A 63144-nucleotide genomic window follows, 5' to 3' on the forward strand; every position below is an offset into this window, starting at 1 on the left:
ACGTTTAACATATATATATGGATTTTTGATTTTATATATATATATATATATATATATATATATATATATATATATATATATATATATATATACTTTTATATTTTTTTGTTGGAGCAGTATTGATGTTCACCACGCATGTATATGAATTATGGTATTTTTATTTTTTATTTTTTATGATGCACTTATAAATAGGTGTGTATTATTAGATTGAGTAGTCACTTTAAAAGGTGTTTGTTGTAATTTTTTTCATTTAATCTTTTTAGGAAGCGCCACTTTTTATTTTTATTGTGGGTGACCTCTACACATTAGACACGATAAATAATAGAAAATATATGGTATATCAGACACGTTTATGTGGCAGCTATAGTGAGACAAGTATATCGACTTTTATCAGTTAGGTTGGTACTTTTTCTGAGGCGCAGTGGTGGGGAACCTTTTATAGGGTGGGTATTATATTGTGGAGACCATTTTGTAGATGACTGAGTAATTATTCAAAATGTGAGAGCACCGAAAGCTGAAAATTGGTCTGGTTATTAAGGGGGTTTAAGTGCCCAGTGGTCAAGTGGTTAATACATGCTAATAGTCTGCTAACCTTGCTTGCTGCTGCTTGGCATTGCATGCTATTGCTCAGCCTGTGATCTACCAGAACCCTCAGATCCTTTCCATCCTTGATTCCCCCAGTGGTTCTCTCCATAGTGTGTAGCTTACATTCATATTTTTAGCCCCCAAGTGTACTTTATATTTTTCTACAGTACATTGAACCTTGTTTGCCATGTATTTGCCCACTCCTCTATTTTATCAAGGTCTTCTTATAAAGTTTCTATATTCTGCTATGAAGTCAATGCTCTGCTTAGCTTTGTATTGTCTTCAAAAAATGAAATTTAACTATTTATACCAACCTCTATATTGTTTATGAACAAGTTAAACGGAATTGGTCCAAGGACAGAGTCCTGGGGCATCCCCGCTCACAACTCCAGACCATTCAGAAGATACGCTATTTATTACCACAGTTTGGAAGCACTCCTGTAATCAGTTTTCTATCCAGGTACACACATCTAGTTACATAAAGCTCAACAATAAATGATTGATAACAATTTGAAATAAAATGTGTTATTTTGTGATCAGTTTGGTACACTGTGTATTAAGGTTTCCACCAATAGCATATCTATCTTTCTATGAAATGATTCTAGATGTAGTAGACTCCTATTGATGAAAGCTATTGGAAAGCATCAGTTGACGGCACAATACAAATGACCACTTTGCCTTTCAGCTACCGAAGTGATAGCCCAAACAATTTGAAAATGATCAGCAATGAAAATAGCAATGATACTTAGCCACTTATAACAATCACCTGATTTTAAGCACAATGTTATCAGCTCAGTAAAAGATGACTAGCTGCTGTTTATTGCACTTGGACTTTACTGTTGGGAAAATAACACTTTTAAGTCTCGTACACACGATCAGATTTTCCGCAGACAAAGCATCAGACTTTTGTCCGAAGGGCGTGTCCCAGGAACTTGTCTTGCATACAAACGGTATACAATTGTCGTCCAACAAACACAAACGTAGTGACGTACTACGTGGAATTTCAGTTCTTGAGCGCCACCCTTTGGGCACCTTCTGCTAATGTTGTGTTTGTACTTCTGACTTTTGTGTGACAGACTTGTGTACACATGATAGGAAAATCTGACAACAGACTGCTGTCTGCCGAAAATTTACTAGCTTGCCATCCAACATTTGTTGGCAGAAAGTTGGCCACTATTGGTCAGATTTTAGGCAAACAGTCTGTCATCACACAATTCCCGGACGAAAATCCAATTGTGTGTACGAGGGCTTTAAGGAAATGCAGAAAAGTCCCATGCTTTATAGTATATTAAATTAGGTTTTGTTACAGGAATTTTATAACTGCTACAGTCCATGTAATAATTTATTGGGACTTAAGTACAATTTAGCTTTTCTAGGCAGTGGCCACCAGGTTGTCATGAGGCACACCGCATGGGACGACTATAAAAACGTTATGTACATTGCAGAATGGTCCTCCTGCAGGCTCCAGCTGTGTGTATTGTCCATTCTCTTATGTTCCAGAGCCTGCTGACCCAGCACTGACACAGCAGGCACCTCCCTGTCCTCTGTTCACAGACCTGCTCTGTGTGTATATGAACCTGTTACTTCTGAACAGTAACAGTGTCGACTGTGATCATTCATCATCCATTGACTTGGTTTTTGTCCTGTCTAATCCTCTGGTGACCTAAGCTTCAATAACAAGGATCTAAATTCAATGAGTTACATTCTTTATTTTTTTGGAATTCCTAATAATTTTAGGTATGTATTGTACTGGTTCGAGTAACTTTTTTGGTGCTCCAAACATACTGGATGGCTAAATTAGAAACTTGCTAAGGATCTTTTCTTTTAATTTGGACATTTCTACTTATTCCAAGCATTTCTCAGGTTATTTTTATATCTTGTATTTAAGAGTTTTGAGGATTCTGTTGTTCTGGTTCCCTTGGACATTCGTGGCATCATTGATGGTTACTCATCTTTTAGTCTTGAAGTCCTTCATATTTCCCTGTTAATTACATCAATCTATCATTTACTAAAATAATACCAGCATTTTTTTTTACTTAGCAACACAATGATAGTGTTGTAATGGCCGATCAGTAGTTTGGCTACTTTGAAGTTCCACAAACACAATAAGGAGTTCTCGCCTACACAGTTCAGTGAAATGAGACCATACCCTTCTAGGAGGTAAGTACTGTCTTCATCAGAAACAGCTTCAGTTATCAAAGTAAAGTTGCAATGGTGTATTGGATTGTAAGCTCTTGTTTTTACAGCTACATGATGAAAACTCCAGTCCTTCTACTTTTCCTGTTGGGTCTGCATATCTCTGCAGCTACCTTCAAGATCTGTGCTTTTAACATCAAAAGTTTTGGAGAAGCTAAAGCGTCAAATAAGAAGATAATGGGCACACTAGTGAAGGTGGGTAATTGTAACTGAGTAAGAAAGGTTTTGAAAAATATTATGTAGCTATCCCTGCAAAAATATATTAGGGACAAGCTAAGAACAGTAACTCCTCTGTGCATAGTCACCTTTTTTGCAGTAGATTACAAGGCTATACTGTAGGACAATGATGGCGAACCTTGGCACCCCAGATGTTTTGGAACTACATTTCTCATGATGCTCATGCACTCTGCAGTGTAGTTGAGTATCATGGGAAATGTAGTTCCAAAACATCTGGGGTGCCAAGATTCTCCATCACTGCTATAGGAGGTGGAAATACTCTGTGTGAATTGGTGGATATGCAGGGATGAAGCCAAAACCTGCATATTGCAGGCTTTGCTTTTATATCTACTGAATATCATGTACCAAAATGGCTGATTCTTAAAGTGGTGGGATGAGCTTCAGCAGTGAAAGATTTCTTACAGTTAATTATCTCTCTGGATGTTCTTTTTAAGCCCTGGTTCACACCATTGTGGCTTTGAACTCGCACTACTTCAGATCAGTGCAATTTGGATCACCGATTTTATTGCAGTTTGCGACTTAATTTAACAGAAGTCCATGCAAGTCACAGTGAAATCACAAAAAAAGTAGGAACCTTTCTCAAAGCCTCTGCGATTTGAGTCACAATGATTTGAACGGTTCCATTGCTGGAAATGGGCTGTGACTTGTCATGCGGTTTTGAAATATCTAATTGTATGACAAATCGCACTAGTGTGAACCAGGACGAAAGGCAAAAACTTTCTACAATGTATGCACAAATATTACCCTTTTTTTGCTGTTAAAGCGGTCTTACAGGCAAAAGGTTTTTACCTTAATGGATTCTATGCATTAAGATAATGGGTGGAGCTCCCCCCACTTATACTTATCTGAGCCCCATCTAAATCCAGTTATGTGCATGAGAGCAGCGGCTCTCTTGGGTCTCTCTCCTCATAGGCTCACACAGCAGCAGGAGCCATTGGCTCCTGCTGCTGTCAATCACAGCCAGTGAGCCAATGAGGAGAGAGCGGGGGCGGTTAGAGCTGTGCTCTGTGTGTGAATGATGAACAATTCACAGGAGTGCGGCTCAGGAGAGAGCCTGCTCGAGTGCCCCCATAGCAAGAGGCTTGCCATTGAGGGCACTCAGCAGGGGGGAGGAGCCGGGACCGCTGACAGGGGACCCAAAAAGAAGAGGATCGGGGGTGCTCTGTGTAAAACCATTGCGCAGAGCAGGTAAGTATAACATGTAATCACTTTAAAGAAAAAGGCACATGACCCTCCTTTTTTAACAGATTCTGTCTCGCTGTGACATCAGTGCCATCCAAGAGGTCAGAGATTCCAAGGGAGAAGCTGTCCCAGCTCTTATGACTGAACTCAACCGGTAACTACAAAGTGCATGCTGGGAAAATACATATACATTAATATAAATATGCCCTCTCCTGATGTCTTTAAAGCGGTGTTAAACCCTAAACCAAGAATGTAATATGCAAGAAGGCCAATATGGTGGCCTGAATTTATGGGAGGAGCCCGGGGGGTATTTAACCAGCCCGTTCGCCTGTGCTCTTCGTCGGTTTCCTGTGCGCGATACGACGTCACTAAGCCGACTCTTCGAAAACTCATTAGTGATCATTAGTTCCTGCGTCCGAAATTTCTCGAGGCTCTCGTCTCTGTTCGCAGTTACATACAAAGCGTCTGGCTCGGCTGTCGCAGGTAGGGTTTTCGGTTGACTTTTTCATTTCACGCATTGTTAGATATCTTGTCACTAAACCTCGACATCAACTTACGAATCATTCGAAAAAACCCTACACATAGCCGCAACGTCTGCCAACCACTCGCAACGTTATCATACCAAACATTTCTTCATTTTCACGTATCTCACACCGACGAGAAGACACCGCTTCGTTTAGGCGTGTTCCACTGTTTTATGCTCCACAGACAAATCGATGTCATTCGCGAATTTTCTGTACACTGATCGGTGCCATATCAAGGCTAAAACATTTCTAAACATTTCAAATAATTTCAAACCATTTCAAACCATTTCTATCATTTCAATCATTTCACTCTCACGTACCGCACTCTGATTCGAATCCAGTCGTATCCACGATGCACCAATTCATTCTGGTGTGCCCCAGTTGTTTACGGCCTCATTTCAGTACATGCTCCAGAGTCACGTTAGTTGTCAGTCGCAGGTTGCGGCTCACCAATTCATGTCTTTGTCATGGCACATTATTTCACTGTCACGTATCACGTTCCAATACGAATCCGGTCGCATTCAAGATGCACCAATTCGTACCGGCGTGCCCCAGGTATTTTTAGCCCCATTTCAGTACATGCTCCAGAGTCCTGTTTGTTGTCAGTCGCAACAGCGGCATGACCGATCATGCCTCTGTCATGGCAATCAATTTTATTTCACTGCCACATACCGCGCTCCAATTCGAATCCAGTCGCATCCGTGATGCACCAATATGTTCTGGTGTGCCCCAGTTGTTTTTGGCCTCATTTCAGTACATGCTCCAGAATCCGGTTGTTGTCAGTCGCAATTGCGATGCGACCAATCCGTACTTCTGTCATGAAAAAATTTTTTTAAAAAATTTGTGCCTTTGTCAGGGCAAAACATTTCATTAATTTCACTGTTACATACTGCGGTCCGATCCAAATCCAGTGGCATCCGAGATGCACCGATTCGTTCCGGTGGTCATTGGTGTTTCTTCTTTTGCCTCATTTCAATACATGCTCCAGAGTCCGGTTCGCTGTAAGTCGCAGGTGCGGCACAACCAATTCGTGCCTCTGTCATGGCAAAACGTTTTTATTCATTTCACTCTAAGGCAAACATTTTATTCATTTCATTGCCACATGCTGCGACCCGATCGAATCCTAGGGGCATCCGACAGACATCGTTTCATCCCGGTAGCCTCATTTAATACGTGCCTCACAGTTCGATTCATAAGTTTGTCGCGACACATCGATTCATACCTCCATCAAGGCATAAACATTTCACTCATTTTATTTCAAATTCATGCACCAGTCGCTTAAACATGTTACAAATCACTTCTCCATGTTAGGTAGTCAAACCCTTCACCAGTTGTCATCTTTCATTTCTACTCCAGGTCAGTCAAGTTCAGTAGGTCCACCCTGCACCAGGTTGGACAATATTCCCCCCAGGTAAAAAAACAAAACAAAAAACATCACCAAAAAAAAAAAAAAAAAAGAGCATGAGCTGGGTACGTTTGCCTATTTTAGGGTTGAAAATGTTTTTATTGGTAAAAAGTAACAGAGGGAATAAGCACAGTTGACAAATTGTTTACAGACAGTGATAATCAGCGTGCCAAATGGCTATTGCCCACAGCCACACTGGTGTCTAGTAACACAGGTATAGTCATACCATTAATTTATGTCAAACAATAAAAGAGTATGAGAGGAAAAGAAAGGAAGAGAGAAGATAAAAAGAGAAGGGTTAGGAGAAGGGAGGGGTGGGTAGGGGGGTCTGCTGGCAGGGACCGGGAAGGAAGGACACAAATTTATTAGTTGAGGGTCAAATTTGGAATTTAGTTTGAGATCAGGTCAGTGAGGGAGCTGAGCTCGGGGGAACAGGGAGCATAGCAGCCAGAGTATCTGAGGAGGAGAAGCGCTGCCAGACTGACCACAAAACTGTATATTTGTCGTATGTATTATTGTCTAGTGCCAACATCTCCTCCATACGCATAATATCATTCATGGTGGAGACCCAGAGAGATAATGGGGGAATAGTAGTTGTTTTCCAAAAAAGGGGTATGAGTTGACGGGCTGCAGATAGAAGAAAGTGTAGCAGGCACTGTTTTTGGGAAGTTATCGATCCTGGTAGGATTGAGAGAAGGGCTATTTCAGGAGTCAGTTGCAATGGGTCATCATATACCATATCATATACCTGGGATACCTGTCTCCAGAAGGGTCGAATCTGATCACACTCCTACCAGACATGAAGATATGTGCCTGTGGCCGCATTGCATCGCCAGCAGGTATATGGAGTAGATGGGAATATTTTTTGTAGTGTGGCGGTGTCCCTATACCATCTCGACATAACTTTGAAATTCTTCTCTTGAGAGTAACAGGAGATGGAGGACTTGTGTGTGAAGTGGAATGCAATCTGCCATTCCGCTCTGGAGATGGTCTTTCCCAGGTCTGACGACCATATCCTGGTGTAAGTGGGTGAGTCAGTTAGTGTGAGAGCCTGAATCAGACTATAAATATGTGAGAGTAAGTGTCTGGGCAACTCTTGAAGGGAGCCCAGGTGTTCAAATTCAGTGAGTGGGCGGTGGATCTGGGATGAACTAAATAGGTGTTTGGTAAAGGTTGTTAGGTGTAGGGAGGTGAGCCAGTTGTGTGGTCCCGTCGGGATTATCGGAGTTCCGTTTCCGAGTGGATGAAGGTTTGTGTCTGATGCCAGGAGGTGAGGTGGAATGAACCTAGAGCTTGAGCCCTATGCCTTGTGGGAAGGCTGGGTTGTCAAATAGGGATGATAATAGGGATGGATCCGAAGACAGAATCTCGCACAACCCTCTCCTATACCAGAGCACAAGGGCAGCTGTGGTTAGTGGTGAAGAGTTTGATAAGTCCGGGAGATTGCCCTTGTAACCCCAGAGGAGAGCCCTTAGATCGACAGGAGACATGTGCTGTTCGACCATCACCGAGGCTTTTTGGAAGGGTTGTGGGAACCATTCCATGCTATAAGTGTGGCTTTGTAATATAGTTCATAATCTAGTAAGCCTGTACCTCCCTGTAATTTTGGTCTTGTGAGTAATTTATATTTAATTCTAGATAGCCCTTTGTTCCATATGAAACGAATGGAAAGGGAGCGCAGAGCAGAAAAAAAGGACTTAGGGATAGTGACTGGTATGGTTTGGTATAGATATAATAGTTTGGGTAAGGTATCCATCTTGAGGGTATGGTATTGATGCGTCCAAACCATGGTAGAGTTTTATCCCTCCAGGAAGTTAAATCCTTTCGGAGACGGGAAAGGAGGGAGAGATAGTTTAATGCAAAAAGATTGGAAAGATTAACAGGGATTGTTACGCCCAAGTAAGAGATGCTCTTGGTCTGCCATTGAAATGAGTAGTTGGAGCGGAGTGAGGACATGGTAGATCCGGGTAAAGAAATGTTAAGGGCCTCTGTTTTGGAAATGTTTAGCTTGAAATTGCTCTGCATTCTGAAATGTTTGAATTTTGAGAAGAGGGAGGGGAGGGTTATATGGGGCTGGCGGGCATATATTAGTAATTCATCCGCGTACAGTGACAATTTATGGTGTTCGGATGGTGTTCAGATACCTTGTATGGAGGCATTTTGGCAGATGGCACATGCTAAGTGTTCCATTACGATAACAAAAAGAAGGGGGGAAAGGGGGCAACCTTGTTGGGTCCCATGGGATATGTCGAACGCTTCTGATGAGGTGCCATTCACTAAGACCGAAGCAGAGGGGTGCGAGTAAAGGGACATGATTTTGGAGATGAAAGTGGATCCTAAACCAATTTGCTCAAGGGAAAGACGTAAAAATCACCAACTGACCCGGCCAAATGCCTTCTCGGCATCAAAAGATAGAAGGCAAGCCTATTGGCGATGGTGTTGGATATATGAAATGAGATGTATTGTCTTTGTAGTGTTGTTCCGGGCCTCCCTGCCCGGAACAAAATCGACCTGGTCTCTAGGTATAATCCCTGGGAGTAGGGGGGAGAGGTGGTTGGCGAGGACCTTCGCAAACAGTTTAAGGTCTATATTTAGGCGATAGCTGCTGCATTGGGAGGGATGTTTACTGGGTTTCAGAAGGATAGATACATTGGCTGACAGTAGTTCTTTGGAGGGGAGGGGAGCGTTGTTGATGGTGTTAAAGGCCCTAGTTAGGAATGGTATGAGCAGAGGTGCAGAGGCTTTGTAAAAACCTCGGGGTGTAGCCATCCGGGCCCGGGCACTTGCCTAGTTTTAGTCCTTTGATGGCACCCAGGAATTCCAGTTCAGCTAAGGGTCTATCTAGATCCGAGGATTCCTGGGGGTCGATTATAGGTAACGCCATTTCAGTGATATAGGCCTGCATTGGGTCCTGAGAGGAAGATATAGGACTGTGTAGGGTTAAGTGTGGGAGGTTGTATAGTTGGGAGTAAAAGTCTTTGAATGAGGTAGATATGCCTTTGGTGTTAAAGACCTTGGTCTGGTCTGGTTTGGTGATGATGGGGTGGCGGGGGGATCTAGGGAGAATGATCTGGCGAGGCGTTGACCACATTTATTGGCTATGGAGTAATAGAAATTGCATGCACGGTCCCTGGCTATAAGGGAGTGGGAGTCTAGTAATTGGAGGAGGTCACGACGGGCATTTGAAAGGGTAACAAAGGTGGACGGGTCTAAGGTTTGTGTATGAAGGGATTCCAGATCTGAAATGGTGGTGAGGAGGGGCCGTATGCCATCTGATCTAATTTTCTTTAATTGAGAGCCATTTTGTATAAGAACACCCCTAACCACACACTTCAGGGCCTCCCATTGGTTGAGTGGGGCGGTGGTGTCCGAGGAGTGATCAGATCGGAAATTTTGGATCGCTTTAGTAACTTCAGCGATACACACTGTGTCACGTAGTAGATTGTCATTGAGACGCCAAGATGCCTCTCTATCTGACTGTGGGGGTCGGGCAAAGGATAAGTATACCGGGGAATGGTCAGACCAGAGGGCATGTCCCAGGGAAGTCTGTAACGGAGTATCTAAGAAGGATTGTGAAATGAGGAAATAGTCCAATCTGCTGTAGGAGTTGTGGGCTATGGAGAAATAGGTAAAATCTCTATCTGTGGGGTGGTGTATGCGCCATACATCTACTAAGTGATGGGAGTGTAGAAGGGACTTGATGTGTGAGAGTGAGGTCGTGGATAAAGTGAAATTGAAATCACCTCCGACGATAACACAGGGACCCCACGAAGGAGGACAGTCTGGTGAGAGTGGTAGAAAGGAAGCGAGCCTGGTCCATGTTGGGAGCATATATATTGGCCACTGTAAAGAGAAAGTTATTAAGTTTTAATTTGAGAAAAACAATACGTCCATTGTCATCAATACATGAGTCAAGTACCTCAGGGTGAAAAAATCTATGGAATGCAATGGAGACCCCTTTAGATTTAGCTAGAGGGTTAGTACTATGGAACCAGGTAGTGTAATGGCGATTGCATATCGTGGGTATGGAGCCAGAACGGAAATGTGTCTCCTGCAATAGCAGGATGCTAGCTCTTTGTTTGTGAAAGTAGTAGAGGATCTGGCTGCGCTTCTCTGGGGTGTTAAAGCCCCTACAGTTGTAGGATACTAGGTTAAGTGGTGGTGTGACTGCCATATTGGGGGGGGGGGGGATTAAGGGTAGTAAGGATAAAGTATTGGAAGTCCCTCGGGGACCAGTCCCAGCCAGTAGGAGGGGGGGAGAGGGAGGAGGTAAAAGAATGGGTAGTAATTAGAGGGAGATAAGTAGGAGGAAAAGGTATTAGCATAAAAGCATAAGTAAGAAGAGAGAGTCCCAGGCTCCAAAGTTAGTAGAGTAGCAGAACTGTGTAGTCTATCAAAATCAGGTGCAGGAGGCTGGGACCCCGACAGTAGTGGATGAACCAATTTACTTGAATAGGCCACTAGGTGGCGCCAATTAACCATAAATATATAAATACAACATACATAAGAATATATTGTGGGGAACATCTCAAAACCAGGGTACGGTGCCAAACGTGAGCACCGAGTATTCCTAAGTGGAGGTTAGTGGTTAGCATGAAGGAGCCCCTGGGGCCCCGGGCTCCACAGGGCAGGAGGTAGGTATGAGCAAAATAACCTGTAATGGGGAAAAAAGTTAAGACAACAACAAAGTATAATATGTGAACCAAACATAGAATAACGAGGCATGGATGTAAGGTTCCCCTGCCATGAGAGTGATTGCGAATCACATTCAGATGCATGTCCCTGAAAAACAAGTGTTAGAGTCTGACAAGAGAAACCGAAGGCATGAAGGAGATGGGAGCACCTTGAGACAAGTAACAGGGTAATAGAGGAGGGGGGTAGTAGTAAAAGACGGGAGTGGTGCATTAGGTTAAGTCCTCTCCTGGTTTTCATGGATCAGTCATTCTAGCCTCGAACTGAAGAACCCGGTGTCTTCTATGAGTGAGTCCCAACGTGGGTGAATAGTGAAGAGCCTTCGACTTGGAAATAACCGCTAACAGTAGCAACTTGTTGGAAGGTGTTCGGTAAGGAGAAGAACATCAGGTGAGCCTCGGAGAGGTTGTACTCAGGGATTATGAGTAGACCCAGGAGGTGTTCCTGCTTTCAAAGAGAGAAAAAATGGATGACCAGCTGGTCTAGAGGACATCAATCGTCGGGATCTGTGTGAGAGGAAGATCCAGGGAGTCGTTTGCGGCTCTGTTTTTGCCACTGAGGTATGTATGGCTGGTGGAAGTGAAGGGCCAATCCGGGATAGATACATGAGGTAACTCCAAGGTGCTGAGGAATGCGGGAAGGTCACCTAGCGTGCGGAAAATGGCAGTCATGGTGAACCCGCAGCTGGAAGGGGAAGCGCCATTGGTATTTCAGCTGACGTGATTGAAGTAGCTGTGTTAGGGGCTTTAGAGCTTTCCGCATGGTTAAAGTTTGGCGTGAGAGGTCAGGCAGAAGCATCACGGGGTAGTGTTGAAGAGGATAGAGTCCTGAGTGCTGGCGGCACGCATGATGGATTCTTTTATGTTGTAAAAATGCACTCTGCACAGAGTGTCGCGTACAAATGAGGGATCAGGTTTCCTGAGGCCTGAGGTCCTGTGGACCCGGTCAAGTTCAAGGGGATTATCTTTAGGCAATTGTAGAAGCTGATTAAAGATGTCTGTGACTGCTGCCTTTAAATCTTTGGGTTCCACAGATTCAGGGATTCTGCGTATGCGGATGTTGTTACGCCTGTTTCTGTTCTCAATGTCGTCTTGCTAGTACGCTAGGTGTTGCAGCATGACTGTGTGAGAATTGAGTATTTCCTCATGTGTCTGTACTGTGGCGTGAAGGCCTTCAGTGGTAGCTCCTATGTCCTCAAAACGAACACCAATGTCCCTTTAAAGCTCAGATATCTCCTGCTTGTAAGTTTTCTCTATGCGTTTAACACACTGTTCAAAGTCAGCCTTTTTGGGGAGAGAACGCATGTAGCTATGCAGAGATCTCATCTGTGATTCTAAGTCCCATCCATCCTCTAAGCCTAGGGATGTGTTAGAGTGGCTCCTGGAGCGTCTAGGGGGCCATCCTGTGTCCCAGGAGTGGGGTGGGGTGCCTGAGAACCGGCCAGTGTGTCTAGGGCTGGGGATGGAGGCGCAGGCGCCATCTTGGATTCCGGCCGGCGTTGGGCCGCGGCCGAAGATCAGGTAAAAAAATCCCCTCCAGGATGGGATCCTCCTGCTCCCTTCTGGTCCCTGTACTTATTTTTCCCCATTTGGTCCGGTTTGGCAGCAGTTTGTGGTGCGGAGAAGCCCTGTAGAGCAGAGTCTGCACGTCTTCCCACTCCATGCGTCAGGCCACGCCCCCCACGTATGCCTATTTTAGGAAAAGAAGCAAACTTGAATTTAATGTCACCCTCATTAGGTTCCGGTCGACCAACTTTCAACCCTAAAGACAGGACATCGTATCTAGGGCACAAGTCACCCAGAGCCATGTCCCAGGCCAGCAGTGAAGACCTCATGGCCCCTCTGTCACCTTCTCCGTTCTCAGAGAGCGGCAGCATGCAGTCCCTCAGGGGATGGACTATCCCCAAATTGACTGCAGAACTGAAGCTCATGGGTATGCCTCTCTTCCCTCCGCCAGCCGTAGCAGGGCCCAGCACCCAGCAGGTGTCCCTCCAATCAATATCCTCTGCCATCTCGCAACTCCACACCATCTCTGTCTACCACGGTCACGGATGTACAAACCAGAGTAGCACTCTTGGAGGCTCGCCCGACCACTGCTATCCCTGACCTGACCACAGTTCAAGTTCCGACACCCCTTCCTGCAGGTACCACAGGGTGGAATCCCATTGTCTACCCATCCCATTTGGTTCCAGCCAGCATTAGAAAATACATCCTGGTTGGCAAGGACATCAACCTTGCCTCTCTCCTCATTTCAGTCTACGATCTGGCAGAGAGCCAGGCTTACACCTGGGGAGACGTGTCAGTGGTCCTTAAGGCCAAAGACCCCAGGCTCAATCATAAATTGTCCGTCCCAGAATTTACATTGGCCTTCGGCATGCTGAGGGATGTCCTATGCTCAGCTTCCCCCAGCAGGAGAGAGAGCTGGACTTATACCTGCACACTGACGTAGACCTGGGCTATAAGTACGGAGGCTTTTCATTCTACGATTATCATCGTTCCTTCTCTGCTAAGGCAGCAGCCAGGCTCACACAATTTCAGATAAGCACCAATTGGAGCCTCATGGACACAGAGCTGTTCTGCCATCACTTTGCCGGCTTGCGCTCACCACTGTGCGCTATCTGCCAGTGCTCTACCCACACCGCCACCTGGTGCGCAAATGCGACAGTCAGTCGCCCATTCCAGTTCCCCTCCAGCTCCGGTGCAGTTCAAGGCCCGTCGGCCCCTGTACAGACGCCTCAGGTGGACAAGTTCAGACACCCTGTTCGGACCGTAGGAGGAGCAGCTATCTGCAACTATGGCTCATGTAACTTCAGCCAATGCTACCTGCTCCACATCTGCACCCTATGCCATAGGGCACATCCGAGGAATTTATGCGAGGTCAAGCAAAAAAAGAAATCATGACTAGGCCGAGTTAATGTCCTGTGGCCTGGGCTCTATCTCACTTCACACCCCACTCCCTCCCTGGCCACCTTCCTTATCCAGGGATTCACAACAGGGTTTCACACCGGCCTTATCTCTCTGCCCCACACTACCTACGAATGTAGGAACCTCCGCTCAGCGGCCACTGATGAGCAGGCCATAGACCAGCTCTTACAGGCCAAACTGGAGCGAGACTTCATCATAGGTCCCTTCACTCAGCCCCCTTTCGGTACTTGCGATCCGAGTTATCCTACACGGCATCCATAAACAACAACTGATAGTCAATGCCAAACGTCTGGCTATAACAAGTGCCATCTTCAGGGATATCTCCAGCATCCTGACTACTTCTCCATCTGGTCTTCTCCCCAGCCTGGTCCTACAAGCGGCCATATACCTAGCCTACTACGGGTTCTTGCGGCTTAGCAAGTTCCCCTGCAGCAACCCTGTCGGCCAAGTGTTACGAACACGTCACTTGGTTCACTACCAGGACCATTTTTCCACCTTGCAGTTTCTAAAACTCAGCAGGCAGGCTCCGGGGTAGACATCCACCTCTATAAAACCAACGATATCTGGTGCCCAGTTACCATACTCAATCGCCTACTGTCACTCCTGCCCGAACAGTCGGACTCTAGTCCCCTTCTACCTTTTCTGGTCAAACCCTTGAGTGCCTGCCAGGTTGTAAAACATGTAAGGATTCTTATTCGCAACCTACACCTCAACCCCAGCCAGTACTCCAGTCACTCCTTCCGCATTGGAGCAGCCTTGGCTGCATCCCGCCACGGAGTCCCAGACCACGTCATTAAGAGACTAGGCAGGTGGAAGTCTGCCTGCTTCGCCCGGTACATCCCCAATCCTCACGTGGAGATGGCACAGGCATTCACCAAACTTGCTCAATAAATAAACTGAAGCTAATAAAAACTATATCCCTACCTGAATGTTTTTGCCCTCTTATTTTGGTATACCGTCCATAAGACCAGGGCACACTTCAGGTCTATTTCATGTTGTAAGTCTTATGTTAGGTCTAAATGTTGTCCATATCCGTATCGGCCATAGGGTTTCAACCATAAGTAGCAAGGCCATATGGTGGCCTGAATTTATGGGAGGAGCCCGGGGGTATTTAACCAGTCGTTCGCCTGTGCTCTTCGTTGGTTTCCTGTGCACGATACCCATCCTCCCATCCCCTTTTCAGGGCATTTCTCGAATTCATTTCTCTTCACAACATCCATTTCTAAACCTTGGGCACACTTCAGGTCCATTTCATGTTGTAAGTCTTATGTTAAGTCTAAATGTTGTCCATATCCCTATCGGCCATAGGGCTTCAACCATAAATGTAATATATTGCAGTTTACCAATCATTAAATATGGTGACTGCATTAGATTTGTCTTTTTTAGGCTTTTTCCCTCTGTTTTCACCTGGTGATCTGGCCTGTAACAGACCAGCTGTATTGGAGTGCCCCCACTCTGACTGAATGAGCACAGAAGGCACAGCAGCATTGTAAGTTGTGGGGCAGGGGAGTGCTAAATGTACTAGCAGATTTGAATACACTAAAAAATTGAAGCCAACCTCCAACTTTATAATCAGTTACAGCAAAATTTTTTTTTTACCATTGGGATAAAGGTTTTATATGAATAAATAAAAGCTGATCATTATAAGCACCCCTGCTCGTGTTAAATGGTTGGTCTCATCCCTGTAAACTGATACATCTGAAAGAGAGATTGTTCTTTTGAAAAACAATAGACTTACTGGCTGAATTACCAGATAGAAATAGAAGAAAGCCTAAAAAAAGAAAACTGCAGTCATCACATTTAAGAATTGGTAAGTTGCAATGTAATAAGAGTTTGCTTTTTGGTTTAATGCTGCTTTAAAGCAGAACTACACTGCATCTGAGCACCACAAACAAAAAAAAATGACAGTAAGTTCATTTTTATTATTCAAAGCAAACTCCCCCATTTATCCATCCATGTTTCCATGTTTCATTTTGCTGAGAAATCACTTTGAAAAATACCCCCTATGGCCATCTTGAATAAGGGCAGATGGTTCACATAGCATTTACTTCCTGGAATCCATCTGCCCTTAGCTCAGGCATGCAAGCAGGAGGGTGTGCTTAGCTGAGAAAACCCTTCCTGAAAACTCCTGGGATGTATGACTTGGAGCAAGGTCATCTAGAGCCCAGGGCGAACTTACCAAACTGCCCCCCCCCCAAAAAAAGATGTATGAGCATTATGTGTCAACCCCCCCCCCCCCCCCCCCCCCCAAAAAAAAAAAATCAAGCACTAATCTGCATGCTTACCCTCCCCTAAAAATCTCCCCTCCCAGCACACATCTTTGCTCCCCTTCCATCTTGAATCCTCTCTCTCCTCAATGTCCACTCACTGTATACCATTTCCTTTATATTTTTTCTTCTTTATCTTTATTTCTCCTCATCACTTTTAGATTTCAAAAACTACTTGTGATTGTGATGTATTTGTGTATTTATGTACTTTAAATACTTTCTTACATAATTGTGCTGCTGGGTCTCAAAATTCTCCTTTTCATTTTTTGTAGGTATGACTCCATCCATCATTACAAACATGTGGAGAGTAAAAGATTGGGAAAGAACAGCTACAAAGAGCAGTTTGTCTTCATCTACAGGTATGGTAGAGGTAGATGTTTCCTTAGCCTAGGTACACACTGGCACCGGGATTGAACTCGCACAATTTCATATCTGCATGTCAGTCTGACTTCGGGGGCGATTTCAGAGACATCTGTATGGGTTGCTGCACAGATGTCTATACAAATCGCACCCCAAAGTCAGGAGTACAGGAACTACTTTTGGTGCTGTGCTGCAAAGTCGGCGCCGCACTGATTCGGACGGTGCCATTTCCGGCAATAGCCACCGATTTGGCATGCGATTTGACATGTCAAATCGCATCAATGTGAACCTAGGCTTAAAGTGGATGTAAACCCTTACATATACCCAGTGAAGTGAACAGCCCAAGATAATACACAGGGATTAAACAAATCTTCCTACATTCGTTTTACATGTATATCTGCTGTCTTCAGCTTTATATACTGTTTAGAAAGTGCACGTCCTGTTAGAATTTTCTCTTCCTGATTCACCTGTGGTTGTGGATTCTTGCCATACACTGTAAGACAGCTGATTGGAGGAAAGGCACACACCCCCACTCCATATAGGCAGAAAGAGGAAGAAACAATGCAGAGCTGTGCTGTGAAAATGCATCATCCCCGACACAAATCTCAGCCTGGTTTTATCTCAGTTGACGGAGAACTTGTCAGAAGTTATCATGCTGATAACAGAAGAACGGAGCAGGAGAAAGCCACGGGACTTAAGGCTTTGAAGAGAGAAAAGTAAACACTAGAAAGATGTCTCCAGCTCAAATTTCATGAATGGGGTTTACACCCACTTTAAAGAAGAACTCAAGTCAAAACTTTTTTTTTTTTTTTGCTTTAGATTTGGTTAAAATAAGGTAGCATTACAATCTTCTTGTTTTTTTCCCCATCTGGAAATTTTCTTTCACTTTCAGTCCCAGAATCATGGCAGGATGTAAGTGGAAGTCCTGCAAAGCGAGAAGCATTTTGCTATTGACAGCTATCCCCTGAACAGGTACCCCTTCTGGGTGATTTCCCCTCACCTCCTGTTTCAGTGACAACAGTAACATGTTTGATTTTGCCTTCTGTTTATGTTCCAATTACAAAATTGAATACAGACAGTAATGAAAAGCCAGCAAAGGGTGTTTCCCCACTCTAGCCAAAAGTAAAAATGCCCAAATGCAAATGCAACAAAAGCATGACCCCAATTTACATCAATCAGCTAAAACATCATGTCCAATCACCATAATCTGTCAGGGTATGGAGTACTCTAGACCTCTGGAGGTATGCTGTGAAATCTGGCACCAAACCATCAGTAGATAATCCATTAAGTCCTGTGAGGTGTGGCCTCCATGGATCAGACTTGTTTTTCCAGCACATCCCACAGACGTTTGATTGAATTGAGATCTAGAGAATGTGGAGTCAACAACTCAAACTCGTTGTGTTCCTCAAACCATTTTTGAATGCATCAGACCAGGCCACCTTCTTCCATAGCCCTGTGTTCCAGTTCTGATGCTCACGTGCCTATTTTAGATACTTTTGGCTGTGTACACGGGTCATTGTGGGTGCCCTGGCCGGTCTGCAGCTACACAGCCCCATGTGCAACAAACGGTGATTCACTGTATGTTCTGACACCTTTCTATTAAAACCAACATTACCTTTTTATGCAATTTGAGCTACAGTAGTTCTTCTCTTGGATCGGACTACAGAGGCCAGCCTTTACTCCCCACATGTATCAATGAACCCTGGCCACCCATGACCCTGTACCAGGTCACTTTTTTCTTCCTTGGACCACTTTTGTTGGGTCCTGACAACTGCAGACCGGGAACATCCCACAAGAGCTACAGTTTTGGAGTTTCTCTGACCCAGTCATCTAACCATTGCTGTATATTTTGGCCCCTGTCAAAGTCGTTTAAATCCTTATGCTTGCCCATTTTTCTGCTTTCAACACATCAACTTCAGGGACATGTTCACTTGCTGCCTAATATACCCCACCCACTTTCAGATGCCATTGTAATGAGAAAATCTATATTATTCACTTTACCTGGCAGTGGTCATAATGTATTGGTTGATTGGTGTATACTGTATGTGCCAGTACACCCTTTAGGTTAATTTGTCAAAAACTTGAACATATAGTAAAAAAAATGCATGAAGGAGGTCAACTCCGGTAAAGGGGTTCTAAGGGCAAAAAAGTTTTTTTTACCTTAATGCATTCTGTGCATTAAGGTAAAAAACCTTCATGTGTCTGTGCCTCCCCTCACCCCTAAACACCTACCTGAGTCAGATCTCTATCCAGCCCTGTGCCTGTCTGCAGAAGCTCTTCTCTATTCTCACAGTAGACTCGGCAGCAGGGGGAGCCATTGGCTCCTGCTGCTATCAGTCAAATCCAGTGGGAGGGGTGCAGGGGGTGGGGCTGGACCTGTCCACGTGTCTGCCCCCACAGCAATTGTGTTGCTATGGGGAAGACACAGAATAGGAGGTGCCGGGATCGCTGGCGCAGGACCCCCAGAAGAGGAGGTTTGTGGCCACCCGATGCAATACCATTGTACAAGGCAGGTAAGTAGAACATGTGTGTTATTTTAATTTGAAAAAAAAACAGGCTTTACAATTACTTTAAACCCACATCAAAACAATTAGGAGATCAGAGCTATAACTAAAGGAAGCTGAAGTTATACAGAATTAAATATTTTTCTTTAAAAAAAAATCAATATCTTGGCCCTGTCCATTTGACCGCCCTATTGGCCAATTACACCACCCATCACATTAAAGAACTAACAAGGAGGCCCAGGGGGTAAAAGGCAGTGGATTGGCTCTGAAGAAGGGGGGATCTCCCCTCAAAAAGCGTCAGCCATCACTGAGGGTCTTCTCATGGTTGTGAATTGCCTGGTGGACCATGTGGTCTGTGACTGTTGGAAACTGATGATCTTGAGTATATATCCGTTTTACTGTTCCAGCTAAATTTGTTATTAACCACTTCACCTCCAGAAGGTTTAACCTCCTTCCTGACCAGGCCATTTTTTGTGACACGGCACTGTGTTACTTTAACTGACAGTTTCGTAGTCGTGCGATGATGTACCCAAATAAAATGGATGTATGTGGAGGGGGGTGTGTGCCTTTCCTCCAATCAGCTGTCTCACAGTGTATGGCAAGAATCCACACCCACAAAATCTGCAGTTTTTCGGGTCTCATAACAGACAGATGGGAGACATTTGACAGGTAAGCAAACAAAGATATTTGGGGGGGCACACCCTAAAAGATGCATTAAAGCTGGTGCAGCCATAAGACCATAAAACATAACAAAATATTACAGCGCACACATGCAAAAAAGACATTTACCTCCTGCAAGGCTATTTAAAACACCTAAACATTTTCAAAAAATATGGGGATTTGGTCACACCATATTGCTTTATGGTGCTTAAGCCCACTTACTGCGACAAAGTATCCCATAGTTAGTGGGTCCTACGCTATCCATAAAATTGGAGATCCTGCTTCTCTGAACCATGGGAGACATACACTCCTCTATATGGGAGAACTAAAGGTCTCCACCTATGACACAGGTGGACAATAATGAGAGGCAATGATGAGCCAGGTAAGGCTACATGAAGGAGGCATGTATATCCTTATAGATAACCACTATGGCAGTAGTTTAGAAAGGATGAGAGTTGGCTTACATCAATATAAATATTTAAATATTTTTTCCACAAAATGCCTATTTTGAATTTCCCAGATCTGTGAAAGGTTTACATTAATACAAACTGCTGTTGACAAACATTTAAATATTGTTTTATGTAAATGATGGGGTCGTAAAGAGTGAGCTTGGTCCTGGACCAACATCATTTTTAGTAGTTGTCAATAACTCCTACAAGTTGCACAATTTACTTGCTGCAGATCTGCAATTGTCTCCACCTAGAGTTGTAACTATGGCTCTCCTTACTTGGCAGATCTGACTCAGTAAAGGTCGTCGACTGGTATCAGTATGTGGAAGAACATCCAGATCACCCTGAGGCCTTTGCAAGAGAACCGTTTGTTGTCCGCTTCCACTCACCAAGGACTGGTAGGTTGTAGTTATTGACTCTTGCTGTCTCTGTGAAGAACAGGCATGTCAATCTCAAATATAACAGCAGGCTGCATTTAGGGAAATTAGGGGTCAGTTTATGTCTGCTAAAGGTCACATCAACAAAACACAAATCGCTAAGGTCTACAAAGAAGGAGCAAATGGTTCTCACATGGCCCAGGCTAGTGTTCAATCCAGGGCAGTAAACTTTAATGCATATTGGGTGACAGACTGCCCCTGAGTACTGCAGTAGGACCACTTTAGCTTCCATCAAATGCTTTTTCAATGAGTAGTACGTCTTGATAAACATGTCAAAATTTAAAATGTTCTTTGTGACAGTTATTAAAGACTTTGCCCTGATGTCTCATCACACTTGTCCAAGGGAAGCAGCCAAGGAGATCAACCGTCTCTTGCAGGTCATGTTGGAGGTGAAGAGTCGCTGGAGAATTGAGGTAGGCATGGAGATGTTTGTTCTATAGGTCATTGTTTTCCTAACCTCCACAGGGCCAGATTAGGCTCAACAACGAAAGTCATACAGGCACACAACCTAGTAACAGTTTTAGTGGTATCAGGAACCATGAATCAGACCGAGACAGAAGTAAAGTTAAATCACACTTGCTTAATAATAATAATAATAATAAAAAGGTAAACAGAGTAAGCGTAGTCAAAACAAGCCAGAGTTCAGTAACCGGGACGGGTAGTCAGCCAAGCAAATGTCAGAGAACCAGAGATAAACGTAGTAGTACAGCAAGCAGGATCAGGAGCCAGAACAAACGTCAGCCGAGCAAGTCTTCAACAGGAACACAGGAGAAAGTCTCTGTGATGTTGACAAAGGTGAAGGCAGAGATCAAGTGATCTGGATGACTTTAAGTAGGCAGGACTGACGATCAGAATCAACAACAGGTGGGTAACTGTGGAGAGAGATGGGAGCTGGCAATTAGCCGACAGCTGAGCGGCCAGCTCAGAGAAGGAAGGGCTGAGCCCAGCCCTGACAGGTGGAAGATGTTTCTACTAGCAGTATGTTATTTAAAGGTATGTAAGGCGGCCATTGCGAACTTGTGCCTGAAAATAATAGCTGATCAGCTATCATATTGATCCTCTGAATTCAATACTTCCTAAATAACTGGTCTACAGCAAGCATGCAGAGCAGGAAGGTCAGAGCTCCTGCTAAGTCTACATTCAGTCTGTGGGACCATTCGCAAGGTACAGCGCGGCTCGTGTATGCACAGTGGAAAACCAGCTGCGAAGCCGCAAGCAGTCACAGCCAGCTTCCTAAAGTAAACATGCCAACGCCTGGACCCGAAGGTGGCTGAAGAGGCGGCTTGGGTGAGGACAGCACTGGATCCTTAGAGAGGTAGGTGTCCTATTATTAAAAAGTTAGCAACTATAGTATTTGTAGCTGCTGACTCTTAAATTTTTCTGTTTTCAGAGTGAAGAACCACTTTTTTTTAATCATTACCAATTTTTAATAAAGAATTTAGAAAAAAAGGAAAAATAAAAAGATACATGCACTGTATTCCAAACAGACATTTTGCAGTCAAAGCACACCAAATAATAATACATAAAACATTAGCAAAATGGAGTAAAAGACATAAACAACTAGACAAGTACACCAACATAAATCGCAATTGATCACAGCTCAAAGTTGGGAGTGTGCTGGTATTTAAGTATCAAAAGAAAACTCAGTGCTATACAATAAATATAGCCTAAAAACTTGAGTACAAAATATTCCATAAATGGAGACTAAGAAAAAAAACAGCAGAAGCAAAATAAAAAGGAGGGAAAAGGAGACTGCCACAACATTCCAGATCCCCGGTAAGAACCTAGCGACCAAGGTGGGAGCAAAATCAGAGGAGATCCGTTCAGGGTGGGTCTTCGTTAAGGTGCCACAACTCCCATATTAGGTTATGGACTTCTACTTTGAAGAACTACTTTAACAATTGCTACATCTGTCTCTCCCAGTCTGGTTCATGTTATGTAAGGCTAAGAAGGGTAATAATAAGACACACTTATGAATTACGGTATTAAAAAAAAATATATTTGTGTATCTTCCTATATACTTGATTACATTGTTGGAAGGTGGAGACCTACACAAACAGGGAAAATACACAGCTGCTGTGCAAATAGAGCCCTGGTGTAGATTTAACCCACATTCCCAGTGCAGCAGGGCAAGTGTACAAGCTAATATATAGTTCAGATATTCATAGGAATGTTTATAACAGGACTACAGCAATAGGTACTTTTGTATGGAAAATAATGTATTACATTCTTCTGTGATCTTAGAGTGTTATGCTTCTTGGAGATCTGAATGCAGCTTGTGGCTACGTGACGAATGAGGAATGGAGGAATATTCAAAGGAAGAGCAGTAATACTTTCCACTGGCTGATCAGTGATAAAGACGACACAACAGTAAACACAAAAACACATTGTGCCTATGACCGGTAAATACAGGGATAGAAAGAAATGGGATTAATTCTGGTCCTGAAGTATTTGAAATAACCAACTTCCTTTATATTCACACAGCATTGTTGTACATGGAGAAGAATTCCTCAAAGCAATTATACCAGGATCTGCCAAACCATTCAACTTCCAGAAAAAATTTGTGCTCTCTGAAGAAGAGGTAGGAGTAACTCTTGTTGGGTTTTGTCATAAATGTTCTCATTTGTAGCAAACCTTCATTATAGGGTGTAAAGCCAGAGGCATAACTAGGACCTTTAGGGTCCCCCTGACCTCCAGCTCTGGAGCTTCCCTCCGTGCCCAATGACAGAACAGCGACCCTGTTAGTTCCGCCACTGGCGTTAGTAGTTTTTTTATTCTTGTTATTTTTTTTTTTAATTATTTTATACAACTTTATTTTATTTTTTTTTTACAATATTATTTTTTTTAGGAGCACCATTGGGGGTTTTTGGTGGGATATCAGGGGTCTGAACAGAACTCTGATGTTCCACCTTTGAGACAGAGAAAGGAGATTGGGATACAGCCTTCAAGCACCATCTCTGCAGCCTCAGCTGCACAGAATGAATGGACAAGAATAGCTCTGAACAGAGATCCCCATTCATTCACAAACTGAAGCATAGTAAACACAGTTTTTTTTGTAGATATGCGCAAATTTTAGCCCATGTTGTATACATGTATGTCCATGTTTGTGGATGGGTGCATTTAATTTTGAGCTTTTATTCAACTTTTATTTTCACCTCTTCTTTTACACCCATTTATTATGGTGGCTTTTATGAAGTTTATTCTCTATATGTACTTACCTGTTTTACTGTAAATTGGATATGTTGTCATTTATCTATTTATTTTTTATTTAATTATTACAATGTCAAATCAGTCCACTTATAATGTCCCTGATGAATACATTTCATTTGTAAAAAAAAAAAATACTCCCCAACTGACATGCTATATGTTTGTCCAACTGTTTCTTATGCTGGTCACTGTAGTTCCATAAGTTCGGCAGCTCTATGAAAGCTGGCAGACAATTGTCTGCTCACAGGCTGGCTAAAAACCATCTTTCCCCACCCTCGGGCAGCTTTAAAAAAAACAGGCAGAGCCTCTGAAACTTGTCGTGCCTGCCTCCGTTCCTCCCCATGCTTGCTCTCACTTTGAGGACAGCCTTAGATGTCCCCATTGATGGTTGATATATCTGGCAGGTCTGGATCTTCAGGTGTCATAGTTGGTCCCATAGTGGCTGCGGACCCTCATTTTTGTACACCACCATCCCTCTACGTCCAAACTAAATTTTCTTTACCCTAAAGTGTTGAGCAGAAAAAAATGGATAGGAGGGTTGGCAAGGGCCGCATATAGAGGAACTGATCCCTCCATTTTCCTCCTGCAGGCGCTGAATGTCTGTGGGAGGAAGAGGAGGAGAAGCGGGCATTCAGCAGCTGCAGGAGGAAAATGGAGGGATCAATTCCTTTATATGCTGCCCACTGCCTCCTATCCAGGTGTACCGGGGAGCCGCGTGGGCCCCCTGGAACATGGGACCGGCTTGCAACTGCGACTCTTGTAGGTACGGCCCTAAATCATTAAATTGACAGCGCACCGGGCCTGTGGACCCTAGTTAGCTGCATATAAATGCAGAAATAGTCTTCTAGAGAAGGGGAAAGATTTGCTTATATGCAGGTTCTTCCTCAACTCAAAGCAGATTTCATCCTGAATCTAAATTTAAAGTGTCAATAAACCCACATCATAAAAACTATCAATAAAAGGTGTATTATATGCTGTCCATACTCACTCAGTCACTATGGGATTCATTTTCTGTATTCTGCAAAAAAAAACTGGTTGATCCCGTTGCTTTCTACAGTATCTCCACCTTCTCTCCATGTCTCCAATGCAGCTAGGGATTTTGCAGCAGTGGTGGCAACTCTGCACATGCTCAGCTTTCCATGAGTTTCTATGTTGAGTATTTCCTCCCTAGCACGTCTGAGCAGTCCATGTGACTATAGAGTCACACATGCAAGCGAATACACAATGGTAAATGACAGCTCACTCCCCCACTCCTCCTTCATACCCACTGACCAGCTAAACACAATAGGGGTGGGATATTACATGTTGATTAATGGAGACTTCACCTCCCTCTTATTCTAAGACACAGGATGGAGGGGCTGATGCAGCCTGTGACTGGCAGAAATCTGCCCACACCATGTTATTGCCAAAAAATAAAGATTTGATTTCAAATATAGATTTGTATGACAATTTAAAACAGTTTGATATCAATGATTTATTTTTACTCTATTGCAGACAGGCTGGTAAGGATCTGGGTCATGGGACAGCTGTATATTGATTAGGAAAAGGGTACTTAGATGATTTTTTTTTTAATTAAAATAATTACAGTGCCATCATCCATTGCAGCTGTAACAGCTTCAACTCTTCTGGGAACTGTCCACAAGGTTTAGGAGTGTGTCTATGGGAATGTTTGACCATTCTTCCAGAAGCACATTTGTGAGGTCGGGCACTGATGTTGGACGAGAAGGCCTGCCTCACAGTCTCCGCTCTAATCCATTCCAAAGGTATTCTATCTGGTTGAGGTCAGGACTCTGTGCAGACCAGTCAAGTTCCTCCACCCCAAACTCGCTCACCCATGTCTTTAAGGACCTTGCCTTGTGCACTGGTCCAAATCATTTGATGGAGGGGGGATTATGGTGTGGGGTTGTTTTTCAGGGGTTGGACATGGCCCCTTAGTTCCAGTAAAGGGAACTCTTAAGGTGTCAGCATACCAAGACATTTTGGACATTTTCATGCTCCCAACTTTGTGGGAACAGTTTGGGGATGGCCCATTCCTGTTCCAACATAAAATCCATCCTGTGTTTGACTGAGTTTTTATGGAAAGGGGTTACAATTCTAAGCACCTCTAGGTTGACTTCTAGCAAGTCCACCTAATGCAGCTGAAAGCTATGCATGGCACAGATTTTCTTAGTGAAAAATGCAAATCCTAAAGTGTTTTTTTCTTCACAGGCTCTGGAGGTCAGTGACCACTTCCCAGTGGAGGTCAATCTCCGGACAGACCCACGGATGGACAGAGAGCTATAACTGTCCATTTCATTCCAACTAATGAATTGAACGTTTTGTTGCTGATCAATAAGAAGGCTACATGGCATTGTTACATGTCAGTCTGTGTTGCATTCTTCACCAAATGACTTCACTGAAGTTTAATTCAAGCAGAAGGCATGGAACTCCAATAAAACCTTTATTTTGAGCACTCTGTCTGCATATTATGGCAATTACTGGGAGGCAGGGCAAAAAAGGACTGGGGGATCGATCTCCACTCGATCACACCACAGGGGAATTTGACAAAGGACTATCTCGGTACAGCTTAAACAGCATATACTCGAAATTTTATAAAAATAGTTTTTTTATTAATACAAAAAAAAAGCTTAAAAACATAGGATATCCAAGGAATATGCAATAACAATCTATGTATGTCACCAGGATTCATGTCCTCTATTGGTGAGGATCAGGATATGATGGATCCCCACGGATATCATTGTTCTCAACAAGTTTTGCGTCATTTTGCGCTTCATCAGGAGAATATCTGTAATCAATCATTGGGATAATAAATACCAGATATTACAGTATAACAATGTGTAAGACAAAATTTATATATGAGGGAAATGAGAAAGGGGGGGGGGGGGGGGGGGAGACAAGAGAGCAACGTCGTTTACCTAGGACCGAAGCATGGTTGAAATCAAGGCACCACGAACCCCCTGCGCGGCAGCTAAGGGGGACGTGCAAGAGATGGAAGGATGCCTGAGATGAATAATGGCAATATATTTGTAAATAATATACCCATGACAGTCAATTGGAAAACAGGAATGAAGAAGGAAAAAGAAAAAGGAGAAGAAAAAAACATAAAAACAGAGAGAGGAAAAAGAAAAAAAAGAAGAAAAGCAGAAAGACCAGAGGGGTAAAAAAGAGGGGGGGGGGGTAAGAGGAAAAAGAGGGGAAAAAAATGGGGAAAAGGGAGGTAAAGAAAAATGAATAGAAAGAAAAAAAGGGAAGAGCAGGAAAGAATGAAGAGAGAGAGGGAGGGTAATGGGAAGAAAAGGAAGGGGAAAAAAACAGGAAGGGAAAAGAGAGGGAAGTTGGGGAGGGGGAAGGGAGGAGGGGAAGAGGAAAAGAAGGGGGAGGAGAAGGAATGGATCGGGAAGGGAAAAGGGAAAGAAGGAAGGAAGAAAAAGGAAGAAAATATAGGAAAGAGAAAAAGGAGAGAAAAAAAAAGCAGAAAACAGGCGGAAGAGAGCCAATTGGTTGTGAAAAATAGCTGACCTTTAATAAAACAAGAGTATAACTCTGAATCAAGGGGAGAAAGGAGGAAAAAGTTTCAATGAAGCAAAGTGGTCAAAGCCACTTTACTGTGCCTCATTTAAAAGGTAGAGCTGGTAAGCTGGTAGCTGGTCAAGACAGGGGAAAAAAATTCTCCATTGCCGTAGGACCTGTAATCAATAAATAAAAAAGGAAGGAGGGTGATTATCTAAATTAATATCAACCAGCTAATATATTAGACTGGAACAGGCTACGCAAAATGAAGATCCAATATCCAGTCAGCATAGGGATCGATGTAGTATACAGTATGAGGGTGATAATACATGCTTATTGTGATGAAAAGATGAGATGATTAAAGTCCCCTCGGATCCCGCGTCCATTGCACTCATCAAGCAGCCTGTGCTGCTTAAATAGTCCCCAACCCGGAAACATGCACAGGGCCGCAGCCGTCAGCAGCATGTGACGTCACCGGATCAGGCCACCCGCACGTCGCATGTGCACGAATCATAAGGCCAAAGGGCTGGAACCCCAAGTCGTGATGAGTGCAAGCAAGGAGGGCGGTCCCAAACCAATTGAGAACTGGCCTCAATTACCAGGGGGACCACATAGCTGCCGTGAGTGGAAAAAAGATGGTGCCAATGACACCTAGTGGCAAGGGAAGCAAACCCAGCGGGCAACAGAGCTCTCAGTGGAGAAAGATACATACAGGAAGAAGCCCAATTATACGGATCAAATACAGAGGAGTATATACACAAAATCAAGCACATAAAAGTCATGCAGACTACATTAAGTATTTTATTTTATTAGTGGGAAACTCCCACATTTCACCATTAACCCTACTCAAGACAGAGCCCATGGTGAACGTCAAATAGGCACAGCCTATTAACAGGCCAACAAAAATGTCAGATAGAACAACAACAGACAAAGCAAATTAAATATATTAGAGTAAGTGGTAAAAAAGGGGGCACACTGGACCTCAATGTTAGTATTAGCAATAAGTCGGGACATAAATTCAGAATTGGTAGAGCACCATATAAATAGAATGGTATGTCTACAGAAAAGGCTTGTAAGAATTAATCCCATTGAGACCTGGTGGAACGGTGGCATTAAGCCTCTCGATCCAGAGCGTTTCGCGTTGCAAGAGGACCTTGTCGCGATCACCCCCCCTAGGGTCTTGAGGTATCACCTCCAGTGCTAGAAATTTCACTGCCAAGGGGTTAAACCCATGGTAAAGGCCAATGCGACGGCCAATGGTGGTAAGTTTGCCGTTGGTTGAACAAGACAAATGGTCCCAAAATGCACTGTCTTAGTTCCCTGATGGTTTGGCCCACATATAAAGCTTTGCAATCACAAAGCATTAAGTAGATAACCCCAGTCGTTCCACAATTGGCTGGGGTGCGTGGGGTGAATAATTCACTATTGGGTAGTCTATAAGTGGTACCATCAAGGATCCAGGGGCAGCGTGGGCACTGTCCACATTGGGAGATGCCTTGTCGACCTTGGAAATGGCCACCAGTGGAATAGTGACTGCTCGTTAACCGATCCTTCAAAGAAATGGCTCTTCGAAAGACAAGCTCCAGAGTTTCTCGAACATGTTTTTTTCAAGATATGATGGTCTGTTAAAATGTGCCAGTGTTTCGATAAGACATCACGGAGCTGACCATGATGAGCCGAAAACCTGGTGATCACCTTAACAGTATTAGACAATTTAGGTTGTGGAGGATCATAAAGCAAGGAGGTTCTTTTACGTGCTAGAGTTCGGTTGAATGCTTTTCTCAGATTTGTATGAGAGTAGCCTCTTATGCCTCGTTTCCACTGAGCGGATCGGTTCGGTTTGGTACGGTACGCTATTTTGGGTGTTTCCATTATGAAAGCGGCCCATACAACTGAACTGTACCGCTCCATTCAGGGTCCTGCTTCAGATGTGGGGCCATAGAAAATGGAACGGTTCGGTTAGGGTAGAGCTACGATACTTTCCACTGATTGGCTGACAGAAAACCCTCTGCTGTGCTATGCTGAGGCATTTTTTTAAACCCTGTATGGCCCCTTGTGGTCCAACTTGCAGTGAAAATGCTCACCAGAATAGACCGGACCATTCTAGGCCATTCAAACTGTACCGACCCGAACCGATCCGCTCAGTGGAAACGAAGCATAAGTAACAATTGGTCACGCAACAGAGCAGCCTGTGTGCGGAAATCTCCCTCTTTTGCACAATTTCTGTGTAACCGCAGATACCGCGCATAGGGGATATTGAGCACAAGGGGTCTGGGGTGCGCACTGGAGGCATGCAACATTGTTGCCAGCTGTGGGTTTAGTGTAGATTAGTACCCATAGTTCCATCTGGGTTTTTGATGATCATGAGATCCAAGAAAGGGATCCGTGTATCATCAACATTAAAAGTTAAGTGTAAATTCAGATTGTTAATGTTGAGTGCTTCAATAAACTTTCTCAGAATTACCAATGGGCCCGTCCAAACCAAAAATAAAACATCAATAAATCTATACCAACATAGAATGGATTCAAGATAGACAGCAAATTGATCATTGGAAAACACAGGTTGAAGGGGTGGGTGGTCAGCCTGTCAGCGCTCAGACCATATGCCACACACTGTCAGTGCTTGGGTATGTGGAGCCCAATAGCAGGGGTACACACCTTGGATAAGGATACTCAGGAGGTGAATCCAGCACAATTTCCAAAAACGTGGTACAAAAGGGAAAGTCCAATAATCAAAGTCAAACGTAGCAGAAGGACAGGGCAGGCAGCAATGGATCAGAGTCAATAAATGGGTTTTTTTTTTTAACCCTATACTCCACTACGTCTATTTTCTGTTGTGTACTTTGTGGTACAGACAATCCCCGCAGCTCAAAATCTCCTCCCAAGCACTGTCGCCTCCCATAGCACACTGTCCACCTAGCCAGCTGATGTTCTTGATAACCAAGAACCGATCTGGTTTGTACGCGAGCATCCTGCAATTTATGCTACATGAAACCTGATCTATAAAGCCAAAGTCACATAAAAGTCACCATGCAAATTCACACAACTTTAGGGCTCTTTCATACGGAGACCACTCTGCTCAGCGGGGGATCGCTCTGTTGATCTCCCGCTGAGCAGATGACAGGTCTGTCTCTGCACACTGTGCAGGGACCGACCCGTCAGAGCACCACTCTCCCCTATGGGGGAATCGGATGAAGACGGACCGTAGAGTCAATGGGCAGGAGCGGTTTAGGAGCAGTGAATACACCGCTCCAAAGATGCGGCTTGCAGGAGTTTTTTCGCTCGGGCTTTTTTTTTTTTTTTCCGCTGCTGATAGAAAGTCCAACCTGTAGTGGCGGGTGAAGGTGGAGAAACTTGTCCACGTGGCCGCTTTACAGATACGACCCGGGGAAGCCCCTGCCCTCTCTGCCCAGGACGTTACTACTGCCCTTGTTGAATGGGCCACTACCCCCTTAGGGGGTTCTGCCCCTGAAGCTCTATAAGCTTCACTGATGGCCATTCTTAGCCACCTACCTATGGTGCTTTTGGATGCTCTATACCCCCTACGTGGACCAGAGAAGAGAACAAAGAGAGAATCTGATCTTCTAAAATCTTTTGTTATCTCTATATAGTGTAATAAACACCTTCTCACGTCCAGGGAATGGAAAGACCTCTCCTTAGCACTGGACGGGTTAGGACAAAAAGTAGGGAGAATTATCTCTTGTGCCCTATGAAATGCTGATGACACCTTTGGCAGAAAACCCGGGTCAGTTTTTAGCACTACCCGGTCTGGAAAAATATAACAAAAAGGTTCTCTTATGGAAAGAGCTTGTAACTCGCTTACTCTCCTACTTGAAGTTACTGCTAACAGGACTATTTTTAACGACCATAGCCTGATTGATGCTTCCTCTGGAGGTTCAAAAGGCCCTTTGATTAGACCCCGCAGAACCACAGACAGGTCCCATCTAGGAAAAAACTTAAAAGGTATAGGCCTAGCTCTGGCCAATGCCTTGAAAAATCTAATAATGAGCGGCTCCCTAGATAATTGTCTCTCAAGGAAAACCGATAATGCAGCTACCTGCACCTTTAGGGTGCTAGCTGCCAACCCCATCTCCATTCCCTCATGGAGAAATTCTAATACTGGAACAATTTCTTGTGGCGAAAGTATCCTAGCCGCGCACCAGCTATTAAATCGCTTCCACGTCTTGAAATAGATGGCCCTGGTAACCTCCTTACGACTATTCAGCAGGGTAGAGACCAGCTTATCTGAAAGGCCCTTATTTTTTAAAATCTGCTCCTCAGTAACCACCCTGTCAACCTGAGATGCTGGGTATTTGGATGGTGAAGGGGGCCCTGCGTTAGGAGATCCTTCCGCAGTGGAAGCGCCCAATAAGGTTCCACCGCCATCCTCTGTATTGTTGCGAACCAAGCCCGTTTGGGCCAGAAAGGGGCCACTAGAATCATACTCGTGGTCTCTTTCTGTAGCTTTAAGACCAAGGGAATCATCTGAAAGGGGGGAAAGGCGTAGCACAACTGGAAGTTCCACGGATGCGCTAATGCATCCAATCCCTTTACCTGATCCTGCCTGTTTAGTGAGAAGAAGGCCTCTACTTTTGTATTCTTTTGGGATGCAAAAAGATCTATTTGGGGTACTCCCCATCTTTCTGTTAGTTTTTGGAAAGTTCCTGTGTTCAGACTCCATTCTGCTTCCAGTATTCTTTCTCTGCTCAGAAAGTCTGCTAGAAGGTTCAAATCTCCCTTCAGATGTATTGCTGTTATGGACTTTAGGTTGTTTTCTGCCCAGGCTAGAATTTGGAGTGCCAAGGATAGCAGAGCCCTGCTCCTTGTTCCTCCCTGCCTTGATATATATGCCACCGCTGTGGCATTGTCCGATAAAACTTGAACATGATGGCCCCGGACTGTTTTCTCGAAGGCCCATAGACCCAGGAGAATAGCCCTTAGCTCTCTCCAATTGGAGGACCTTCTGGCTTCCCAGTCTGTCCAACTCCCCTGAGCCATCTGCTCGTCCAGGTGGGCGCCCCAACCCCAGGAACTTGCGTCTGTTGTTAGTCTTTTCTCCAAAGGAAAGCTCCAGAGTAGACCCTTGTCCAGGTTTGAGTGATTTCTCCACCACCAAAGCTTCCTCTGAACCTGCGGAGGTATCTTTATTAATTTTTCCAGGGACTCCCCATAGGACCAATTCATTAAAATTGCCTGCTGGAGCTCCCTTGTATGTAGACGTGCCCATTGCACTGCTGGTATAGTCGCAGTGAGTAGCCCTAGGACCGACATAGCTGCTCTTATGGAGATTGGCATATTTGTCTGTCTTCTTTACCGCCCCCTGAAGCTTCTCCATTTTCTCCTTGGGGAGAAAGATTCTCTCCTGGATGGAATCTATCGTATAGCCCAGGAATAGTATGGTCTGTGATGGAATCAAGTTTGATTTCTCCTTGTTTATTATCCATCCTAGACTTACCAAGTGTCTCATTGTCTTTTCCAGATCCCTCACTAATAGGTCCCTTGTTTTGGCAAAAATTAGTAAATCGTCCAGATAGGGTAGGACTGATACTCCCTCTACTCTGAGTGGGGCTAAGGCCTCTGCCAGGATCTTTGTGAAAATCCTCGGAGAGGATGACAGCCCGAAAGGGAGAGCTCTGAACTGGAGATGAAGGGTTGATTCCCCCAACTTTATCGCAAACCTTAGGTGCTTCTGAGATGTTGATGCTACTGGTACATGTAAGTATGCATCTCTCAGGTCTATGGATGCCATAAAACAGCTTGGGGTCAGGAGACTCTTCACCGAGAATATTGTGTCCATTTTGAATTTTTTGTACCTGATAGTCTTGTTGAGAATCTTCAGGTTCAGGATGAGCCTGAATTTTCCCGAAGGCTTCTTCACAAGAAATATGTACGAATAGCACCCCTGTTCTAATTCCCCGGGGGGGGCACGTTCGTGATCACCTTTTGTAGCATCAATTCTCTCAAGATAGCTGTCATTGCTACTGACTTTTCTGGGTCTCGGGGAGCCTGGGTTATGTAAAAACGCACAGGTAGAGGTTGAGAAAATTCCAGCCTGTAACCCTCCATAATGGTCTTGAGGATAAACTGGCTGTTCGTTATAGTCTTCCACTGCAAAAAGAAGGTCTGTAGCCTTGCTCCCACAGTTGGATGACAGTCACTGGGTTTTTGTGTTTGTGGTCGGGGGCGAAAAAGTACTCCTGACTTGCCCCTCCCTCTTTGAGATTTCCAAGGCCTTTTATAGCCTGCCTCTTTGGTATCTGGGGTTTTCCGAAAAGCACAAAAATTCTTGTTGCCTTGCGGAATCACCTTTTTCTTTATAGGGAAGGCCTTCTTTTTGTCAGCTGTTATGTCAAGTATAGCTTTCAGCCCAGGGCCAAACACCAGATCACCTTCAAAGGGTAAACCACATAATTTTGTTTCTGAGGCAGTATCCCCTGTCCATGTCTTGACCCATAAAGCCCTGCGAGCTGAGTTTATCAGAGCTGTGGATCTGGCTTACATTCTGATTGATTCCGCTGAGGCATCTGCTATATACCCTACCGCCTTAGATAACACCGGGAGCGTATCTAGCAGATATTTATGAGGCGTCCCCGCCTCAATGTGAGCTTTCAGCTGCTCCAGCCAGTGTTCCAGATTTCTGGCTACCACCGTTGAAGCCATGGCAGGTTTCAAATTTGCTAAAGATGAATCCCATGCCTTCCTTAATAGGGAGTCTGCCTTTTTATCCATGGTATCCTTAAGGATACCCATGTCCTCAAACGCCAGGTCAGTATTCCTTGATACCTGGGAAAACGCTGCGTCCAGTCTTGGCTTTTTGTTCCAGATATGCGAGCTATCCTCAAACGGAAATCTCCGCTTGAGGGATTTAGAAAAGAAAGGGGCTCTTTCTGGATCCTTCCACTCCCTCTTAATGGTTTCTGATAAAAACTTATGTACAGGAAAAACCCTGTGTTTTTCCTCCACAAGGCCCTGAAACATCCTATCATGTAAGGATAGCTGAGTTTTATCCTCTGTGATGTTAAGGGTAGTGTGTATTGTCTTTAGTAGATCATCCACCTCCTCAAGGGATAGTTTGTACCTAGAAGAAGCTTCATTCTCTTCTTCCGCTTCATCGTCAGAATTTAGTAAAACGTTACATTCTTCCTCCTCTGAGTCGCTGCCCCCTCTGGATGCTGAAACAGAGGATCGAGAACACAGCACCATTGGGCGCCTATCCAAGTAGGACCTGAAGGACTCAAAGGTGTCCGCCAGTTCCTTCCTGAAAGAGCTCAGCAATTCCCCTTGCTGAGTTGCAGGACTAGCAGGAGCTGTCTCCTCCTTAACTATGTCTGCAATACATGATTTGCATAATATTTTGGTCCAGGAATCCCTCAGTAACCCTTTACATGAGGGACATTTCCTTTTAACAATAGGGGAAACATGCTTGGTCTTTTCTTTAGCCTTCTGCAATATCCCAAGGGAAAAAAAAAAAAAAAAAGACATTTGCTGAACCATATTTCACCAAGACAGTTTACATGCTGTATAAAAAGGAACACAGAAAAAAGACCACCAAGGAAGTTAACCCTTTAACCCCTATGTCCTGTTCCACAGCCGCTGAATCATCCCACAGATCCAGCTTCAACCAAATCATCAATCGCTTATCCCTCCATTAGTACTCAGGAAAAAGTGAACTGCAGGCCCCCCCCCCTTTTTTTAGGATATAGATATAGATACATACACATATACACACACACACACATACAACTGCCCAGAGTAATAACAGTGACCAATGTCCCTGCTTACCTCAGCCTGGCTGATTGGTGTGGCTCCTGCCACCGCCATCTGATCGTCCTCCATTGCTGACAGGACAACAGCGGCGTCTGTGCTCTTTTATTTAATTTTCCCGGGCCGCTCACCGCTGTGAGGGCCGGAAATTACATCAGCCGCAGAGACCGCCCCTTCCTCCTGCGTTCCAGCGGCCGGAACCGGAAGCCGCGTCACGCCGCTCGAGGCCCCGCCCCCGGTCGGAAATGACGCGCTCGCCATCCGAACCCGGAAGGCGTGCGGTCAGCAGAGTAGACGGCGTTCGCTACTCCACAGCCCTGCCGCCGGTCTGTAGGAGCGGGACCCTCGCAGCCTGGCTCTCGCCGAGCATGAAGAGGAGGGGGTGCCGGAGAATCCCCCACACGTCAGGGAGGATGCTGGGCTGTCTTCTGAAGGAAAAAAGCAACATCAACCGGTATGCCCCATACTTTTACCACCTGGAGAAAGCGCAGCACACCCCTGGTTCCCTGCAGCACTTCCACCATGGCGGAGGAAACACTACAACTGAGGCCATGGTGGAAGTGTCCGGTCTTTAAAGAAACTGACTGCAGTGTTTCCTGGGAAAGTGGGTGGAGCTGCGCTCTCCAGGTGCTGTCCTGAAAGACGAAGGGAGAAAAATGTGCTTTAACCACTTCACCTCCCTGCCTGACCAGGCCATTTTTTGCTATACAGCACTGCGTTACTTTAACCGACAATCATGAGGTTGTGAGACACTGTACATCCTTTTTCTCCCCCCCCCACTAGAGCTTTCTTTTGGTGGCATTTCTTCACCTCTGCATTAAAAAAGTTGAATCTGATTTCTTCATCAATTTAGGCCAAAATGTATCCCGCGCCTCATCCACAGCCCAGAGATATTCACATCAGCAATAGCCAATGACATCACCCACATGTGCAGGGATGCTCTTCATTTAGAGAACAGAGTGCTGTGCCGCTCCCATGCGCAAGCGACATTATGACCCAGCCATTCAAATGGCTAGAGCCCACAAACCCAGAGAAGGGTGAAAATGGAAGCATCAGCAACACCGCTGTAGGGCTTCATTTGAAAGGCAAAGTTGTCAAGGTGCTAGTATGCATTGCATGCTGGCAAATTATGGCATAAACCTGCAGGGGGCCCAGTTTTTTTTTGGACAGTTTACTACTGCTTTCACACTAGGTACGTTTAATTCCAATGGCCAGAATTATTATGCTGGCCAATTAAATGAACACCCATTTACAAGTGTCAAGTATTTTTTCAGCTAAAAATTCTGCTGCAAGGAGGAAAGGCATATTGGAGAGATGGCCAAATGTCCAGTGAGTATGAGGCCTTAAAAGTAGGGCTGTCCCGATACCAGTATCGGTACCGATACCGAGCATTTGCCCAAGTACTTGTACTCGGGCAATTGCTCCCGATGCTTCCCCCGATACCTTGACGGTCAGCAGTGATCGGCGCGTGGGGGAGTTACAAGCTTCTCCCCCCCACAGCTTTCAGCTGCTTAGTGACATACAGCAATGGTCGGTGCTTGTAACTCCCCCACACGAGATTACTGCTGACTGTCACCGCATCCTCCATCCTTTGTGAATGGACAGTCAGCTGACTGTCCATTCACATAACTGAAACATTGTAATCTCCTGTGATTACGATGTCTCAGTTTATGAATGGAGAGGAGCCGCTGTCTTCTCTCCATTCATTCTCAGTGCAGCTGAGGCTGCAGAGAAAGGGACTGGGGAATCTCTAACCTCGGTCTCTTTCTCTGTCTCAAGGGGGAGATATCAGGGGTCTGTTAAGACCCCTGATATCACACCAAAGCCCCGGTATCGGCACGTACTTGGAAAAAAAAAAAAAAAGTATCGGTACTTGTACTCGGTCCTAGAAAAGTGGTATCGGGACAACCCTACTTAAAAGCATAATCTCATGTTGCCATCTTGGTCCTTGGGTCCTACCAGTTAACCAACCTGGAAAACATGCAGCCAGTGAAGGGCTGGGGCAACGGATGTATTCTAACAAATGTTAGAAAGATGAAGGAAACATTACATTTCTTTTAAATTACATACACCCTTGTGTGGTGAAACCATTTCAGAGCATGCATTGTACTTGAAAACTTTATTGATACAAGATCTCGAAAGTACATAGGTCAGATAAAAGTGGTGAGCTCATTCAGCATGCAGTGCCCTCCACTTATCCAGAGGGCCCCGGCTAGGCATGTACTTGACGCCGCAGCCATCAGGAACAAGACGCTTCTCAGCCACCATGTTCTCAAAGTCTTCAGCATTGAACTTTGTGAATCCCCACTTTTTGGAAATGTGAATCTGGAAAAGATTAGGGACATGCTTTAAAGTGCAACTTTACCTATTAACAACTTGATAATGAACTTTAGCAAGGAACATACAAGTCCACAAGTCCACAATAATTATACTATCAAAATGTGCAGTAAATTGCCTCCAGCATTGCTCCTGTTTATTCTTGCTGGAGGCGGCCATTTTGCTGAAGCCCAGAGCCGTGAACGGCAGTAAATCTTTAGGCTGTCAGCAGATTGGCCTCTACAAATTTGACATAGTGCCTAAAATAAAGATCAGCTGACATGTGCAGAACAGGGTTAGACAGTATTACTGGATTTTTAACACATATAGGCTCTTGTTTTTAATGTTTTATATGGCTATAGCTGCAAAAGGGGCCAGCTCTTTAACAGCAGTAACAAATGGTAAACCTATAGAATGAGCCAATAAAGATAAATAATCCAGCTGTATTCCCAACCACAGCACTACCTGCAACGGATTAACCCAGAACCAACAAGCAACTTCAAGAGGCCATGTCAACAATTTTGAAGTGAAACTCCAGTAGGGAAAGGGTTAGAGCAGAATGTTCCTAAATAGGACATAAGGTTGAGGGTTCTACCCATCCAGTTCTTATTAACAGCTGTGAATGTAGATCCTCAGTATGTAAAAAAACAAAATGTTTTAGGATGTCTCCAACTGTTGCCAAGTTTCTTTCCAGAGATCCTGTTGCAAGCTGCCAACACTAGGCCGGTGAATTGCAGTTATCAATGTGGTCGGGCTACCGTTTGCATTCCTTCATTTGGCCATCAGGTCTCAAGCAGCCCAACAGGCAACTGCTGGAGTGAAAAAACATCAGGCTTCCAACGTCGCCAATTGAGGTAAAGTGGCTCAACCAACAGAAGTTAAATTACTGACAGGATTTCCAGGTAAGAAACTTTGCAATACACAAAAATGAAACAAAAAAAAAAAAAAAAAAAACTATATAACAAGACATACCAAACCATACTGAGATTTTGGATTTACACACCTGAACAGAAGCCTAAATCATAAGTTAAAGGACAGACAGTACTGTATGATTGATAACCTGACTTCAGTTAGATCTGCATTTTACCTTCTGGCGGCCAGGGAACTTGAACTTGGCTCTGCGCAGAGCTTCAATCACATGCTCCTTGTTTTGGGTCTTGGTGCGGATGGACATAATGACCTGTCCAATGTGAACTCTGGCCACTGTGCCCTGAGGTTTCCCAAAAGCACCACGCATTCCAGTCTGGAGCCTGTGGAGGTAAATATGTTAGAATCTGAGGAAGTTGGCATAGAGATGTCCCCAAGGCCCCTTAAAGCACTATGCATAGGCAGTAAAGTGCATACACAGCCAAGGATCATACTGTATGCAGCCATTGCACACCAGCTTCTGATTACAGCAAAAGTTGGTCGGCTTAATTAGCTGCAAGATACAAAATGCTTAACGTAGACTTTGTATTTCACAAGCTGCTGGAAGAAAATGAAGAGTTATTGTGATAAGAAGCAAAGCACTAAGCTCAAATACTGATCAACGCTACACTTGTAACATTAGCACGATTTTGGTACTTTTAGCCAAGCAAGGTGGCCAAGCTGTTCACAATGCGACCTTACATTGTTACCAGTGACACCATTATGTGCAGGTTCCTCCAGGTGTTCCTGCCTTAAAAATATGGTGCCAGAACAGGTCTAACTAGCCCTACAAAACTATAATCTCTAGACCAAGCAGTTTTTGGGGAGCTTTGACTCTTAAAGGTGTTGGCTTTGAGTCTGAGGATAAGAGTTCAGAACATTATATTTACCTATCAGCCCCAGCGCAGGATAACATTTTGTTAATGCGGATGACATGGAACGGGTGGAGACGCACTCTGATGTGAAAGCCATCCTTGCCGCAACTCTTCACCATGTACTTGTTGGCACAGATACGGGCAGCTTCAAGAGCTAGAAAGAATACAAGTCAGTTAAACCCAGAGAATGACCTCCAATAAGACATTCTTATCTGCCAGCAGCAAATGTCTCAATGGTCCCTTAGAGCACTTTGTATGGGGTGAAACAAAGCACATACACAACCAGAGAATTACTGTATGCAGCCATTGCACACCAGCTTCTGATAATGACAAAAGCTGGTCGGCTTAGTTAGCTGCAAATCTTATTTCTGTACATGGTTTTATTATGTTAACCGTTCAGTGAAAGACCTTAAAACCCAATGTGTGAGCAATACTAGTGAAAGCATCATCCCAGCCATTTTGCAGTTATATGAAGCTGTTGAGGGGCTTAATCATCCAATGAGAATGTTATAGCTTTTTAGAGATTCAGTAGCAAGGTTGACTGTTGAAATACAAAGTGCTGTCTACTTTCCTTTAAACACCTTCGTAACATGCCATTGTAAAAAACAGGGTTGGCGGAAACTTCATAAACTGTTTATAAACAGCATTGTTTACAGGATGTTCTTACACAACACATGTGAAACACCACATGTGATAACGATGTCAGAGGGCCCAGATCACAGGTGAAATAAAAAGCCAAACTGGCTCTTTACATGCCGATTGCTGTAACCCAATCATAATAGCAAAACTGGTTTCATTTCCACTTTTTTCAATGACCATTTAACCAAGAGGTTATATTGAAATGCCTGCAGAAATCAAATTTTTTTTTTCAGCCAGGCGCTTCCCTCACATGTAAAAGCAATCATAGCAGCCGTTTAGTCACTTGATTGCTTTTACAGGTGACGAGGGGCATGGCACCCCCCCCCCCCCACTTCTCAGTTTGCCCATGCAATCAGAGGTGGAGAATGAATCCATCGGCAACAAAGGTTTAAAAGAGCCAGCAGTGGATCAGATGGTCCCTGGCCATCTCTATGACCCTCGGAGGCCAGAAGAGACGTCATGACCTACCGGCAGGTGAACTAACTTTTTTAAGGCTGAAAAGCCTGAGATCTTTTTTTAATCTCAGGCTTTCCAGCATAGAAGAGAGACCTGTGAGATTTATAGACCCCAGATCTTTGTAAAGAGGATGCCCTATTCCTAATAGAAAAGATGTTTACATTCCTTCTAATAGGAATAAAAAAAAAATTAAAGGGCAAGTGTAAAAAAAATTAAAAAAAAAAAGGAACCACTTCATGCCCAGCCTCTAGACAAATGGCAGTGGCTTGGTTATCCTGTGTGGACGTCAGAAATCCTGTCAGGAAGCACCGATCGTGGGGCCAAACAGCAGCGCGATCTGTCACCGGCCGTGTCCATGGGACACAGCCGATGACTGATCAGCCTACTGGCTCGCTATGGGCAACATGTGACCCCTGGGATGAATCCCAGAAGGTCACGTGACAATTGTGTTGCTAGCTGTGATTGGTCAATTTGATTACATGGTACAGAGAGCCAACTTCAGCCCATATGTACCATGTGATTAGATTTGAAAAATCACAGCAACAGACTGAATCAGTTTCATTCAGTAAAATGCTTCCTTATAGCAATATAACTCACTAAAAACAAACGTGTGAAACAAAAAATCCAGATCACTTTCCCAGAGCAGTAAAATGTTACTATGGTAACATTATATTGCTCTGGTCACTGTTAAATGAAAATTTAAAAAAATAAAATGTTCTCCATACTGTCAGTGTCCCTAATCACCGCCACACCGCATATGATGCTGTACTGCACTGTTACAGTATAAAGAAAAATAAAATACAAATTCAAAAAAGCCACCATGACTCTTAATACCTTGGACTATTTTCAAAAAAAAAAAATAAAAATTTAGTTTTTTTAAAAAGTAGTCATTCGGGGGTATTTTTACTCGGCATTTTAGGTCCTCAAGAAATTAGTACATTAGTAATTAGGATTAGAGCTGCACAATTATAAAATTGTGATCTCAATTCAACCCCCCCGACGATCTCTATTGCAGCCTTTGCCGATTCTTTCATATAACAAGTGGAGAGACTTATCTGCTCACTCAGCAGTCAAAAGAAAAAAAAAAAAAAAGGGGCAATCTGCCAAGTTTTTAACATGAAACATAATGCTTCCTTCTTAGATCAAAGGGATAAAATTCTGTGTGTAAAGAAAAAAATCTGGGCAGTCTGCCAAGTTTTTAACAACGTGTAAATGCAGGAAGTTTAACCACTTAAAGTCTAACTCTTTTTCTGACACTTGTTTAAGTTAAAATCAATATTTTTTTTGCTAGAAAATTACTTGGAACCCCCAAACATATTTTAGTAGACCCTAGGGAATAAAATGGCAATTGCTGCAATATTTTATGTCACACGGTATTTGCCCAGCAGTCTTTCAAACGCAATTCTTTGGGGAAAAATACACTTCAATGAATAAAAAAAAAAAAGTAAAGTTAGCCCACTTTTTTTCGTTTTAATGTGAAAGATGTTACACCGCAAGAATCATGATCCATCTTCTAAGCAAAAAGATTGTGACTCATTTTAGCTAGAATCGTGGAGCTCCAATCAGGATTGATCAATTTTCAGATATATCCTATAGTTTGTGGACTCTATAGCTTTCCTATAGACCAGTGGTCATCATCCTGTCCTCAGAGCTCACTAACAGGCCAGGTTTAACCGGTTCAATACAGGGCATTTTCACCCCATTCCTTCCCAGGCCAATTTTTAGTTTTCAGCGCTGTCGCACTTTAAACGACAATTGCGCGGTCGTGCGGCGTTGTACCCAAAAAAAATTGACGTCCTTTTTTCCCCACAAATAGAGCTTTCTTTTGGTGGTATTTAATCACCTCTGCGGTTTTTATTTTTTGCGCTATAAACAAAAGAGCGACAATTTTGAAAAAAAAAAAAAAAAAATTTTTTACTTTTTGCTATAATAAATATCCCAATTTAAAAAAAAAAATAAAAATTTTTTCCTCAGTTTCGGCCGATACGTATTCTACATATTTTTGGTTAAAAAAAAAAATCACAATAAGCGTATATTGATTGGTTTGCGCAAAAGTCATAGCGTCTACAAAATACAGGATAGATTTATGGCATTTTTTAAAAAAAAATATTTATTTATTTTTACTAGTAATAGCGGCGATCGCGATTTTTTTTCGTGACTGACATTATGGTGGACACATCGGACACTTTTGAGGGACCATTCACATTTATACAGCGATCCGTGCTATAAAATTGCATTGATTACTGTGTAAATGTGACAGGCAGTGAAGGGGTTAACCACTAGGGGGACACAAGGGGTTAATTATGTTTCCTAGGGAACGCACGCACCGGGTCCCGAGCAACGCGGCGGGCGCGCGCCCCCTAGGCGGCCGGGAAGCCCAGGCAGTCATATGACATCCACCCAAGATGGGAGATCCCATCTGTGGACGTCATTTGACAATAGCCGGTTAGGGAAGTGGTTAATATATTACCTTGGGGAGATGCAGACTAGAATACAGCAATCACTGAGCAGCAAATGATATCACCTGTGATGTGTTTCAGTTATCTTGCAAACCTGGCCTGTTAGTGGGCCCTGAGGACAGGGTTGATTACCACTGCTATAGATTAATATACACCAATTTGCATTATTTTCAAAGAAATGTAGCAGAATACATTTGGGCGAAATTTTAGAACGCTTTGCAAAATTTTATAAAAATGGAAATTTTTCCCCCCTAAATTTTTTTAGTTTATTTAGCAAAACAAAAAACCCAGTGCTGATTAAATACCACCAAAAGAAAGCCATTTGTGTGAACAAAATGATAAAAATTTAGTTTGGGTATAGTGCTCAATGACCGCGAAATTCTCATTCAAAGTGTAACAGCGCTGAAAGCTGAAAATAGGCCTGACCAGAACGGGGGTGAAAGTGCCCAGAAGGCAAGTGGTTAAAATAAAAATTTAAAAATTTTTTAAAGCACGCCCCACCCCATTGAGCTTGCACACAGAACCCAACGCATACATAGGTGACGCCCACATATGTAAATGGCGTTTAAACCACACGAGGTATTGCCGAACGTTAGAGCACTAATTCTAGCACAAGACCTCCAATGTAAACCAGTAAACGTTTTTAAAGCGTTGCCTATGGAGATTTTTAAGTACTAAAGTTTCACGCCATTCCACGAGTGTGCGCAATTTTAAAGCGCGACATGATAGGTATTTACTTGGCGTAACATCTTTCACATTATACAAAAAAAAAAAAAAAAATTGGGGTAAATATTGGTGTTTTGTTTTATACATTCATGAACGTTTCAAAAAAAAAAAAAAAAAAAATTGCTGCGCAAATACAATGTGACACAAAATTGCAACGACCGCCATTTTATTCCTCAGGGTCTCCAATATACATCATGTTTGAGGTTCCTAGTAATTTTCTAGCAAAAAAAAAAAAAAGATGATTTTTACTTGGAGAGAAGTGTCAGAATTGGCTTGGGCTGGAAGTGGTTAAAGTTAAAAGCTAAAGTAAAAATCAATCTTAGTAAATAAAGCCCTAGAGTTAAAGCGTTTGGTTAACCCTCCGGGAGCCGAGCTTATATAGGTACATAACAGACACTTATGGTACAGAGGGGATTACATGATTTAGTAGAAATGGGTCAACAACCACTTTAAATAAATTGCACATAGCAAACCTTAAACAAGGAGTGTTCCTCATCTAAAGAGATCCTGTCCCAAAGCTTAAAGTGGTTGTAAACAGACAAAATATGAACAAATCATACCCCCCTATAGTGTGTACTTGTCTCAAGAGCACCAAGTGATTTGTGTCTGCAAGGGTAAAGTTGACAGTTTAAAGCTCTATAACAGTGGTGCAGGTTCTCCAGACTAAGACCCCATACACACTATACAACTTTTGCTGTCCGGTTTCCTTCAGATTTACCAAAACCATGTAGTGCAAGGGCCTGCCTGATTGCATACAAATTGAAACTCTTAAGGTTTGATCTCATGTTATATGGTTTTAGTAAATCTGAAGGGAAACACTTAAAGATAAGAACACAAGCTCCATAGCTGGTAGGTCTTACCTTCAGATGACAGCTGCTCGTACTCATCGGAGACCATGTGACCACATAGTGGGAATTCGTCCACCTTCGCCTTCTTACGACCCAAGTCAAAAATTCTGATTTTGGGATCTGAAAGAGAAAAATAAAATTAGCTACACAAAGAAATACAGACATTGGCACAACTTCTATTTCTGTAAACATTGAGACTTAAATCCCTTGGAAAAAGGTGAAACTTGAAATCCTATTAAGGACATTAGGACCTCCAAAAGAACACATTCCTTTTAAAGTCAGACCTTAGGCTCCATTCACACCTTGGCATTCCGTTTTGCTGGCGGAATTGCCACGATTCTGCCCGCGAATTGAAAACAGCACAAATCGCGGGACGCCCGTGCGATCCCCACTATTTTGAATGGCACCAAGTCGCAGCACAATTGTCGCCCAAAAGCAAAATCGCAGGAAGCCCGACGCCCAAAAGTACAAGAGCTTCTTTTGGGCACCCCACGATTGTGCGTTTTTACCACAATTTGGTGCCATTCAAAATAGCAAAGATCGCAAGGGCATAATGCGATTTGCTGCAATTGCACCCGTAAAATTGAACCAAGATGTTAATGGAGCCTAAAAGGCAAATACACTGAAGAGTAAATCAACTGAAATGGGATACAATTGAACTATATTTTAAAACCAAGGCAAGGTGCAGAAGCAGATCAACTGAGTTCTGCTTGATGGCTTTAAAGTGATTGTTTTTTTTAAAAGAACATACATATTATATACTTGCCGCCTCTGTGCAAGGGTTTTGCACAGAGCAGCCCTGATTCTCCTCGGGTGGCCCCGCGGTACTCATGGCGGCTCCTCTTCATCGGGTGCCCCACAGAGAGCCGCTTTGCACAGGGCATACATGCGGGTGCACTCACAAGTCCCTCTGCTGCATCCATTGACAGACAGCGGGACTCGGCCCCACCCCCGTGTCACTGGATTTGACTGACAGCAGCAGGAACCAATGGCTCCTGCTGCCATCTATCCAATGAGGACAGACAGTGGCTGAAGCCACTGGGCTTGTGCTCATCGCTGGAACAAACGGGTTCAGGTAAGAAAAAAAAGGGGGGGGGCAGCTGTAGCACAGAATGCATTAAGATGAAAAAGCTTGACTTTACAACCCCTTCACTGGCCTAACCTCACCTAGTGCTGTACTAAGCCAGGGAGCCCCAATATTAAAGTTCTGTGTGCATTTTGGAAAACAGAAAGTAATAAATTGGAAGTGTGCATGGATCCTTTGGTCTATAAAATACCCTGGTGGGGCACTTAACAGGTTCTCTTTTTGATTTCTGTGTACAAGGGCCTTACCATGGAGTGCCCAACATGTTACTCCAAGCCATGCTTTCACATTTAGAAATATGAAACCAGACACTTTATGGGCTTGACTAAAAGCAGAACTTGAGGCAATTTTTTTTTTTCCCCAGATTTAGTAAGGGAATGTAAACTCCTGTCAGTTTTTGCCATCTGTGTGCCATTAAGATTTACCTTCACTTCCTGTCATAGCCAAAACAGGAAGGAAATCTCTGTAAAGGGTACCCCTTGGTTCCCCAGGTTACTAGAACTAGTGTCCATAGGAAGATTTCCCTCTAATACTTCTGGGGGAGAACCCAAAATTTGGAATCTTCTTTTACTTTCATTGATAATAGTAACCAGGAAAACTAGAGGGCAAGTCTCCCTAACAGGGGGGTCTAATCACCATCCAAAACTAAAAGCTTTGCCTTTAAATTTAAAACCTCAGTCCACCAGGTTAAGGACATGGCTTGAGCTCTTATAAAATTATAAAGCGTGGTATTCTTGGACACATTAGGAAATGAAAAACTGCATTGTCATGATGAATATACAAGTGTCTTGTCTAGACTGAGAAAAAAAAAAAAAATCTGTTTCATCTTACCTGGGACACCCCTACAGAAGCGGGACTTTGGGTAGGGCTTGTTTTTGCAGTATCTGTAACTAAACAAGAATATTTAGAACAGTGTAAAAAAAAAAAAAAAAAAAGCATTCCTATAAGGTTAAAAAGCAGTGTATATGCATGTCCCAATACTTGAATACTCATATTCAATGCACTTAACGCAAAATATTCAACATTAAATTTCTATGAAGTCATAGTTTGGGGGGGGGGGGGGCAACTTTAAGGGCTCAGTCACATGGGTACAGATGCCTGCACAGCATGCAAGAGCAGGTTATGCACCTGGCGCACTGTGGAGGCAGCCTCGTCTGCACGGCCTAAATGCAGACAGGCAATGTGGGTCTGGGGTCGTGCACCCATGCCGGTCAAACTCCGATGTGGTCGTGTAGAGCTGCTGCATCTCCATCGACTAACATAGCAGCCTGCACACCACTCCATACGGCTTTAAATGCATAAACAAAAGGCTCTTGCACACTGTACAAGTGTTTTCATCCATGTTAATGAGCCCTAATATACCTTGCAAAAGATTACTGCACTACAGTTAGGAGCCTGTGAACACTACACTTGTGTCCCCATAAGTTTATGCCTAAAGCAGAATGCAAACTGACTGCTTTTAAAGGGTCAGTTTACTTTTGGATCATGTTCCATGCTCCACCTGTATTTAGGGTAGAAAATGTAACATGTTCCAGCTCCTACATCCTCTCCCCCCTATATCCCTTCCCTGTGACAGCGGCCGGGGATCTTCTCCCCACTGTCACAATTTAAAAACCTCATCCACACGGCTGCATCATTCAGAGTTCTGTGAATTATTAAACCACAAGTACAGTCAGCCACCAGCTTGTAGTTCTCAATGAACTGCAAGGGAGTTTGTGCTCTTGTAGTTCGATTCTTCCTGCAATTCAGTAACTGCCTCCTGTATCTGAGGTACGGGCAAACAGTGTACTGACAATCTGCAGGATCCTTGCATTGCACCTGCAATCTGCTGGCCACGGATGCAATGCTTTACAGGCTTCAATATAACAAAATAGATGCACTACCTGCAAAAATATGAGCTTTTTTTATAAAAAGGTGAACTTATCCTTTAAGTGTTCCCAGGCAAACCACAACTGCCGTTTTTTTATTGCTGTCAGAGGGGGGAAGTTTTCCTTAAAATTTGTCCAGGTGACAAAATGCATTCATATACAATTGATAACGGCAGATTTATAGGGACTCGTGCGCAAGCACGGAAGCTGCCGCTGCTGACCTGGTTTAAGAATGCGGGTTCCCTGGTAACTGCTACTGATACATAACATCTCAAACTTCTACTATGCTTGTCTGGTTTCAGTACCTTGTCCTTGAACCAAGGTACTGAAATTAGACAGCCAGGCAAATCAAGTTTTCAAAAGAGGGCCACCAATAGCAGACTCCCATACTTTACTCGGTCACACTTACCGTCTTACTATCCCTTATGATCCTTACATTTCTTTTGCATTCCTGGACACCTTAGCGCTACACACTGCAGCCCTGGGGCCAGATACAGCCCTTTGCTTGCCTTTTAACCAGCCCTTGAAGCATTATTCTGGCCACTGACACCAACAGTGGGGCATAATTCCTCCCACTAACAATGGGGCACTAGTCCTTCCACTGACACCAACTATTTCTCCCCCTAATACCAAAGATCAGGCATTTTTCACTCCCACTGGGCACAGTCCAGCCGCCCCCCAGTCTGAAGGACAGTAAACTGGCACTTTCTTTAGAAAGTTTGGAAATCCGCGTTGGCTCTTGCTTACTGCCCTCAATTTCAAACTAATCTTTCTTACAAACCTGCAGCCCATTAAAATATTCTTATTTTCCATTCAGGGCGAATGGACAGGTTCTCAAGAAAAACTACCACCCACTGATACCTCTGCAGCACTGTCACAAGTCAGTTTTGTTGTGGTTTTAGAGAGTGTGACCCTCCCACCAGGAGGTAGCTTGGCCTAAGCAGCCAATCACCTGACCCAAACATTTACCTGGTGCCGAGGAAATTGTTGTTCACCATGTCAGATGTTACACAAGGCTAGAACTCTCAGCTCAAAACTAAACAAGGGAGCAGTGGAATTCTCTTACAAGAGGAGCTGTCACACATTTTGCCCATTCACAAATCATAAGACCTGCACCCAAGCATTCTAACATTTCTTTCCTAGGTGGAATGTCAATTTCAAGCAAACTTACCTGTCCCCCCCCCCCCCCCTTTCAAACATTGCTACAAGCAGATTTTTTTCTTCACTTATTTTTCGGGCCAACCCCTGCATGGTCTGAGGTAAGAATGGCTTACCATTCTCCAGCAGCCTCCTGGGATGTCCACATCATATCCTAAGAAGCATAAGCTTACAGAGGCTCCTGTAGGACTGATATGTTGGCACATCATCGGGGGGCAGCTGCAAGAACTCAGACAACCAGCTCCAAATGATGTTGAAGGATGGTGACATGGGACCCAGCATGTGGTGGGGGATTGACAGAACACAGCAGGACAAATCCTCAAAGACTAACTGAAAACCATCTTTTTAGAAGAACTCCAGTAAACAGGGCAGAGTGGTTGTACTGTGTGTGTAAAACTAAGTCCTGCAAACCTCAGGATTTTGGTTTAATAGCTGTGATTGTTTGACTCCTGATCTTATGGCCAAACTTATCCTCCCCAAAAATGTCCCCCATAACTAAATGGCTACAGGGCAAGGAGGAATGGGTGCTGGTGCTACAAGACACAAGAGCTCTGTGATGACACTAAAGTGGACCCAATGTCATACACTGACTGGCACCTGCCATTTACACCCAAGGCCATGATTTAAATTACCCTTAGAGTGCTCCACCTCCCACTGCAAGGGTTAAATACATTTTAAAGGGGAACTAAAGGTCTGTGGTTAAAGAGCCTGCCCGGTCACAATATTGCAAGAGGCATGCAATGTTTCTTCTGCAATAAAATACACCTACCTGCCATCTTCTGCAGCGCAGTTTACATCACCAGCACAGCCCAGCATGGCCAACTCCTGCGCAAGAGTGATGGCACCCCACAATGGTTTATGAAGATGGCCAGAGCCCAGCAGAAAATGACAGTGGGTGGCGGAGATTGTTTAACTCTAGGAGGGGAAGTAATATTGTAATACTTGGCACACTCTATGCTCCTCTCCACTACTAGGCAGTCCCTCACTTGAGTCACATACAATGCAGGACTATTGGCCCTGTATTGTACTAGAGGACTTCACACAGCCATCTTGATAGAAAGGCTTTGGGAGACTGGTCACATAGCCTGAGGCCTGCCAGAGTGAGGAGTAAAGGCAAGTACCACCCTATGCCTTTACCCCTACAGTTTAGTGTTTAACCCTTAAAGTGCAGGGGTAGTTTTCTGTAATCCTCAGAGTTGAGCTTTAGACCTTGTTCACATTGGAGCGATTTGACAGGTCAAAACGCATGACAAGCCGCTGCCAATTGCATCGTTCCAATCGGTGTGAGGCCAACTTTGCGGCGCCACACCAACTTGTAGTAGCTCCTGCACTAATGGCGACTTACAGGTGACTTCAATAGACATTTGTGCAAGAAGCTGCACAGATGTTATTCAAGTCGCACTGATATGCGGCTTTGAAATTGTGCAATTTCAGATGAAGTCGCATTCAATGTGAATGAGGGTTTAAAGTAGAATTCCATCCTAAACCCAACTAATCTTAAAAACGTCCCTGCCCTCTCCCCCCCACACACCTATACTGACTTATTGGTCTAAAAAGTCTAGTATATACTTATCCATTTTCATCCTGCTCTGGTCATGTGATCCGAATTTCCTGTGTCAGCTGCAGGGGAGAAAGCTCTGATAATGGCTGGGACATGGAAATCTATGGGTGCTGTCATGGCTTAATCGGGTGATCTTACCTCTCCCCTGCAGCTGAAATGGGGGCCATATAACTGAAAGGGTCAGAATATATGTAATTACATAGAAATTTCTTACAGGCTGTCCAGTATTGGAGTTGGGGGACATAAGACTAGTTAGGATGAGGCTGGGATTCCATTTTTAGAACATCCCCAAGTAGTTATCACAGAGCGGGGCCTCGCTGAGTATCAGCAGCTGCACCCATGTCCTCGCTCATCGGCAACTATATATAATGGGGGACAATTAGCGGTGTGGGCTGAGAGAACCAGAGCCTTTGATTCCTACAGATGCTTTTGCCATGGCTAGCAGTGCCCCCCCCCCCCCCCGGCACTCACCCTATCACAATAATAATCAGAATCCCTCAGGGACCCCAGTATGACCAATGTTTGCTTTATTGTCACTTCATTGTAATTCATCCCCCCCCCTCCACCACCCCTGGAGCCCCCCCAGTAATAATGATGTCCGGAGCCATGGACGATGTGAGAGGAGCAGCTGTCAGCCCCACCACCACGACTAGGCCTGCTCCTCCCATGCTGGCGCCTCGGACTCCACATGGATGCGGCCTTGCCGGCACATGGCGCCTCCTCTCCTCGTATCACTCACCAGCGAGCGGGTCTGCGGCCCATGATGGCGATCGGTACCTGTACACAGGAGACACAAGGAGAACACACCGGTAAGAGATCTGCTAGAGATCCCCCACCACCCTCCACACACCGGCAACCAGGCCCGAGCCGCCATCTCACTCACCTCGCCGACAGCAAAGAGGAAGCCAGCGCGCCTGCGCACTCCCTTATAAACGCGCCCCTCCCCTTCTACACCCACCTGACCTGACGTCTTGTAGAAATGACACCGAACGCCAAGCAGAATGTAACGCTGGCGGCCATTTTGTTGGAGATCAATCTCTGGACCCAGTGAGTCAATGTCGACAGAAATATGTCCTCCCACACAACCACACGCTGCGCATTTTCCGACCACGTCTTCGAAAATGCACACAGATATGTCTCCTACATTAACTATTGGTTTACCTGGGCGGCCATTTTGTTGGAGTTCAGCCTTCCAAGAAAGCGTTATCCTCACAAACACGTCCACTGTCATGGCGACACAAATATACACAGCTGTATAAAAGGCCTTATCATCTTTCCAAACTGTGAAAATTACATAATAAAAAAAATCGTAATAAAGTCCTGGAAATAGAATCTAATGCTGGCTTCACACTATACGACTTTTATACAATTTTCTTGTACAACTTTCCTTTAGCATAGCTCCCAACTGTCCCTGATTCCGAGGGACTGTCCCTGATCTGTCCCTCTTTCCTCCTCATTTGTCTCTCATTTTGCTCTGATCTATATAGTTGTATATAAAAAGCGCTATTTATCTTTCGAAAAGTGTTTCACAGTAATAAACCTTTCATTCATTTTCTAAATTGCTGCATTTGTTAATATCAAAAGTCAGTATAAAGCAGGGATATGCAATTAGCAGACCTCCAGCTGTTGCAGAACTACAAGTCCCATGATGCATAGCAAGACTCTGACAGCCACAAGCATGACACCCAGAGGCAGAGGCATGATGGGACTTGTAGTTTTGCAACAGCTGGAGGCCCGCTAATTGCATATCCCTGGTATAAAGGAATAAAATAGTTTAAAAAAAGCACTTGTGGGTTTACCTAATCTTTTTTTGTATAATTCTCCTTTAAGCGGCCAGGATGGGGTGTGTGTCCTATGCCTACAAACTTTTTCTAATAGGTGTCCCTCAAATTTGAGAGGCATGCTTTAGATTTACCAAAACCTAAACACTTTTAAATTGTATGCAACCAGTCAGACCCTTGTACTACATAGTTGAAGGTAAATCTAATTGAACAACAAAAGTTGTATAATGTGTATCCAGCTTTACTTCCCATTTTTCTTTAGATTTACTGAGAAATATGTAATGTGAAGGATAAAAAAATCCATCTAACAGGTACCTGGGACGCATCCAGCGCGTTTTTCTGTGCGGGTGGTTGGGGCGGACCCACAGTGGGAACCAGCCGCACAGAGGTGAACCTAGACTTGTGTAGGAATGTGATGTAGATAATAATAATAGTAATCTGAAAATGTCTATTTTCTTATGTGCATACATATTTTTCTCCTTACTCATTATATAAGTATACAGATTAGCTCTGTTCCTATATTTTCTCAAGATGGCGTGTACCCCCTACCTCCCACACATCAAAAGAACGCGGAACTGGAGATAAAACCAAAGAGAGCCAAACCTCGTTATGAAAATTCTCCATCTTCTTTATCTTCTTAACCAATGAGATGTACCTATTAGACTGACATAGCAATGACGTATTTGTGTGTATAAAACATTAACACCGCCTTGAATAAATTAGAAGTGTAACAGTAACGAAACTGAGCGTGTCTCAGTGTGTTTACTTTTATATGCATGCATATCACCACTTTCAAAATTAGAGACAGCAGCAGATAATCTTGGGCTCGATTGGAGCTCTTAATCATTTCCATAACAGATGGTGCCGAAACCCGGGACCTCAGGCTACAGTCGAAGTTATACCGCGACAAGCATTCGGGCGTTAATTGAAAGATAACAGAGGGGGTCTTGCGCAGCCCTAACAGTACGGTAAGTTTGATTGATATTCTTACCACTGTACGGCTCTCTTATCTTTCGGTTGACGGCTGGATTCTGTCGGTATGCTGAGACTGTCTTAGAGGCAGGTATTTCCTCGCCTGAGGTTGTTTAACGAACCTGCTGATGGGTTTCTGCTGACTGTATTTGTTCACTGTCTGCCATTCTTTGGGCTACGAAACTCAGCAGTTTAAAAGTGCTACATGCGTGAATGTATGGTCTCATCTCCAGACGAGCTGTCGGCCTCTGGGATGAGATAGTTTCCTTGTAGCAGTCGTTTATAGACGGGTGTACTCTAGGTTCAATGAACCTTTGAGGGTTATCTCAGCTGCTGGCTTTGCAGTCTGAAAGCGTTACAGAAGTCTCACCCCAAGAAGAGTTGTCGGCCTCTTGGTGTAGAGCTGTAGAAAAACGTCTATAAACGGGTTTATTTTGCAGGGTGGTCTGCCCTTGTGGTTATCTTAGCCTGCTGAGGCTTTACGGTTCAGAGAGTGGCAGGTGTAATGTCCTGTCCTGAGTGTATCTGTGGTCTATTGTTTGCTATACATGAGAGGGGGTGGGGACTGGTGAAAGTCAGAGAAGGAGGCTACCCGAAGGATCTGTTGGGTCGCGGGCCGTAGCTCCTCACTACCCCTGATGTGTTTGTTCTTGTTCTGAGATTAACCGTACATTAGTCTTATGAGCTCCCACCGAAGGAATTTGCTGATAAGAACGCTGAGAAAAATATTAACCCCTTGGTTGTACTAGAGAAATGAAAGTGATATTGCAAAGAAGATGATGAAATAGTTAACAAAGTTGAAAGAAGTGACGAAAGTTATGTTGCAGAAGAAACAGGGAGAAAAATCCTGTGTGATAAAGAAAATTGGATAAAGGAAGTTAAGAAAGATGGCGATTGTATTATGTATGTTTATCACAGAGCTGATGATATGTTGGAACTTTAAACAAAGGAGGGGAGGGACAGTACTGCCCTCCGTCTAACAACCACTCCTTTCTCACCACCCAAGCACAACCCACTGTGACAACTCAGCCCGGCGGCCATCTTAGTGCACCCATGCCTTCACTTTCTACCCAGTCCAGTGCACTTCCTGCCGGCGGCCATCTTGGTACACCCAGTAAGCTTAAACAGCCTGTACCCAGCCCTCCCTGTTTTAAACCAAGATGGTTCATACCACACACCTGTCTTCCCCAATACGGGAGCATCACATTCTCAGGCCGGATATGTTAATGATGAAGAAGCATCTGAGTGGGAAGCCCGACAGCAGGCAGCAAGGCCACCCACTGATTTAACCCCCAATCCGGCTCCAGACTCTCAGTTCCGAGAGGATCTCAAACACATGCTGGCAACCGTACAGAACAGTGCTTCTTGCCAGACCCTGCCCCAACAACAGTCTCGGTTACCAGAAGGGGCACCAGTGATGTATGTCGCTTTTACTCTATCACAAGCAGCGGCCTTAGTGACAAGTCTGCATGACCCAGAGAAGCAGCCAATTCCCTTCTACCACAGGATAGTGCAGATACAAGAAACTTACTCAGCTGCCTGGAGAGACTTGATCAGCCTATGCCAAATCAAAGCAGGATATGTCTTTTGGCCAGTCATGCAGATGGCCTTCAATGATGCCTACCTGACAAGTGCCACTTCCTACACCTCAGGCGTGGAGTTCTGTGCACAACTCCACGACTGGGCAAAGGAGAAGTTGACGGATCAGAAGACCACAATCCAAGATATTACCCAAGATAAAGGGGAGTCTGTGAAGAAGTATCATGCTAGACTCATAAAGGCACACACACACGTTATCAACAGCTTTTGTTTCAGGGCTCAGAGAGGATATCAGAAAAGGCCTGATGGTGGCCCGCCCTGAATACCATTCAATGAAAATGTCTGATTTATTGTTGGTGACAAGAGGTATAGAAAATCAAAAAGGTAAAAAACCAACGCCCCTCATGGTAACCCATGACGAAGATCCCGCCTACACTAGTCTACCACCACTGCTCAATACCAGGGAAAGGATCACCTGTTACAACTGTGGGAAACGGGGTCACTTCAGAAAAGAATGCAGAGCCCCAAGATGTCCCAGATTGACAGGGGTGCAGCCAAAAGTGTGTTGAGGGCGGTGAACCTGCCTAATAGTTCTTTCCTTTCCACTATTGATGTTTCCTGCGTAGGAATGGATGGGGTGCCCCGCTCCAGTCCACTTCCTGATTTGCTTGCCAGATTTGTGGTGTCCTCTACATGTCCCTTGAATCTACTAGGAGCTGATGTGTTGTCCGGACTATAGGCCTCAATCAGGACACGCCTGAAGGGGGGGTGAATTTACATACTCCCCTATCTTTAGAAGACTAATCTGCTTTGTGTTCTCTGCCTCTCCTGATGACACTTACTGAAGCAAAAACTTCAAGTTCAATACTGCAGGAAGTACTTGACAGAATCCCTGCGTGCCTATGGTCCACAGGACCGGAAGACAACGGTAACTAAAAGGTGCCACCAGTTTCAGTCAAGCTAAAAGAGGGCGCATCATTGCCCCGGAAACCACATTATCACGAGAATTAACCTGAATGCATGTCCAGGTGTTTTCTTCCATTCCAGATCCTGAATTAGATACAGGAACACACCAACTACTGTCTGGAGATCCTTGAGCCAAGTTATGATGGTCCATTCCAAGTTTTGCTGACCACAGCTACCTCAGTCAAGTTGGCCAGGAAGAACACCTGAATGCACGCTTATCACTGCAGGAGAGCGTATTTTCGGGTGCTGCATATCCTTTTTCTGTTTGATCTAGGGGGGAGGGGCCCAGGAGGTGGCCATCACAAAAATGATAACATAATTACATTTTGGTGTAACTCTTCAGGTACACATGTGACCACCTTTACCTTAGATTACTGTGACATAGTACCTTGTCCGTTTGACCCTTCATGGTGATGCCATTGGTACAGTGATATCCCTGACGGTAAGGACATATATGTATGCCACACAGACAGTTACTGGGGACAGAGTTGTGGTTTCTGTGGGGGCCAGTGGGTTGGAACACAGGGCCAGACTGGGCGACCACAGAGTGCATTAGACAAAAAAAGATGAAAATAGAAAGCCCCTATATCCTAACCAAAGATACCCCTGATACATACACTGACCCAGCACACAGTCAGAGGAGGAAGCGAGCAGCTCTCTCCGGAAGCTTTTGATCCTCATGTATACATACATGTCATAGGGGTTTCAAGGGGGGTCCCTGATGAATTTAAAGCCAGGGATCAGGTAAAAGCTGGTTTTGAGTCTTTGATCCCCATAACAACTGTCAGCAAGAATGTAGATTGGATTAACTACATGTCATGGTTATGCAATAGAGTTTGTCGATCAGCATACCTGTCTCCATGTGTTCATCTCTAGAGACCAGCTGACCCTCACCAGACTGCTTTTGTAACCTCCCCTATAAGCATGGCCCCACCCCAGGCCCTATCAGGGAACCCTATATTAACCCGTGCACTGCAAGCCAGCAGTGCTGATCAACCACTGTGTGTTAGCCTCTGTGTGTACTTGCTATGTTTCCTACATCTGATTTCTGTTACCGACTTTGGCCTGTTCCCGGCCATCCCTGTTTGCCTGTGACCCTGATGTTCCAGACAGCTCCCTCCTTCCTCTTCTCCTGTAGTCTACCGTGAGCGTGAGCTGTGAGACCCTGGGGGCCGCGACCTGGAGCCAGACTGCAGCGCAGTCCATCCTCACCACTAGAGGCTCTAGTGAACACCTGCTGGCTCTTAGACTCCGCACCCTGGGGAATCTATGCTCTAGCTCCCAGTGGGATCTGTGTCAGTGATCCAGTAGACCTGATTCCTGAACCTCCCAGGGTACAATCCGCAGCAGTCAGCCATAGGGACCACTACCTTGCGGTGCACTCCTGATCCCAACGGTGTGCATCTGTCACCCAGCCTCTAGGTGACCTGACACTACACATATTATAACCAACAGAGATTTGTAAATTACTCTAAAGATGCCCTCCAGGGAATTTCTGATCAGTTAGCCCCCACTTCCTACATGACATTCCAGGACCGGATGGCCTTAGACATGGTGTTATCTGGGAAAGGAGGTGTTTTGTAAAATCATAGGAAAAAACGGGAACCTGTTGTACATACATTCCTGATAATATTGGCCCAAATGGTAAGGTTACTTTAGCTATAAAGAAATTAGAAGATCTGTCACTAGAGTTGAAGAAGAACTCAGGTATCACAGACCCATGGGATCAATATTTTAGCTGGATGAGTGGGTGGCAGAAGGTGTTCGCCCAGATACGGGTAACGGTATTCATAATCCTGGTTCTTTTAGCCCTGATTATATGCTGTATTCTACCTTTTGTAAAAAAGTTAATGAGCAAGGCTGTAGACAATAGCACACCTACATTTCTCCACCAAGAAGAAGAGGACCTCCTTATGATGGAAGATGACAAACCCTTCACTCCTCTACAGTCACTCCCTGTCCATAATCTCACAATCCTATAGGGTTTTAGGGATAGATAGCGCCTGACTGCACCTCTCCAGCTGTATTGAGGAGGGAAGTGAACAGTTGCTGCCCAATTCTATATACAGCCTAAAAGAGTTGCTGAGGAGAAGGGCCAGGCCAAAGTGGGACCTTTAGTATTAGGGACAGAAAAGAGAAAATAGTCATTTTAGGGGGGATTGTGTAGGAATGTGATGTAGATAATAATAATAGTAATCTGAAAATGTCTATTTTCTTATGTGCATACATATTTTTCTCCTTACTCATTATATAAGTATACAGATTAGCTCTGTTCCTATATTTTCTCAAGATGGCGTGTACCCCCTACCTCCCACACATCAAAAGAACGCGGAACTGGAGATAAAACCAAAGAGAGCCAAACCTCGTTATGAAAATTCTCCATCTTCTTTATCTTCTTAACCAATGAGATGTACCTATTAGACTGACATAGCAATGACGTATTTGTGTGTATAAAACATTAACACCGCCTTGAATAAATTAGAAGTGTAACAGTAACGAAACTGAGCGTGTCTCAGTGTGTTTACTTTTATATGCATGCATATCACCACTTTCAAAATTAGAGACAGCAGCAGATAACCTTGGGCTCGATTGGAGCTCTTAATCATTTCCATAACAGACTAAATGCCTGAAAACGCCTAAGTGTGCATGGACACATAGGGGTAACACAGAGGGGAAAAAAAGTCAAACGCTTTTAAAAGTGGCATCTTTTTTTTTCGTAGCGCAGCCCCTAAGGAGCCGCAAGTAACTGGGATCCCCCACCCTGCTCAGCCAGGCACACCAAATTTTCACAGGCACTCCAGAGACAGAGAAGAGTCTGCAGCTTTGTTTTTGTGGTTAATTGAGGGTAAATAACTTGGATGGGGATGGGAAATGAAAGTTCCAACTTCTTCCTCCAGCACACGCTTACTTGCAAACCCCAGCTGAATCACTGTTTGGATATCTGACAGGCAGTCAGATTTTTATCAATGGCCCTTTGCAGGTAGGAACTAGAAGCCCCTTGTGTAGAAATTACAGTGATCAGCTTGCATTACTTCTGTGGCTACTGATCCCAGCACCACCTCTTCAGGCACTGCCAATCCTCCAGGCTGCAGCAGCGCTTTTCACTAGTCCTCCAGTCTAACATTTCTCTACAGTCCTCCTGACTGTCTCTCACCAGCCCACCCAGCTGACTCTTCACTAGCCCACCTGGCTGACTCTCAGGAGATCTCCCAGGGAAGGGATTGAAGACTTGGCATAATGCAGTCTTCAGGGAGAACTGGCTACATGTTGCAGTCTGCCCCCTTGTAAATCCCCAAATCCCTGTGCTGTACTCACACTGTCCTCTCTCTTGCTCCTGTGCCTCCATGAAGTGTTTCCTCCTGCAGGATCCTTCCAGCACCCGAGCCCCAGCCCAAGGTCACCCCTCCCAGACTAGGGGGCACCCCTGAGGGCCATGAACAGTCTCCACAGCACTATATCTCCATCTTCCACCCCACTGTCCCTGCTGGCGTGGCCCATGCCTATTTATGAGGTAAGCTCTGCCCCCTGCCAGCCCATTGCTGGGGATTGGCTGATTTTATTATAAAAATGTTACCTCTTCTTTAGCTCTCTACTTGGCCCGCATTTTTAATGAGCTATGTAAAGCAACCCAACTAGACAAGACCCTAAACTCGGCCTTCATCACTGTGATCCCCAAGCTTGGCAAGGATCCTAGTTCAGTTGCCAACTACTGCCCCATATCCTTAATAAATATTGATCTCAAAATCTTGACAAAAATCCTGGCAGATCGTATATCCTCTTTCATTAGTTTATATGTCCACAAGGACCAAGTCGGCTTTATTCCAGGTACACAAGGCCCTGATCAAATCAGAAAGGCGATTGATATATTTTCTCTTCTGAGGTCTAGTTGGGATGGTGGTCCTCCCCAAACAGGTTTTTTACTCTCCCTGGACCTCCAGAAGGCATTTGATTCTGTCTCCTGGTCCTTCCTTTTGGAAAAACCTTTATAAATGTGATAGGAGCACCCTACTCAAACCTAGAAGCAAAAATATGACTGCAGGGATACTACTCAGAATCTTTCCTGATCTTCAAATGCACGAGGCAGGGTTGCCCTTTATCTCCACTGATTTTTGCTATTCTCATCGAAACACTCGATATTGCCATCAGGGACCAACCAGATATTCACAGGGTACATTGTGGCAAACAAAACCACAAATATGCACTCTTTGCGGATGACATTCTGCTTTTCATCACCTCACCTTTAACCTCGCTATGCATCATTTGCAAATTATTAGATAGCTTTGGCACAGTCTCGGGTCTCAAGGTGAACTTCGCAAAATCGATGGCGTTAAATGTAAAATGTAATTCCCTATTTGGGGGTCAATCTGGCTGCATCTGTGGACCGGTTATGCATTACCAACTTCCCAATGTATAGTAAATTAGAATAAGACATTACTGAGGCAAATTGGGGCTCTCTTGGTTAGGCAGAGTTAAAGTGGTTGTAAACCCTTTTGGACCACTTTAACCTACAGGTAAGCCTAGATTAAGGCTTACCTGTAGGTGCAAGAAATATCTCCTTAACGTACGCAGTTAAGGAGATATTTTACAAAAACCGGGCACCGCTGTCTACGGCGCATGCATACTAGCTCATTATGACTTTGCCTTGCAGGGTGTATTTTTTTTTCTTTTTTAGGCTTTACTTCCTCTTTAGCTCTGTGAAAATGATCCTACTGCCGCGTATTCAGTACCTGTTTAGAGCACTTCCCATTCCGATATCTAAGGATTAACTGCAGAAATTTCAATCGAAAATCATCAAATTCATCTGGGGCGCAAAAGAACATAGAATTGGCAAGGAGACCCTATTCTGAGCTAGAGACAAGGGCGGGGTAGGACTTTCAAACCTTCTCTGGTATCACTCAGAGGCCCAATTGTCCCAAATCTCCATTATCTATTCCAAGTCAGCTCACCCAGACTAAGTCCACATTGGAAGGCAAGCAATCTCTTACTACACACTAGATTTCCTTCTTTGGTGCCCCCCCAAAACCAGACCTTGTATAACAGTGTTAATTTGCTGTCTCCTCAAAATAAATTAACACACAACCATTAATGTCTAAACCGCTGGCAAGAAAAGTGAGTACACCCCTGTGACAGACCTAGCCGGAACAGAGGCTTTTGGAGGGGACTGAATGCTAGCCCCTTGCCGACCGATTATGGGCCCTTGCATTTGGGGGAACGGTGCTCTTTGTGAACTGTATGCCTGGGGACCCTTGAGGTGGCGTTACTTTAGATTCAGGTCCATGTCCTCCAAAAACACACACTCTGGGGACCCTGGATATGCCATATTAGAAATAGTGACTAATTCATACTGTTGGGACACATACTGTGAGGAGATGCTGATGTCAATTCCAGCCACCTGTCTCTGTCTGTTGTCTTCTATAATGTAAACGAGTCTAGTGTGTCTTCTCTTTCAGCCATTGTTGTCTGGGCTAATTAGCTCCTGCCATTGTGAGAAGGAGTCCTGTGTTTAAACTTATGATAATGTACCATCTACTGTGTGAAGCTCGGTGACAACAAGTCTGACCTGTAGTGATATCCTGATTAATCATAACAATGACCAGGCTGCTTAAAGGGATTAGTTAATGAGCTCATGTTAATTAGGTCTGGTCACAGGTGTATTTTGAGAGTAATATGAGCAGGAGGTATACACCTCCTCCTTTTACTGTATATAAGACTGTATTTTTTTCAATAAAAAATCATTCCTGTTTGACCCTCAAGACAGAGCCTCGTCTCGTATTTGGGGGGGGGGGGGGGAATTATTCGTATGGGGTTCTTGTTCGGCTGATCGGAGTGTTCTGTAGCTGCCTTTGTGTTCAGAAATGGAATGTCCTAAACTGCTTTAACCCCTTTCATACTCGGGGTGCCGTTACAACCCCTAAGTAAAAATGTCCAAATTGGGCCCAATTAGCCATTTTCCCTCCCCGGTGTCCTGTGACTCATTAGTGTTACAAGGTCTCAGGTGTGAATGAGGAGCAGGTGTGTTAAATTTGGTGTTATCGCTCTCACTCTCTCATACTGGTCACTGGAAGTCCAACATGGCACCTCATGGCAAAGAACTCTCTGAGGATCTGAAAAAAATAATTGTTGCTCTACATAAAGATGGCCTAGGCTATAAGAAGATTGCCAAGACCCTGAAACTGAGCTTCAGCATGGTGGTCAAGACCATACAGTGGTTTAACAGAACAGATTCCACTCAGAACAGGCCTCGCCATGGTCGACCAAAGAAGTTGAGTGCACATCATGCTCAGCGTCATATCCAAAGGTTGTCTTTGGGAAATAGAAGTATAAGTGCTGCCAGCATTGCTGCAGAGGTTGAAGGGGTGGGGGGTCAGTCTGTCAGTGCTCAGACCATACACCGCACACTGCATCAAATTGGTCTGCATGGCTGTCGTCCTGGAAGAAAGCTTATTCTAAAGATGATGTACAAGAAAGCCTGCAAACGATTTGCTGAAGACAAGCAGACTAAGGACATGGAGTCCTGTGGTCTGATGAGACCAAGATAAACTTATTTGGTTCAGTTGGTGTCAAGCGTGTGTGACAACAAACAGGTGAGGAATACAAAGACAAGTGTGTCTTGCCTACAGTCAAGCATGGTGGTGGGAGTGTCATGGTCTGTAGCTGCATGAGTGCGGCTGGCACTGGAGAGCTACAGTTCATTGAGGGAACCATGAATGCCAACATGTACTGTGACATACTGAAGTCGAGCTTTTACTAGAACTTCAATACAACTAAAGACAAAACTTTTTTCTCTCATTTTGGATAGAGTAAGGGAAGGTTATAACCCCTGTCAGATTTTTTGTTGCCATCTGTTTTTCCCATTGGGGAGATTCTCCTTAACTTCCTGTCCCATAGCCAAAACAGGAAGTCAGAGGTAATCCCTCCAAAGTGAGGGAATCCTGTGTGTCACCAGAACTAGTGTCCCCAGTGGAAAATTTCCCCTCTATTACTGTTCTGGTGTCAACCCAAATTTGGGATTTTCTTTCATTTGAATGATAATGGTAAACAGGACAAATAGAGAGAGTGAATCTGTCTAATGGGGGTGTGAACAGCAATATAAAACTGACAGGGGTTCAAATTCATCTCCACTCTATCCAAAACTAAAAAGAAAAAGTTTTGCCTTTGGTTATGTTTTAATTACTGTGCCAGTTGCCGTTCGGTGTAATTTCTACAAGATATCAGACCAGGTGGGTATATAAGGGGCAGGGCTTATAAGTGAGTGCGCAGGAGCCACCCTATCGTGTGAGCTCTAGAATAGGACTACATGGCAACATAAGTATGCTTCCGCAACGACACAGCCCAAGATGGAAACACACAGAGCACACACCTTCAGCTCCTCCCCTGCAGGACAGCAACTCCGGAGGCAGCACTGTTACTTCCTAAACAGTGCAGGCCGTGTCCTCATTTATGCCAAATGATATCAATGAAAGGGAAGATGTGCTGGGGATTGTTATGTAATGTTATGTAATCACGTGACTTGTATTTTCATTTACTTGTAAATACCAGAGTGTATATAGTTTAGTCACTATGTCTATTTCTTCAAATCAAGTGTGCATCCCATATGTACCCCATCCCCATCTAAGTTTAATTCCCCTAATAAAACAAAAAAAACAAAGTGCAAGGGCTTCTTCTTGACTCGGTGTGTTTGGAAATCCATGTGACTGGCTGTGCAGGGTGGGTGGCGAACCACATTCACCAGCGGTCCCTACGGGGGGTAGCGCTACATAGTGATCATGCCTATACATATAAGGGTCCTTTCACACTGGTGCGCTTAAAAGCATAGTGTGTGTTATAAAATGCATATTGCGTTTTCAATGTGTTTTATGTATTCCTGACTCAGAGCATGCATCTGTAAAACTTGGACATATGACAAAAAATGCATCAAAAACACAACGTTGGCCCATTTTTTATGTGTTTTTCATTAATTTTGATTGGGAGGTGCACTTGTAGTGCACTTTTTAACCACTTGGGGATCGCCTACCACAGATATACAGTAGTACCTTGGATTATGAGCATACTTCGTTCTAGAAGCATGCTTGTAATCCAAAGCACTC

The 63144-nt window shown here is 44.2% G+C and overlaps 2 protein-coding genes and 2 non-coding genes across 4 annotated transcripts; 1 reads left to right on the forward strand and 3 right to left on the reverse strand.

The window, feature by feature from the left end:
- The first annotated feature begins 2184 nt into the window (after positions 1–2184).
- LOC141108314 (deoxyribonuclease-1-like) lies at positions 2185–26081 on the forward strand. Its single transcript, XM_073599815.1, has 10 exons — positions 2185–2322; positions 2626–2745; positions 2832–2976; positions 4266–4354; positions 16285–16371; positions 20271–20383; positions 20723–20835; positions 22667–22824; positions 22907–23003; positions 25838–26081. Exons 2-10 carry the CDS (start codon positions 2723–2725, stop codon positions 25910–25912), a joined length of 900 nt encoding a protein of 299 aa, XP_073455916.1. The 5' UTR covers positions 2185–2322; positions 2626–2722; the 3' UTR covers positions 25913–26081.
- A 10926-nt stretch (positions 26082–37007) lies between these two features.
- RPL10 (ribosomal protein L10) lies at positions 37008–50780 on the reverse strand. Its single transcript, XM_073599816.1, has 7 exons — positions 50683–50780; positions 50539–50576; positions 46044–46102; positions 44141–44248; positions 39016–39154; positions 38307–38469; positions 37008–37228 (listed from the first exon to the last, which is right to left on the reverse strand). Exons 2-7 carry the CDS (start codon positions 50559–50561, stop codon positions 37073–37075), a joined length of 648 nt encoding a protein of 215 aa, XP_073455917.1. The 5' UTR covers positions 50562–50576; positions 50683–50780; the 3' UTR covers positions 37008–37072.
- Positions 38512–38645, reverse strand: LOC141109146 (small nucleolar RNA SNORA70). Its single transcript, XR_012236156.1, has one exon. It is a non-coding gene; the product is annotated as a small nucleolar RNA SNORA70 (small nucleolar RNA).
- On the reverse strand, positions 39224–39359 carry LOC141109147 (small nucleolar RNA SNORA70). Its single transcript, XR_012236157.1, has one exon. It is a non-coding gene; the product is annotated as a small nucleolar RNA SNORA70 (small nucleolar RNA).
- Positions 50781–63144: the final 12364 nt, after the last annotated feature.

Source organism: Aquarana catesbeiana, linkage group LG09 (genome assembly GCF_042186555.1).
Source record: "Aquarana catesbeiana isolate 2022-GZ linkage group LG09, ASM4218655v1, whole genome shotgun sequence".
In the NCBI taxonomy this organism is placed as follows: Eukaryota; Metazoa; Chordata; class Amphibia; order Anura; family Ranidae; genus Aquarana; species Aquarana catesbeiana.

Coding starts and splice junctions, on each gene's coding strand:
- LOC141108314 (XM_073599815.1), top strand. CDS start 2,723: ATGAGACCATACCCTTCTAGGAG. Junction 20,836..22,666: donor AGAGTCGCTGGAGAATTGAG/GTAGGCATGGAG, acceptor CTGTGATCTTAG/AGTGTTATGCTTCTTGGAGA. Junction 22,825..22,906: donor ACACATTGTGCCTATGACCG/GTAAATACAGGG, acceptor ATATTCACACAG/CATTGTTGTACATGGAGAAG.
- RPL10 (XM_073599816.1), bottom strand. CDS start 50,561: ATGGGCCGCAGACCCGCTCGCTG. Junction 39,155..44,140: donor CGAGCAGCTGTCATCTGAAG/GTAAGACCTACC, acceptor TATTCTTTCTAG/CTCTTGAAGCTGCCCGTATC. Junction 38,470..39,015: donor TCCTGCGCTGGGGCTGATAG/GTAAATATAATG, acceptor TTACCTCCACAG/GCTCCAGACTGGAATGCGTG.